General features: G+C 44.5%; 4 protein-coding genes and 1 long non-coding RNA gene across 7 annotated transcripts in view; 4 read left to right on the forward strand and 1 right to left on the reverse strand.

The window, feature by feature from the left end:
- The first annotated feature begins 6259 nt into the window (after positions 1-6259).
- LOC106908628 (cysteinyl leukotriene receptor 2-like) lies at positions 6260-17329 on the forward strand. Its single transcript, XM_088015596.1, has 5 exons — positions 6260-7771; positions 10946-11123; positions 15490-15657; positions 15744-15911; positions 16002-17329. Exons 1-5 carry the CDS (start codon positions 7696-7698, stop codon positions 16627-16629), a joined length of 1218 nt encoding a protein of 405 aa, XP_087871722.1. The 5' UTR covers positions 6260-7695; the 3' UTR covers positions 16630-17329.
- A 3801-nt stretch (positions 17330-21130) lies between these two features.
- Positions 21131-49839, forward strand: kif1ca (kinesin family member 1C, a). 2 transcript variants are annotated; one of them, XM_088015567.1, is made up of 28 exons: positions 21131-21731; positions 33174-33301; positions 34603-34679; positions 34811-34889; positions 34973-35073; positions 35144-35209; positions 35286-35464; positions 36980-37091; positions 37272-37349; positions 37424-37489; positions 37571-37649; positions 37949-38027; positions 38102-38250; positions 39192-39299; positions 39375-39523; positions 39599-39678; positions 41034-41109; positions 43166-43245; positions 43320-43414; positions 44187-44270; positions 44741-44921; positions 45018-45090; positions 45165-45263; positions 45516-45677; positions 45762-46037; positions 46115-46204; positions 46565-46787; positions 47313-49839. In XM_088015567.1, exons 2-28 carry the CDS (start codon positions 33196-33198, stop codon positions 48086-48088), a joined length of 3723 nt encoding a protein of 1240 aa, XP_087871693.1. In that variant the 5' UTR covers positions 21131-21731; positions 33174-33195; the 3' UTR covers positions 48089-49839. The 2 variants fall into 2 exon arrangements, with proteins under 2 accessions (XP_087871693.1, XP_014830253.2); XM_014974767.2 differs by having other exon boundaries at positions 39381-39523.
- Positions 49840-59418: 9579 nt separating this feature from the next.
- LOC148154447 (butyrophilin subfamily 2 member A1-like) lies at positions 59419-63440 on the reverse strand. Of its 2 annotated transcripts, XM_088015664.1 has the most exons (4): positions 63306-63440; positions 61617-61967; positions 61413-61541; positions 59419-61376 (listed from the first exon to the last, which is right to left on the reverse strand). In XM_088015664.1, the coding sequence occupies exons 1-4, from the start codon at positions 63355-63357 to the stop codon at positions 61303-61305; spliced, it is 606 nt and encodes a 201-aa protein (XP_087871790.1). In that variant the 5' UTR covers positions 63358-63440; the 3' UTR covers positions 59419-61302. The 2 variants fall into 2 exon arrangements, with proteins under 2 accessions (XP_087871790.1, XP_087871789.1); XM_088015663.1 differs by having other exon boundaries at positions 59419-61541.
- Positions 63441-67015: 3575 nt separating this feature from the next.
- LOC106908623 (Fc receptor-like protein 4) lies at positions 67016-68169 on the forward strand. The gene is made up of 3 exons (XM_088015716.1): positions 67016-67181; positions 67340-67591; positions 67665-68169. Exons 1-3 carry the CDS (start codon positions 67124-67126, stop codon positions 67922-67924), a joined length of 570 nt encoding a protein of 189 aa, XP_087871842.1. The 5' UTR covers positions 67016-67123; the 3' UTR covers positions 67925-68169.
- A 314-nt stretch (positions 68170-68483) lies between these two features.
- LOC148154448 (uncharacterized) overlaps positions 68484-69599 on the forward strand; it is a 1411-nt gene continuing 295 nt past the window's right edge. The window contains exons 1-3 of the long non-coding RNA XR_015766115.1: positions 68484-68830; positions 68928-68999; positions 69079-69599. The exon at positions 69079-69599 is cut by the window's right edge and continues 295 nt beyond it. This is a non-coding gene — a long non-coding RNA (uncharacterized LOC148154448). The remainder of the gene's footprint in view (positions 68831-68927; positions 69000-69078) is intronic.

Genomic DNA, 69599 nt, shown 5'->3' on the forward strand with positions numbered 1-69599 from the left:
CAAACTATGAAGGTGAGAATAAAAAAAATCCTTCAACCTTGATGAACTTGCAGGATTCTGCAGCAGGTCCAAACGGTCGGGTTCTGGTTCTGCTGCAGGTTCTGGTTCTGTGTGTGACGCCATCAGAGCCTGAGATCCCAGAATGCCTCTGGACAGACCTGCTGCTCAGCCTCTGGTTTTAATGTTTGAATCCCATCAGATTTTCTTTCTCCATCATTAAAAGAAGGAAACCAGCAGCTAAGGTCAAAGGTCAAACTCAGATTTGAGTATTCTTTAATCTGTGAGTTTTTACTGCAATCAGGAAGAAGCACCAAGTAATTAATGCCTGTCCACATGGGGGCGCCGCAGAGCTCAGTATTAGGCCCCTTCCTGTTTATTATCTACTTTAATGGATTCAGACAAAATGCATCAGAAGCTGATATGCAGTTTTATGCTGATGACTCAATTATTTACTGATTTGACCTGATCAACAGGACGAAGACCTGGTGGTCTGAACTTTGACTAGACTCACAATATAACATTAAAACCCTGGTCAGAGTCACAGCTCTGCTTTTTATGGCCCTAATATGTTAATATGAATTATAAACAGGCTTTTCATCTCTTTTGAAAAATCCATTCATGTATGACAAACCAAACCACAGAAACATGAGAGCTGATGCCTTAAAACTGACAGAAAAACTGATCAGTGTGAGGAAAGTAGAGAGTACAGATTATAATTAAAATAAATGTTTATTAAAGACTGGATGATCCCGGCGCTGCAGGGCCTGCACAGAATTATGGTTTAGTGTTTTATTGTCAATAACTGTTATTAAATGCTCAGACATTCACTTTAAAAGAGTCTTAAACTCAGCTGCACATTACTCTACACCACATGTGTCAAACTCAAGGCCCGCGGGCCACATGTGGCCCGCCATGTCATTGTATATGGCCCGCCCCAGCATTGTATAGGCCGATGATTGACTTAAAATAGGTTTTGAGCACGAATTGACTACAAACTACATCTCCCATAATGCATTCCGATTGTTACCAGCCAACATTACGGCTTCTCGCCACTAGAGAGCAGCAGAGTCACCTTAAGCTGCTTATTGATTTTACCAGCGAATAAAACTGAGACATCGACAAGCTAACATCAAAACGTCCAAGAAAAGAAAAATCGATCTACAAGTAAGACTGTGAATGAAGATGTGTGAGTTGGTGTCAGGGCGGCAGGTGGCGCTAGACTTTTTTTGTTATCTGTTATCTTGACCGACAACATAAAACAAAAATCGGTCATGTACTATTTTTATCCGTGAAATATTAATGGCTATTTAGTCGCATTTTATGCGGTTTAGTTAATATTCACCATGAATCCAGATCCCATCACAAATTAAGCAGATAAATGCATCTAAATTTTTCTCTGTAGTGACAAAAAAACCACTGACTGAGGCCCTAGTAACTTTTAATAAATTAAATTAAGCAACTTCACTTAAATTAGCATCACTTCAGCCGCTGGGGTCTGAACAACTTCCTCCTGGTTCCCATCTGCAGAAAAATCTGCGCTAATTCATCAGTCAGTTGGATCTGTCTGATCCAAACAGATCAACTGAACTCTGTGAGTGTTTTACCCTGCGCGGTCCGGTGTGCGCTTCTACCAGGATTTTTTTTTTTTTTTTTTGCGTGGTTTCGCTTCTCCGAAACGGACAGATGTCACGTCTGCAGCTCCTCCAGAGCGCCGCTCTCCTGGGTAACATGAACCCAGAAGGCTCCATTTGCTAAATCCGCTGGATGAGTTACTCCCAGCGGTTTCTAAGTCTTCTCAGTCCGCAGTGGTTGAGCAGCAGACTGCGCATGTTACAGTTTAACTTTTGCATCGTCATTTATTTCCTCAAGATAAACTACCGGCTCCTCAAATGGATTAACACAACGCTGAATTCTCTTTAGTTTTCTCTGGTCTGTAATGGAGACTTGAATTTAACGCGCCATTTCAACAAAAGGTTTGTAATGCGCTTTCTAACCATTTTTTATTTGCAAGTATTGATTTTATGGACTGAACAGACAGAAACAGTTACCATTATACATTTTGAACCGTTGATTTTATTTTTGAACCATTTTTTTATTTTAAAGTGTTGATTTTATTTTGAACCATTTTTATGTTGAAGTGTTGATTTTATTTTTGAACCATTTTTTTATTTTAAAGTGTTGATTTTATTTTTGAACCATTTTTTTATTTTAAAGTGTTGATTTTATTTTTGAACCATTTTTATGTTGAAGTGGTGATTTTATTTTTGAACCATTTTTTTATTTTAAAGTGTTGATTTTATTTTTGAACCATTTTTTTATTTTAAAGTGTTGATTTTATTTTTGAACCATTTTTTTATTTTAAAGTGTTGATTTTATTTTTGAACCATTTTTATGTTGAAGTGGTGATTTTATTTTTGAACCATTTTTTATGTTGAAGTGTTGATTTTATTTTTGAACCCTTATTTATTTTGAAGTGTTGATTTTATTTTTGAACCCTTATTTATTTTGAAGTGTTGATTGTCTGAAAGACCTTAGACATGAATTGCCCCATATGGGGTTTGAACCGACAACCTCAGCATTACCAGCACGGTGCTCTAACCTGCTGAGCTAACTCACCTACCTTACAAACTGCTGAGTTTCCATGGATTTAAGAAGAACTTACATGATCTTACCATGATGAAGATTTGATAAAAGTGCTTATATTCTAATGTTTTTCACAACAACATACATAATATTTTATTTTCCAGAGATTTTGTATTTTTAAGTGTTGATATTATTTTTGAACCATTTTTAATTTTCAAGTGTTGATTGTATTTCACAGATATTTTTTTATTTTAATGTGTTAATTTTATTTTTGAGCAATTTTTTATTTGTAAGTATTGATTTTATTTTATAGTCATTTAGCCAAGTCTCTGTAGAACCATTTGTCTCTGCTAATGACATCTTTAATACATTTCTTTGATCCCAGGCTTAGTTTATGGACTGTAATGTGAAATTAGGCACAAGTATAAGTCTGACAGTTTGTTCACAAAGTTACTGTGCTCTCTGAGAGGATCTGTAAGTATTTGACATTGCTCCATGCCCATCGTTGACATTAGTCTCTAACAAAATGTGAATAATCTACCAGGAACACTGCAAAGAGCCTGAGGTTCTGTAGTGTAGTGGTTGTCACGTTTGCTTTACATGCCATGGGTCTCTGGTTTGAAACCAGACAGAAACAGATTTTTGCATGTTCTCTTCATCACAGGTGTTTACTAAAGGTCAACAAGGGTCTGTGGTGTCATGGTCTGTACTCTGAATCCAGGCATCTGAGTGCAAACCTCAGTTGAAATTTTCATGTTGCATCTCACATCATCAACTTTGGAACCTCAAACTGAATCAAAGAAGAGAAGTTCAGTTCCTGTAGTGTAGTGGTTATCACGTTTGCTTTACATGCAAAAGGTCTCTGGTTCAAAACCAGACAGAAATGGTTTTTGTAGGTTATGCATCTCTTGGGGTGCAGTGAGACAACAAGAGCCTTCCTCTTTGGTGATGGTTCATTTGCCAATCGACTTCAATGTAGGCTTCTTTGAAATCGAAGCTACTTTACAGTTCAATGGAGTAATGCACATGAGTCAAACTCAAGGCCTGCAGGCCACATGTGGCCTCACAGCATTTTATAGGCCATGGAAACTCAAATGTAATATTTAAAACTTTTCAGTACATAAAATCAGTTATTTAACAATATGAGGTGTTTAATTTATTTTTAACATTGTATTTTCATACATTTATGCTAGAGGTGCCCAAGTCTAGTTTTCCACCATCTGCAACTTTAGATGGTTCCTTCTCTAACACACCTGGACCATTGACTCATTATAAGCCTCTGCAGAACTGAATGAGGGAAGTCAACCTTTTGTCTGGGGTGTTTTAGCAGGGATGCATCTAAAAGTTGCAGTCTGGAGGACTGAACCTGGGCCCTCCTGATCTGTACTGTCAATGTGGCCCGTTGAGGGGGGCCAATATGCTGAAGTGGCCCTCTGTGAAATTGAGTTTGACACCCCTGCTACACTGAAGTACTTTTTTCATGGTAGTTTTGCCTAAATTTTGCTATTAATTTTTAGACTTTTGTTCTATTTTTTTATTTGTGAGAATTTGCTGTAATTTTTCAGCTGCTGCACAGAAATGTCCCAGTTGTTTCTCCATAGTTGGACGATGTTTCTTTGTCATATTTTTTATTATTTTGTGAGTCTGTTTGCTGTTATTTCTGAGATTATAAAACAATAAATGATTTGTATTCATAAACTTCTGGTCATTTTCCCTAAACATCCAAATAAGAGCAGTTTTTATAATTACCCTTTTAAATAATGTAAAGCAATAATAAAAGTGACAGTTTGGTTATTGTTTTTTGGATTCTTGCATTAAAAACTGAAGACAAACAGATTCCTGACTGGAATAATAACACCGAAGCCTAGAGAGGTTATTTCATAAAAAAAGATAAATCTTCAACATGTAAACATAAAAAGGAAATTAAAAATGAATTCCTGCTCATTTACAGTTTTTACTGAATTTCTAAAATTCGCTTGTTTCACTTTTTTTCTATTTAAGCCAAAAACCAGCCGCTGATTTCTGCACAGATGTCTCCCTGGAGAAATATTTAATGTCCTAAATTCATCTGCGGTGATATATAATATATTCAATAGGTAAATTATTCCCTTTGTAAAAACTAAATCAACCGGAAGTTGCAGTTCTTACTTTCAGTCGCCACCAGGTGGCGCCATGCCCTCACCATGTTGTACTGATGACGTCATTTTGTCTTCCTGCTGTCTGCGCTCTGATTGGATCAGTTTCTGTTTATTATTGATCCAGTAACGTCGACCTGAGTGAACTTGGCCCCCCACCTTCTTCAAATCAGACAAAATGGGTCAATCAACTCGGCTACGTTTGTGCTGCTTTGGCTTTGAAGATATTAAAAGAAAAGTTTCTAGAGGTCATCCAAGGTCAATGAACACCTGTTCATGGTGAAACTGTGAATTTCATTTAAATTATAAGTTGCTAACCTATGAACATGAATAATTAAATTTGAACCTGGAAGAAATTCATTTCATACTAGGTCTTATTTAGAATGAACAGGTACAACCATAGACATAATATAAGAATAGACCCTCATGGACCGCTCTCGCCTATTGCCGCTGACAAGATTTAGGGCAGCCATCTTGGAGCGGTACTCCACTCCACTCAGCGTTATGTGTCTGGCAGGCACATAACATAATGTATTTAATCGATCATCACACACTTTTTTGTTGCTGGAAACCTTATTCAAACATCTATCAAAGCTACATTTATAAACAATTGTATTTTTTAAATATTTTTTATTTCCATTGATACATAGTTCAGCCTATTTAAATATGCTTATTGGGGAAAACAATAGAATAGGAATAGAATATTCTGATGTTGATGCATTATGAGCATTTTACAAACCACACAGCCGTTCATAATTTATTTAATAAATTATTTAGTAACAGCAATACATATTCATATAACTATACAAACACAAATAAAAATGATTAATAATGACGCAAATAAATAATGATTAATAGGGTCTAACCCTACCCTACTCTTATATTATGTGTATGGGTACAACACCTCTGAAAACGATCTCGGTGACCTGTATCGTAGCTTCTGATCACTAGAGGGTGCTATTAGACAAACTGTACATTTGAAATACAAAAAATAAGAATAAAACCAAACATGTGCTTGGCATCTACTCAGCCATTTTGAGCTTAATGTTATGATCAAGAGCAATCATCAACACTTCTTTTTCTCTGAACATAATACTAAGATGACAGGGCGTTATGTTAGTTGATAAAGGTCTTTCAACATGGATAACACCAAAAATACCATTTATTGTATCAGAAGGGCAACTTTCAGTGCTTGGTGACATAAAACATAAAGGTTTAATGTAGTGTTCTTTAAACAAATTAATCTTTTATTGTAGAATGTTGTTGAATATTCTGTGCTATGAATTGTAAAGCCAGATAACCAAGATAAATAAAAGTCACTTGTAAACAATTGTGATCATGAGTTTGTTATAATGAAATAAGTGAAGCTTCCCTGATTTAAGGTTTCAATAATGTTTTCAAAGCAAACCATTGACATCAAAAAGTTTAAATTTACATTTTTATCTTCAAAGCCATAGCAAAACAGCACAAAAATAATCAGGTTGTTTGACACCCATTTTGTCTGATTTGAAGAAAGTGGGGGGGCTGGTTGACCTTTTGACCTTTACACTTTCATTAATATCTTCAAAGCCAAAGCAGCGCAAACGAAAATTTTTGCTGCACAAACCAGCAAAACGTAGCCGAGTTGATTGACACCCATTTTGCCTGATTTGAAGAAGGTGGGGGGCGACTTCACTCAGGTGTAACGTCGTGGTTTTTATTTTCCCACTGCGCTGCTGCTGGTCACGTGGTTCGCTGTGTGAGCTCTGATTGGTCGACGCGCTCAGCCTCCAGGTGTCTGACTCACCTGAAGCTTCACAGATGTTTTATTTATGACACATTTATGAAACTTTTCCAAACTAAACTCTGAACTGTCTGCTCGGTTTGGACTGAAATGTTTTATTGATTTTATGTTAGTATTTTATTTTATTATTATTATTATTTAGTTGTTTTGTAATTCCTAATAATTTTCTAAATTATTTTGGGTTTTATTGTATAGATTATACAGATTTGATTTTTACTTTGGTTATTTTATATGCTTACTTCCATTTTTTGTTTATTATTTATATTTTATTTTAGTTTTTTATTCACAGGTAATTGTTTTACCTCCGTTTGTTTCATTTCATTTTGTATTATTTAGTTAATAATGTATTTATGTATCTTTGTTTTATTTGTATTTATTCCTATTTTTCATGATATTTATTAAAATATCTGGATCATTTATTCATTTGTTTTTATTTTTGTTTTTGAATTTGGTTTGATATTGTATTTATTTTTTACCATTTAATTTGACGTTTGATCATTTTTATATATTTTAGTTACATTTATTTATTAAAACTGCAGTAAAAACATAATAATATTTGACAGATTCTCTGTTTTGTTGTTTTTGTCTCATTAATGTTTCATTTCAACCAAAACCAACCAGAGTGAATATAAACAGCAGCTTTCTGAATATTTTTCCACTTATTGAGATTAAAATAACAGTTCACTTTGGTGAACTGGTTGAACTGGTTGAACTGGAAATCTCCCAGTTCCTGCTGAGTCTTGCTGGTTTCCAGCCAGTTTAAGTGTTTATTCTTCATGGTTTCTGGGTAAATAAGTAAATATGAGCCGTTATGTAACTTTGTTTGTTTCCATGTTGAACAACTGAAGGAATGAATCACTTGATGAAAGTCGTTCTGCTCAGTCCGGTTCTTGTGAACCGGTTCTTTCCCCTCAGGCTGCTGGAAACCAGACCGCTGCTGCTGTTATTAATATTATTATTAATGTTTTTATTTTGGCCTCCAGCGCCAACCTGAGGTTAACTATGACGTCATGAGTGAACACCCCCCGAACCTGGATCAGGAAGAACAGAAACCCGGAGTTCCCAGGAGTCGGAGCTCCGCAGATCCACGCCCGACCAGAACACGCCCCTTCCACGGAACCACTTCACCCCGGGATCCGAACCGACACCCAGAGGGCTGCGAGCGCTGCTGCTGATCGGACCGGACCGGGACTGATGACCGGACCGGACCGGAACCGGACAGGTGCCTGGATGAAGGAGCTGCAGGCGGAACCCGCTGCGAGGATGGAGGGTGAGAAAGAAAAATAAAAACCTTTTAACACGGAGAGAGAAAGAAAGTTCATTTACTGCGGAGATTCAAACAGTCTGCACTTCTAGTACCATTATCTATGTTTAGATCCTACAGCAAATATTTATCTGCAGATTCACTGTGGAGGATTATTATTATTATTATTATTATTATTATTATTATTATTATTATTATTATTATTGTTATTATTGTTATTATTATTATAGCTTTATGAATATTTTGTGCATCTATTCAAACTTTCAGAAAGAGACATAATGAACTTTACAGCAGAATTAAAACGTCCTGATATTTAAATGTTTCCATTTAATAATAAACACTAGAAAGAAATTATGTTGAGTTCAAAGTAACTTTATTTTAAAACATGTTTTGGTCAAAGGTCAAACATATTAATAACAGCAGAAATTTAAATCAAACACATCAAAACATTTTGATTAAACATATTTAACAAATAAAATTTTAATAGAAAATGGTTTAAAAAATTTTTTAAAAAATACTAGAATAAAATAATATTTTGCTCTAAAATAGGAAAGTAGCAAAAATAAAAAAGTAAAAATTTGAATAAAAGATTAAAATGTTCTAATTTGATATTCACATTAATTAATAATTTAAAGGAATATAAAAACCAACCAGCTGGTTTTATTTCTGTCCTCTGAGCTGCTGGACAGTTAAAGGTCAGTTACCTAAACGCCACACACAGCTCAGAGTCGGGGTCAGAGGTCACAGCCGCCGCCTCAGCAGAGGACTGGAGTCTGACACCTGTGACTTAGAGTTTATTAAATAAAGGCCCAGAGCTGAACCTGAACGCATCACGGTCCGTCAGGGCTGAACCTGAACGCATCACGGTCCGTCAGGGCTGAACCTGAACGCATCACGGTCTGTTATAGCTGAACCTGAACGCATCACGGTCTGTTATAGCTGAACCTGAACGCATCACGGTTCATTTCCATTTTATAATCCAGCTGATAAACCGTCATTCAAATCCAGAGTCCAGAATAAACCGTCTGTTTTCCTCGATGCTGCGCTAATAAAAGCTGCCTTGTTCAAGCAGGACGACCTGTTTGGTCTGCTGGAACAACACACACACAGAGAGACACACAGAGACACACACACACACATTCTGACACGCCAGCAGCCGTTTCCTAACACTTCCTGGTTCACACGTCTAATCCAGATCTTTCATCAGTTTCTCTATCTTTGCTCCGTCAGAACTAAATGTGGACCGGTTCCTGGTTCTGTTCCTTCATGTCAGAACCTGAACAGAACTAAAACCTGCAGCAAAGTTTACAGAACCATCAGAGGAGAAGCTGCTGCTTCCCTCCCTGCTGGAAGTTTGTTTACCAAGGAGACGGATGTGCAGCTTGAACAGAGCTGAAACAGTTCAGCTGTTCCTCTCTGAATGTCAGAGTTAATCTGGATAAAACACCAGATTAACACAGGATAAAACACCAGATTAACACTGGATAAAACACCAGATTAACACTGAATAAAACACCAGATTAACACTGGATAAAACACCAGATTAACACTGGATAAAACACCAGATTAACACAGGATAAAACACCAGATTAACACTGGATAAAACACCAGATTAACACTGGATAAAACACCAGATTAACACTGGATAAAACACCAGATTAACACAGGATAAAACACCAGATTAACACTGGATAAAACACCAGATTAACACTGGATAAAACACCAGATTAACACTGAATAAAACACCAGATTAACACTGAATAAAACACCAGATTAACATTGAATAAAACACCAGATTGTGTTAATCTGCAGTTTGTAGTTGATAATCCACAGCTGCACCAGATTATTCAGCCTTAAAGTCGGTAACATTCTGTTATTTCCACTGAACTGATGTAAATATTTGAGTTTATCTGAATCGTCCAGCTGCTGCTCTTAAACCTGCAGTGTGAATAAAACGGTTATTTAGTCAGAAACAAGCAGAAACCGACATTAAAACTAGATAAAACATTAATCCTGGCGGTGAGTTTCCTACTTCATGTTGTCAGACGGGTTCTGCAGTTTCCTGAATGTAAACGTCTCTGAAACCAGGGAGTCAAAACTTTTTCACATCTTGTCAGGATTGTTTGTGTCTTTTTCCTCATTAAATGAAATATTTATTTAAACTAGTGGTTAAAACTTTGAGTTAATTTGAGGGTCTGTCATTAAACTACCAATGAAATGATCAACTTCTTCATTCCAAAATCTGTTTTTGCTGCTGAATTATTGAATAAACAGACATTTGAACTTAATAATGAAAATATTTAGTTTTTAATCTCCAGGTTCTTCAGCCATCAGATTGGACCAAAGTTCATCTTTCCAGAGTTTCTCTAGAAATCTGGACGTTAGCATCAGCTGCTACATGTTAGCATTAAGATGCTATTCTTGAATAGCTTCACTGACAGGCTAACTGCTTTTAGCACAACTCAAACACAACAAAACTGTTGTTAGTGGATGTTGATGAATCTTTTAATGTAAAAAAAATCACATTAAAATTTATGTAATTAATTAATCTAAATTAAAATGTTAAAGTCCCGGCCCTGTCTGAAAACAAACTGAAAATTTAACCTGGTAGCTGATAAAAACAGGATGACCTGCAGGAAAACCTGAAACTAAAAGCACTGATGAAGGTGAGGATGACCAATAATGACTAGAGGGAGGAATGAGGAAGAAACAGAAAGTTAACATGATGACAAAAGAAACCAAGGGTGACTAGAAATGCAAACACAAGACAGAGAAACGAGAATAGAAGCAGAATTTTAAATAAACAGAAGACAGATGATGATGATCAGAGGAAGATCACCAAAATAAAACAGGAACTAAGAGTCAAACTGAGACGGCGTTCCGAGGAACGGAGCTTCATTCCTGGTCAGCAGGAATGAAGAGATGAACCCAAACCGGGACAAGAAGGACAAAAATCCAGGACAATGCAAATATTTCATTTCAGTTACAGCTGTTAGCTGCTGTTGCCCTCATGCTAACAGCTGTTAGCTTCATGCTAACAGCTTGACGCTAACATGCTAGACATGCTAGTGTCCGTTAGACAGGAAATACTCAGACGGATGCTGACAGGATGAACTCTGATCCTGACCTTTCCCTCCATCATCTCTGGTTTCAGTCTTTCTGTTTGTGGATGTTTTCCAGAACGGTTGGCCGGAACCACGACCGCCTCAAACATCATCAACAGCACGCGGTCCTGTCCCCATGACGACGACGGATTCAAGTACAACGCCTACATCTTCACCTACTTCCTGGTGTTCCCCGTGGCGTTCCTCTGCAACATCATGGCGCTGGTGGTCTTCTTCAAGCAGAAGAAACGCAGGTCAGGCCCTGAAACACTTTCCTCATGATGGCCGTCCTCCAAGGGTTTCTGCTCAGTGGTGGCGCTGCTAACTAAAACGTTAGCTGCACTAGCCGTAAAGCACTAAGCATTAGTTCCACTAAAGCTAAAACGTTAAATTTAGTAATGATGCTACTCTGTGTGTCAACGACAACATGAGCAACAACATAATAAATTGTCAACAAGGTTGTCTGTTACAAAACAGACAAATTAAAATTATCTGTAGAAATTAATTTAAGGAAAGCTAAGTGCACTAAATGTTTTCAGAGTTAGCAAAACAAACATTAGCTCTGCTGTTAGCACAGTTTTAGCCACATAAGTTTCTGTTCGTTGCTGTTTGGAATCTGACCTGAGAAAATGATGGTAGATTTAAATATTCACACAGGATGAAAAGGAAACCGTGAAACTGCTGCTGTAAAAATTTACATCTTCATAAACAAATTATTTTTTACAGCGCTAATAACTCTGTATAAACTGTCATTAGCGCTGTGAATGGCTCTGCTGGTTTATGGCTCACCATAAACCAGCAGAGCTGGAGCGGAGACATGAAGCAACCAGATGCTGAAAGTGTTTCTAGGAGAGTCGAGGTCGGCTCAACAAACCAAACGACCCTGAACAGAAACAGACCGTGACCCCGTGACCTCTCCACTGATGGAAAACACTCTAGATGCCTGCGTTGACCTCCTGACCTCCGTTGCTCTGGTTGGTGATGGATCAGCTGAGCTGAAACAAACAGAGGGAATCTTCTGTTTGGATGTTTCTACCAACTGCTGGATCATTTATGAACGTAGAGAAAACCTTTGGGATTTTGTCACATTCCCAGATAAAGGAAGCTGAGCCCCAGTACAGTTTCCTGTTTGCATCTCTGTAAAGAACCTTATTGGTTCTGTTAAAAAGAACTATCCTCCTTCAGCCATTCATTTCACCACATCATGTCATTTCTTCCAGGTTTATGTTTCCCAGATTTCTCTAGCGGGTCGTTCAGCCAATCAGGTCAGACTTTAATCCTAAACGGTTCAGAATGGACTGAAATTTGTAGATAAAGAAACTTGATTAACTGGATCTGGCTGTTAATTAGAGATTCCTAAGAAATGTCCCTTTCAGCTGCCACACCTGGTTCTGATGAACTGCTGTCTAATTACAGAGGAGCTGCAGGAACGCAGCATCAGGGCGTTGACGGGTCGGTTCTGGTTAAACCGTCTAACATGTCAGGAATAGAGGCCTGTTTGAAACCAGCTGGGATCGGACCGGGTGGTTCTGTTGGATTAAAGTGGACTAAGCAGTGTCCACTTTAATCCACTTTAATACAGCATTTATTTGCTGTAAATGGATTTTTCTGCTGTTGTCTCAAACGGACCACTGGGAGAACCTGTCCCTGAATCAGACCAGTAAATAAGTAGATTGGTCTGAAAAGGCGTAAAAACTTTTACTTTCTCCTCATTCAACAGTGAAATCACCTTCACTGTGTTTATGGGACGCAGTGATGAGGAGGAGGATGGGAATCTGTGGCATGAGGGAGGAATCCTCGTTGTGTCAGACAATCATCATAAAGAGAAACATGTTTGTTTCGTTTCATGCTGAGTGTTTCTGATTCATCAGTGAATCTCCACCCTAAAACCTGCAGCAGATCCTGTGAAACGTCCAGCCAACGTTTCCCTGAAGCAGCAGGAGTTTCTGCTCCTGCTTCAGTCTGAGGACGGATGCTGGAGGAATTATTTGCTTCTCGGTCATTTGTTTACCACGCTGCATGAAAACCAGGAAATGAAGCCGTTAGTTTATCCCAGCAGCCGATCAGAGCGGAGATAAGCTCAGGAACATGGAGGGTGGAACAATGGAGGCTTTGAGGAGCCAGAAGGGCAGTTTGGACTGAACCAGCAGAGATCCACAGGAGGGTCCAGATCTGGAGGATCCAGATCAGGAGATCCAGATCAGCAGATCCAGATCAAAAGATCCAGATCAGCAGATCCAGATGAGTAGATCCAGATCAACAGATCCAGATCAGTAGATCCAGATCAGGAGGATCCAGAACTGGTGGTCACAGTTGAAACACCTGGGACTGAAACTCAAATATCTGATTTTAATAGAATCAGTAGAAACATGCTGTACTTTGCTCTACAACCATCCACAGTCGTCCTTAATCACAGTCAGATTTCTTATGATTCCTGAAACGGATCCTGATCCGGATCTCCAGGATTTCTGGAGTCATTTCAAGGTTTTTCCAGGTGTTTTCAGTTTCCAGGTCCTGTAAAACTTTTCCACAGTTTGTTACAACCTGAATGTTTTAGTTGGATTCAACACAAAGTGACTCCATCCAACCTCAGTCAGGTTGAACATCAGTTTTCAAGTCTTCCCTCAGATTCTCAGTTGGAGCCTCCATATGGCCACAGTCTGAGGCTTCATCCCTCCTTCCTGTTCAGTCTGCTTTAATCCAACTCCAGTCCATCTGCCTAGTCAAAGTCCGGTCCAGTTTTTGGAGATGTGAACACTAAGCTAACTCTGGTCCTCCAAACCTCAGTCTGGGTTCGGTTGAAGGGAACTCTGGTTCAGTTTGAATGTGAACGCCCAGCGGACCAGAGACCGTTCCAAAAGCAGGAAGTGGACTACAGCGCAGGGCATTCTGGGTAAATACAACCAAAGCTAACGTGTTAGCCTAGCGTTAGCAGCAGAAATGGCTCCTGGTCTTTAGCCTAAAGAGAAATCCTCCAACCGCTAAAATCTGACGCCTCCATCTTGTTTCCATCTGGTGAAGAAGGAAGTTGCTCTCAGTGTCTTCAGAGGTTTTTGTGTCGTTTCCTTCAGTGGTTCTTGGTGCAGCGCCCCCACAGGCCGGGAGGGGAACTGGTTGGTTTGACTCAGAACCACAGCAGCTGGGGGTGGAGCAGATGTTCTGGTTCCAGTAGAACCGGGTCGACCGGATCATCAGGAGGGAAACAGTCTCAGTCACATGACCCTAACAGCCCCATCAGTGACCCTTCTGGATGAGAAGAGAAACATCTACTGGTTTCTTTTTGCTAAAGTTCAGATTTGTGTGGTGGAAGTGAGACGGTTCTCCTTTCATAGATTCTCACACCTGAGCTGTGGATCTCTGCAGCTCCCCCAGAGTTCAATGCTCTCCTAGCCCAGGCTGTCTGTTCAGACTCTGTTTACTGAGTCTGTCCCATAAACTGGCTCTTTGAGGTCAGACAGTATGTAGATACTATCTTTACCCGGAAAATGATTTGGCAGTGGGATTTTTGGAGCATTTACATGTCGACCAACGTTGGACTGGGTGTGTCGTCTGTCAGCAGGTGAGAGGCAGGTGACACTGTGGACAGGTGTTCAGGTCACCGCAGGGTCAACACTCACCAGAACAGAACCGTTACTCAGTCCGCCCTCAGTTTGGTCTGATGGCGCCTCTGTTTTCATGGCCTGGATCTGTCTGGACTCTGGAGAACCTGGAGAACCTGGAGAACTTCACTGCTCCTCTGTGTCGTCCTCTGTCCCCTGTGTTCTCCTCTGTCCCCTGTGTCGTCCTCTGTCCTCTGTGTTCTCCTCTGTCCCCTGTGTCGTCCTCTGTCCCCTGTGTCGTCCTCTGTCCTCTGTGTCGTCCTCTGTCCTCTGTGTCGTCCTCTGTCCTCTGTGTTCTCCTCTGTCCCCTGTGTCGTCCTCTGTCCCCTGTGTTCTCCTCTGTCCCCTGTGTCGTCCTCTGTCCCCTGTGTCGTCCTCTGTCCCCTGTGTCGTCCTCTGTCCTCTGTGTCGTCCTCTATCCTCTGTGTCGTCCTCTGTCCCCTGTGTTGTCCCGTGTCGTCCTCTGTCCCCTGTGTCGTCCTCTGTCCCCTGTGTCGTCCTCTGTCCTCTGTGTCGTCCTCTGTCCCCTGTGTTGTCCCGTGTCGTCCTCTGTCCCCTGTGTCGTCCTCTGTCCTCTGTGTCGTCCTCTGTCCCCTGTGTCATCCTCTATCCCCTGTGTCGTCCTCTGTCCCCTGTGTCGTCCTCTGTCCTCTGTGTCGTCCTCTGTCCCCTGTGTCATCCTCTATCCCCTGTGTCGTCCTCTGTCCCCTGTGTCGTCCTCTGTCCCCTGTGTTGTCCCGTGTCGTCCTCTGTCCCCTGTGTCGTCCTCTGCCCTCTGTGTCGTCCCCTGTGTCGTCCTCTGTCCCCTGTGTCGTCCTCTGTCCTCTGTGTCGTCCTCTGTCCCCTGTGTCGTCCTCTGTCCCCTGTGTTGTCCCGTGTCGTCCTCTGTCCCCTGTGTCGTCCTCTGCCCTCTGTGTCGTCCTCTGTGTCATCCTCTGTCACAGTGTCCAACAGGAAGACGTCAGGCTGTGAATGTCCCCAGCCTGGTCCACCTGCCCTGATCTTCCTCCTCCGTCCACAGGAACAAGCCCGCCTATGTGATCATGGTGAACCTCGCCCTGTCTGACGGCAGCTTCTCCCTCACCCTGCCTCTGCGCCTGGCGTACTACATGAACAAGGGCCACTGGTCCTTTCCTGACTGGCTCTGCAGACTCTGTGTCTACGGCTTCTACGTCAACCTCTACTCCAGGTAGGACAGGAGTCGTCCTCATGCGATAGGTTTCCCTCTGGTTTGGGGAATATTTCAGCTCCATCCCTGCTCTCTCTGCCTGTCAGCATCCTGCTCCTCACGCTGCTCAGCCTCCTCCGCTGGTTTTCCATCGTCTATCCACTGCGTCATAAGTACACGAAAAGCTTCAGGTCAACCTTACTGATGTGTCTGGGAATCTGGCTGTTTGTGGGCGTGTCCTCTGTGCCCTTCCTAGGCAGCGGCGTTAAAGACAGGTAAGAGTCAGCAAACCAGTGACACGTCTTTGTGCCTGGGATCAAGCAGATGGTCCCTGGATGCTGAAGTTTCTCTTCTGACTCTTCCAGAGATGGAATACCTCGCTGCTTTGAGCCGGGTACTCCAAAGTCTTGGTCCCGTATTCTCAGCATGAACTACGTGGCGTTGATTTTTGGATTTGTGCTGCCGTTCTTCACCATCATCCTGTGTTGCAGCAAGATCATCCACTGTCTGACACACCCACAATGTTCTCAGGACCCGGTAACGCGCATGAAGTTAAGGAAGAAAAACAAGCGCTCAGTGCACCTGCTCGTCATGGTGATAGCGACCTTCCTGCTCTGCTTCCTGCCCTACCACGTGATCCGGACCCTGCACCTTCACGCCATCAACGGCCACTGGAACTGCGGCGTCACCAACCTGCTGCAGAGAGCCGTGGCCATAACGCTGTGCCTGGCGGCGTCCAACAGCGTGGTCAACCCGCTGCTGTACTACTACTCCACCAAGAAATTCAAGGAAGACGTTGAGCACACTCGGCTACGCTTGAGTAAACGGCTGTCTTTTAGAAGTGGCTCTGTAAGATCCACTGGAAAGGGCGGGTCGATCAAAGGTAAACCCTTAAACCCAGGGGAGGCAGAGCAGAGTCAGCTAAGAACACAATGTCCTGCTACAGACCAGAGGAATCAAATGACTGAGAAACTTTTTGGATGCGTCTTTTGACTGAAATGTGCTCAGTATCCGTCCAGAAAACTGTCAGGAGAAACTGCTGCAGATGATGGTCTTTGAGTCACACCACCACAGATTTATCTCTGTCACTTTTCCTTTTTCTTTGTCCAGTTTTTAACTTTGTCATTAGAACTGGTTTTAATCTTGGGTTTAATCTGAGTTCTAGTTGAGATCAGATTATATTCCAGAGGAAGTAGGAAGGAGTTCTGTTCTCTTCTGAAGGAGTCACATGTTCTCCTTCATGGTTTCCTCCATATTATTGCTGTTCAGGTAAAAACATGTTGTACAGGATCCTCTCCAGGTCTACAGCGCCCTCTTCAGGCCTGACTGGACTGAACAGGAACAGGAAACCTTTTCCTGGGTTTTCATAGTTTCCATTGACCTTGAAGCACCACCCAGTAACCTGTTTACAGGGAAATAACCCTGCAGCAGTTTCCTCCTGGTGATTTCTAAACCTTGTTTATCGTCCAACCATGAAGCCGTCAGAGTGAAGCACTGAAACACTTTTGGGTGGGATCTGAACGTGAGGTTCATGTCCTGCTCATTATTTAACTGTCTTTATTATTTTTAGAATATGTTGGGATATCGTACGGCCATGTAAACAGGAAGCTGAAAATGAAGGTCCAGCTGGACGTGTCGTCCCTTCTGCTCAGTGTTTATGTGGATTTTTATATAAATCATTCACTTCCACAAACTCTGTCACTGTCTGTTTGTATCCTGCTGTTTAATGTTAATTTAATGTCTAATTATAATTATTGTTATTGAAAACATCAACTGAGGAACTGATTTAAAATGCTAATGGTTTACATTCAGCTCACTTCAGACACATTTAGCTCCATTTACATCTTGAACCAGTTGTATATAAATCTATATACAGTCATTCCTCAACGCCAGACATTAAATCACACTTTTCCTGTTTTATCTCTGTTATATTAATTTTATTTACTAAATGTTACATTTTTGGGAGATTAAAAACAACTATTCAGTTGAGTTCTACATTCAGCGTTTATATCCATTTCCTCAGTATTTGTAGGGCTGCCTCGTAAACTGCCTGACTGTATTGGGTTTCTGGAGTTCTGGCCCATTCCTCCCAACAGAACCAGCTGAACTGGGTCAGGTTTGTAGACACCATTGTATGGGTGCCACACTGTAAAGTTAAATCCAAACTAAGAAGAGTTATTTGGGTTATTCAGCCTGTCAGAGGAGGAAAAACATAAAGATTCACTTTCCAAAGTCGTATTTTCACCATGTTATTCATTACTTTGCAAATGTTTCAAACTAAATATTTAATTATCAAGCTTAGAAGCTATTAGCTCCTAAGAAAACAAGCTAACTATTTACCTCTGAGCTACATACTTCGTTGGTAAACATTTAGTTCTGATTAGCTCTGGGCTAACTAAATGTTCATTTTAAAGCGAAGTATGTAGCTAGCTCACCGCTAAATATTGAGCTAATCCGTAAATTCACTAGCCGATTTGCGGAAGTGGGCTACCAAAGTAAAAGCTGGTTCCAATATGTGATGAGAAAAGGCCTGTTCTGCTATTTTCAGCTATTTGAATGCAGAGGCTTCAGACCAGCTGTTGTTTCAGGACACAGCGCAGGATCAACACATTTAAACTTCTGCTGGTGAGAATCCTTCGGTTCTGATCCATCGCTGCTGCTGTAGCCGCTGGAAAACGTCTGGATCGCCTTTAACGGCTCGTCCTGTGTTTAAAGCTGAGATGTTGAACAAGAAGAGGGAAAGAAATGATGATAAATATTTGACTGAAGCAGCAGTTTATCAAGAGATTTACAAAACACAGCTTTGAAATATTTAGCTTTAAGCTAAATGTTTACTAAATACTTGGCCTGCTAAGCTAATTAGCCCATATCGTTTTGGCTCCACATTCTCAGTAGAAGTGAGATCTTTGTGATGCTCACTGTCACTTTGTTGTCCTTAAATCACTTCCTAACTAATCTGCTGGGGGACATTGTCCACCTGGACAACCGTCTGTCCAAGATTCAACTTCCTCACTGATGTGTTGCAATGTTGCTTTAATATTTCTGCATAACCTTGTTTTCTCATGGTGCCATCTATTTTGTGAAGTGCACCAGTTCCTCCTGAACTAAAGCAAACCCAAAACATGCAGTTGGGACGGGATTCCTCCAGAATCTCAGGTTTTTGTACCGGAGTTCGTTTGCAGGCTCTAATCTGGGGTCTTAGATGATTTTGCACCAATGGCTTCTTCTTCTCTGAGTGGCCCTTCTTCCCTGTGGGTACATGACTGGTTTCCCATGAATGATGACTCTCCTGCCAGCTTCATCAGCATCTCCACAAGCTCTTTAGCTTTGGTTTCACACCAGAACCTGATCCTGTCTGGGACCCAGAACCTCCTTCCTGGACGTCCCCATCCTGTTCATGGCTGCAAATCAACCAGGAACCTTCAGACATCTTGAAATTAGACCCTGGGATGAATCAGACTGGTGGAGGAAACCTTCCTGGTTTAATTTCCATGAAAATTAAAATGTGTTTGAGATCTCCGTCTTTGCTTTTAAAACTGCTTCAGGGAATATAAATTTCATGAATGTAAAGTCCTGAATCTGAAGAAAGTCTCATTATTCTGAACAAAGAGAAATAACTGTGGTAACCCAGCAAACCTAAATGAGGAAAGATTTGCATATTTATGGATAGAAAGTCCAGAGTGGTTCTTCTCATGAACAATCCTCCAGAACCAGAACCTTCAAACCAAACTCTGTTAAAATGTCATTATTCTGTTTTCACCTGTGAAAAACGCTTCAGCAGACATGAGACTGTTTCCTTCAGCTCTAAGGTCAGTCAGCATCTGGTTGGAGAATATCTTTAGTTTTATTTATGGCTCAGAGGCGCCACCTGCTGGTGAAAGAGTTAAATCCTGGTGGCAGTGAAGGGTTGATGGTAGGAGCCCAGAACCAGATGAAGTAGTTTCCTCTTTGGTGTTGGTATAGATATATAACAGGTAGAAACATCCGATCCAGGAAGCATCAAAAACTTAGCAGCAGCTTTTAATTTTCTTCAAACAAAATGGAAAATAAATCACTTCATAAAATCCTCCTCTAAAGTTTGTCACAGAAAAGCAGCAACATATTTTCTCCTAAAATAATTTTTGAATGGATAAAATCCAGTTGGACCACAGGTCAAAGGTCAATCTGATGAAAGATCATTGAAATTCCCCTCACATCATCACATCCAGAGGTTTACAGAAATAAAATCCAGATTAATAATGTCAGCGCAGTAATGTGTTGGTGACCAGCAGGGGGAGCTGCAGCCCCGTGAACTGAGGGAGTTTCAAACAAACTTCATCAGGAACCCAGACCCCGCCCCAAGGAGCTGCGAGGACCAATCAGCATGCAGCCCAGAGGGAGCTCACACAGAGGTCAAAGGTCAGGAGCAACAGCCTTTAAAATGAACGGGTAAAACTGAAATACGTTTTATTTGTTTTACAGCTGTGTGTGTGTGTGTGTGTGTGTTTCCTGACTTCCAGGTGTTTCCTGACCCCTCCCTCCCTTGTTTTCCACACACAGAACCGTCTCTGTGCTGCTGTCCTGACAGAAACAAAGAGAGGCAGATCATGTGACTGACTCTCTGGAGCTTTGATCCGGGTTTAGACCAGGTTCTGTTTACCAGGTTCTGCTCAGCTGGTTCTGTTCAGCTGGTTCTGGTTCACCTGGAGCTTCATGTCTCCTAGAGGAGAGCAGCCTGGAACAGGTCCTGGTCCTGGTTCTGGTTCTGGTCCAGTTCCTCTGTACCACCTGAGAACCGCCCAACCCCACCCTGATGTCACACACCGGGTGGCGGCCATCTTGATGTTCTCTGCCTGACAGATGCCCCACTCCATCAGTTTTCGTCATCCTATTAATGAATGAATGAATATACTTTTTTAATCCCCGGGGGAAAGTGACTTGTCAGCACAGCCACCCAAGAACAAAAACATGGTGCCTCAGCCTCAGACGGTACCTGAGTCCATAGGGGGCGCTGTTGTTTCTTTAGATGAGAAAAAAGAACAGGAGGTAAGAAGAGGGGAAAATACATAAAGCACCTCTCCAAAGGAGAGTAGATGGATTAGGGAGCAAGATAAGAAAAAGGCATCCGCTAAATAATTATTTTCATATAAAGGTAGCTTAAAAATGCTAGCTTCAGCACTTCATCCAAGATATTTTCATGTAAAAAATGCAAAATATTTCCACAAAGAATGAGATGGTGTCAAAAATATTCTAAGTGCTTTTTGCATGCCTTAAAACAAAATCCCTAGCTTCAGCCTTGTTACTGTGGTTCTGTAGAGCTCTACCAGATCACATGGTGGTGCGAGTCTGATGGGGAGGAATCTTCATCAGAGTGAGACCTCTGTCAGTGCAGCAGGTCTGGGAGTTAGCCCTCCGGAGGAGGAACCGGGAGGAGCGGGTCTGAAGCCGGGAGGAGAGGGGAGGAGCGGAGCCTGTAGCGGGGCGGAGCGGGTCTGTCGCGGGGCGGAGCGGGTCTGAAGCCGGGAGGAGCGGAGCCTGTAGCGGGGCGGAGCGGAGCCTGTCGCGGGGCGGAGCGGCCCGGCTCTCCGCTCCACGGGGACGCGCCTGCTCTCTCCTCACGCACTCACCGCCGCGCGGCCAGGCCACCGGCCAGCCTCTCAGCCTCTCTCCCCTCTGCTTCTCCTTCTCCTCAGTTCGGGCCCGGTTCTCCTTGACTCGCCCCCCTCCCGGTCAGACCGGACCGGACCCTCGGACCCCGGCCGGACCCGCTGACGGATCACCGACTTCCAGCCGCTTCTGTCCCGGGACCCGCCGTGATTCGCCGCCCGGCCTGCCTGGCTCCAGGTCCGGGCCTAACTTTCCCTCAGCCCGGCCCTCCGTCTTCCGGTCCCTCTGACGGCCTCCAGAACCGGACGGTGACGTCACCTGGGAAAAGTCGGCCCGGATCCTCCGTTAGATCCGGTTGGAGTGGGAATAAAGTTTTATTCTGAGCCGGACCCCCCGCCTGGCCGTCCCGGTACGACAGGCCCGAACCCAACCGGAACCAGAACCAGGATTGTTTACTTGTTTTGCTGCTGGAGGACAACATGAGGACCGAGTGAACCGACCCACGACAGGTGAGTTATCCTCCGGTCCGGGTCCAATCGAACCGGAACAAGTTAGAAATGATACCTTCAGGATCAATAATCAGAGATTTAGTGAACTCAGGTTCCATAATTAGATATTAATAATTATTTCTGTTCAGAATAAAGCAGAGAAAACATTTCAGAAAATATCATCATGCATCATTATTTATGTTTATTAGACACAAAATCAACATCCTGCAAACATTTTCATTAATTTCTCATAAATAAAAGTTTGATAGACAGAGGATGGCCCGGTTCTGATCCGATGTGTTGGATCCAGTCAGTCATGTTCTCTTGTTCTGACCCGGTTCTGACCCGGTTCTGACCCGGTTCTCCATCTTCCTCCTGAAAGCAGCTCCTGTTTGGCTGGTTGACAGTAATCTGCCTCTGATGGACGTTTTATGTTTTCTTATATGAAAAGCAGAAACTGATTCTGGTAAAATGTTTGTTTTTCTAGATTTTTTTAACCTTTTTATTATTTAAAAGACCTAAAAATCATAATAATGTTGTAAATAACAGACTTTAAATTCACCAGATCACCTGATTTAATGTTTCTATTCCTTTAGGATTGTTTTTTTTTTATTCCATTTCTGGAAACATTTTTCTCCAGAAATCAGATTTCCAAACTTTCTGGACTTTATTAATCATATTTCATGTGATTATTGGAAAATGAAGCAGCAGAATTTATTGATGAGACGTCGTCTCCACATTTTAAACCTCAGATGTTTGTGAATCAATATCGCCATGACGACATCAATCACTGTTATCAGAATATTGACATATTTCTGATATGATGCAGCCTGATCAGATTCAGCTTCTAGTTTTCACTTTTTAAATAAAGAAGGAAAACACGTTTGAAAAAGTTAAATTAAATATTTAAGAATCCTGAAGAAAATATTTATCAACTTTATATCAGTTCTGTGATGTAAATCAATATTTGTTGCTTCCTGTCAAACAGCAGGAAGCTTAGAAACAGGATGAGGTTTAATCTGCTGCTGCTGAGGACTGCCAGTCAGCTGGCTGAAACCAGGCTGATACAGATGGGAAATATTTCCACTCTAGTTGTTTGTTGGTTTCCTCCAGGGTCAGATCCTCTGGTCATGTATTAATATGTTTCTCAGCTGCAGCAGGAAAATGATTATTTTTCTGTTTTTAGTCGTTTATCATTTTAGATGTTTTACTGTAAAACTTTAGTGAAAATAATGTGAGATTAAAGTAAAACTGTAATCCAGTTCATCCAGCGATCAGAACCCGGTCAGAACCCAGAGCGCTGACCCGGTTCCTGTTCTGAAATCATGAAACATAACAGAATAATCTGTGATGAACTCAGAGCTCCAGCAGCTGGAATGTTGATGGAATCACATCCAGACTGATAAAGAACAGCTTGTTTCCTTCTGACAGCAACGCTGCGCTGTGATGTCATCAGTGATGTCATCTTCCTGCAGAATAATTCACTCACATCCAATCTGCAGATTTCTGTTCAGATGAGTTTTTTGGTGTGAGCTCTGCAGTCAGCTGCTTCCACTTAGCAACAACCGCAGAATGAGCTTCTGATCCATCTGCTGCGTCCCGCCTCACATTCCTGAGGTTTACTGAGGTTTACTGAGGTCTCACCGCTTCACCGTTTCTCTCTGGTTCTCTGAGGTTCTCTGAGGTTTCACCATTTCTCTGAGGTTCTCTTGCTGCAGAGAGCCAGGTGAATCTGGAAACCCTCGGCCAAACCGCAGTGTCTCCTCTTTCTCTGTTCCATCATCATGAGAAAGAAAGAAACTCAGAATGTGAGAACTGCCCTGCTTTCTGCCCCACCCTGCTTTCTGCCCCACCCTGGTTTCCCACTGGGACGTTTCCACTCAGGTGGGGTTTCATCACCTGCAGGATCAGGTGGATCACTCCAGATCACTCTGGATCAGAGCAGAGACAACAGATTTAATCCTGAATCCTGATCCGATTCTGGTTCTGGTTGCTGGTCCGATCACAGCCGGTACCGTCTGCTGTTCACCTGAGCAGCAGGTGAGGCTCCGATTCCCTCCAGGTCCGGACTCTGAGACTCGGAGCGTCTCTAAAGTTAGCCGGCAAATCTCAGCTGGCATCTCAGCTGTCCGAGTGTGTGTGTGTGTGTGTGTGTGTGTGTGTGTGTGTGTGTGTGTGTGTGTGTGTGTGTATTTATAGCTGCATGTTGTTTGGATTCTGTTCCAGTGTTATCAGGCAACAGCTCAATGCCTCTGACCAGACCTGACTGAGTGGGAGGACCAGTAGGAACTGGGAACCAGTCAGAACTGGGAACCAATCAGAACTGGGAACCAGTACGGTGAACTGGTCTCATCTTCAGACTCCCAGCCAGTAGAACAGACCAGAATCATATCTTCTCTAACTCGCTGTGGTTATTTTCTGATGTTTATTAGAAAAAGTTTCAAGTTTTCGCCTGGATTCTGCTGCAGTTTCCATGCCACTAGACGGCGCTGTTATTGTAGCATGACGTGGAAACATGGCTGCAGTTTTGACCCTTAGCTTCCAGCTCATTTATAAATCGGTACCCGATTAACAAAGTGCTGCTGTAACAAAGGATATTCCACATCAGACGTGTCAAACCGAACAGGCTAAGCGGCTCCTGTCGTTATCCGCCATGTTTTTACGTTTGTCTGTAAAGTGAAGAATAAATCCTGGAGCGTTTTGCACATGTTCATGGAGTCCTTCACACTCTGAGGGGGATGTTCCCACAACGGCCGTCGGATCTGGTTTCAAAACGGGCCGCTGATCAGTGGAGGCATGTAGCGTCTGGATCGCTACAGGTTAGCATTCGGCTTCCATTAGTGGGAAAAGGTTCGCTCTGTCAGGGAACGACTGGGAACGTCAGGGAACGACTGGGAACGTCAGGGAACGACTGGGAACGTCAGGGAACGACTGGGAATGTCAGGGAACATCAGGGAATGTTGGGTAATGTCAGAGAACGACTGGGAATGTCAGGGAACGACTGGGAACGTCAGGGAACGACTGGGAATGTCAGGGAACATCAGGGAATGTTGGGTAATGTCAGAGAACGACTGGGAACGTCAGGGAACGACTGGGAACGTCAGGGAACGACTGGGAATGTCAGGGAACATCAGGGAATGTTGGGTAATGTCAGAGAACGACTGGGAATGTCAGGGAACGACTGGGAACATCAGGGAACGTTGGGTAATGTCAGGGAACGACTGGGAATGTTGGCTCACTTCAGACCTGCTGACGGTCCTGCAGCCAGAGATTCACCAATCAGATTCAAACCCAGTTCACACCTTAAACTGGCGTCTGACTCTAGACAAACCAGACTCACTGAAACGTTTGTTCTAATTTATTGAAATAATAAATTACTAACACAAACTGTAAAAACAAAACATAAATAGTTTTATTTTTAGGACTCTTTGGGTTTGTTTTCTTATTTGGGCTGTCAAATTTGCTTTTGAGTAAAAGTCTGTACATTTTGTTTTTGTAGATAAATGAAGAAATTAAAAAAAATTTGTACCACACAACATCCTTCAGAGGGCCACAAATGGGCCCCGAGCCGCATGTTGGACACCGCTGACCTGGAGCTTTAGCTTAGCGCTGGACTTCCAGCTGCTGTCATTAGAACATCAAGCAGAGGCTTGTCCAGCCTTCCTGTTCTCTGCTGGAACGTCCTGCTCTCTCTCGCTCTCCTGCAGCCTGAATGAACAGGTGCTGGTTGAAACCAGTTTGTTGAAACCAGTTTGTTGAAACCAGTTTCAGTTTGATTGTCTTCACTGCTAAACGTCCAGACGTTCTCTGGGATCTCCAGCAGATCAGCTGAACTCAACGCTGTGGTTTCCTGCTGCACACGAAGGCAACACGGTGTCCCGTAAGCAGAGACACAGAGCTGGGACTGGGACCAGCAGACTGGGACCAGCAGACTGGGAACAGCAGACTGGCACTGGGTAGAGACTCGCTGCAGCAGTCTGGGTGTTGCAGCGCGGCATCTATCTTTAGCTGTGTGTGTGTGTGTGTGTGTGTGTGTGTGTGTGTGTGTGTGTGTGTGTGTGTGTGTGTGTGTGTGAGGCATGAAGACCGTTCATTATCACATTCCTGCAGAAGCCTGAGCATGAGAACCGGCCGGTTCTGTTAGAACAAGAACCGAGCCGAGACCAGAACCGGTACTGGTTCTGGTCTGAATCTGATGTCAGATTAATGCTCATTAATGGATCAGATTATAATTTAATCCAGCTATTCATCATCACCTCAAAACTTTGTGTTTGGTTCTGACCCATTTGTTTTGGTTCTGATCCAGTTTGGACCAGCTGCCGGAGCAGAAATGTTACTAATTATGACATCAGATAACTGCTGCTGGATTATACCTGCTGGATTATACCTGCTTTTCTACTTTTAGCTCATTCACTAATTAAAGACTGGCAAACAGATGATCATCTATAAAATAAGTCAATTAGATCAAATATAATAATAATAAACATATTAAACATCATTTAGGACAAACAGAACAAAACCAAATGGGGTCAATAAACTAATGAAACTGTTTAACATGTATGGATTAGGATTTTCTTCTATAATCTCAGCAGTTACTCCCAGATCTGCATTATTTTACTTTTTTTAATATTCCTTGTTTTGATTAAGCTTCAATGTTTTGTGTAGAAAGAACAGGAGAAATAAAACAGTAGAAAATAACCTATAATCTCTGAGATGCAGAAAACATGTTTATTTACAGTAAAGTAACTGGAGTTATGATAAATGAGGATGGCTCTCCAGGCCCTCAGTTCATGTGCTGCAGGATAAAACGCTCCGTTTGGTTCCTGCCAACCAAACGACCAAAACAGCCAAAAATGATGATTCAGCAAAACGACAGAAGAAACGTCAAACAAACAAAAAACATTTTACATTTCTATAAGATGAAGAATGTAAACAATCAGCTGGATTCACGCTAAAGAGGACCAAACCTTAAGCTTCCCTCAGTCTGGCGCTGGTTCTGCTCAGACCGGGTCTCTGGGTCTCGGGTCCAAACCAGTTCCTCCTTGGTCCTGATCTGAATCTGGGTCCACAGGTCAGAATGCAGACGGACCGGAAACGAGAACAGTTTCCACCAAGTCAGAGCAGAGAGACGCTGACCTCACCTCCACCCTGAGGTCACCTCCACCCTGAGGTCACCTCCACCCTGAGGTCACCTCCACCATCACTCAGACACCTGGAGCCTAAAGCCTGCTGATAAATACCATGGTGCTATAGCCATTGGTATTTAGCATAAGCTAATGCTATGGTGCTATAGCCATTAGCATTAGCTTATGCTAAATACCATGGTGCTGTAGCCATTAGCATTAGCTTATGCTAAATACCATGGTGGTATAGCCATTAGCATTAGCTTATTCTAAATGCCTTATTGACATTGAGCTCTACCAGAACTGGGATGTTTGATTAGTGCTTCAGGGTTAGCACAGCTAGCTGTTTAGCTAGCGCTGCCCAGCATTGACTTCTAGTCTAAAATCAGGGGTTTCCTCTCCAGTCTGTAAAGTTTGCAGCAACAAACTGCAGGCGGCCTGGTTGCTACATCCTGTAGCTCAGTGTTTCCCAGCTCTGGTCCTCCAGGCACCAGGTGTTTTCTGCTCCAGGTATTTCAGTTGACTAGTGGTCAGTGAACTGCAGTCAGCTGAATGAGGCGTATTAAAGCAGGAGCCTGGAGGACCAGCTTAGGAAACACTGAAACATCTGATCCCTGAGAAGCTGCTGGTTCTCCACCTGGATCCGCCCAGAACCTGGACGAGGTCGGCTCAGGTTCAGATCTAATCAGCTCATCATAGAGCCATAAACCTTCATATCAGCTGCAGGTCATGTGGTGGCAGCGTAAAGCAGAGCGCCGGCGAATCAAAGCAGCTCTGATGTCTCTGATCTGCTGCTCAGGAGGATTCAGACGAGATAAGCAGCCTTACAGAGGAGAAACAGATTTCACTCAGGGAAACGGGGCATCAACGGGTTTCCTGCTGGTCAGAGAGAACCTGCAGCTCCTCTCTGGTTCCAGTAAAAACGGCTGAGAGGGCAGAAAAAAGCTATAGAGCAGTTCATTTAGCTCAGACACTGAGGAAGGAAACAGCAGGCTGCAGTTCAGCTGATGGGCTCAGGCTGGAGAAACAGTTCCTGCTGTGGTTGGGTCTGGTGTAGTTCCTGGTGTGGTTGGGTCTGTAGTTCCTGCTGTGGTTGGGTCTGGTGTAGTTCCTGCTGTGTTTGGGTCTGGTGTAGTTCCTGCTGTGGTTGGGTCTGTAGTTCCTGCTGTGTTTGGTTGGGTCTGGTGTAGTTCCTGCTGTGCTTAGGTCTGGTGTAGTTCCTGCTGTGTTTGGTTGGGTCTGGTGTAGTTCCTGCTGTGGTTGGGTCTGTAGTTCCTGCTGTGTTTGGTTGGGTCTGGTGTAGTTCCTGCTGTGCTTAGGTCTGGTGTAGTTCCTGCTGTGTTTGGTTGGGTCTGGTGTAGTTCCTGCTGTGTTTAGGTCTGGTGTAGTTCCTGCTGTGTTTGGGTCTGGTGTAGTTCCTGCTGTGGTTGGTTGGGTCTGGTGTAGTTCCTGCTGTGTATAGGTCTGGTGTAGTTCCTGCTGTGTTTGGGTCTGGTGTAGTTCCTGCTGTGGTTGGTTGGGTCTGGTGTAGTTCCTGCTGTGTTTAGGTCTGGTGTAGTTCCTGCTGTGTTTGGGTCTGGTGTAGTTCCTGCTGTGGTTGGTTGGGTCTGGTGTAGTTCCTGCTGTGGTTGGTTGGGTCTGGTGTAGTTCCTGCTGTGTTTGGTTGGGTCTGGTGTAGTTCCTGCTGTGGTTGGTGGGTCTGGTGTAGTTCCTGCTGTGGTTGGTGGGTCTGGTGTAGTTCCTGCTGTGGTTGGGTCTGGTGTAGTTCCTGCTGTGGTTGGGTCTGGTGTAGTTCCTGCTGTGTTTGGGTCTGGTGTAGTTCCTGGCAGCATGCAGGAATCTGATTGGCCACCGTCTTAAATCTCTGAGCCGCCACAACAACGAGGAGCACGACTGGAACGTTTCCCTAGAAGCTGCTGCCTCCAGTCTGAACAGCTGATGACTGCAGTGGTTGAACTGGGCCGACCAGTTCAGCTGCTGGGAGCTGCAGCGGTGTGTGTGTGTGTGTGTGTGTGTGGATGCCTGGGGGATGAAGTCAGCGCTGGGTCTGCTTGCTCACCTAAACACACTCACAATGAGGCCGGTATCTGCGTCCACCATCTTGTCTGTGTTCCTGCTGTGGGCCGTGTTGACAGAGCAAACACGCTCTGTGGACGGACCGTTAGCGCTGCTAGCACCATTAGCGCAGTTAGCGCTGCTAATGCAGTTAGCGCCGTGTCAGCAGAAACATCCCCAGAGGGAATTTTGCTCCGGTGTTCCGGGAATCTGATCCCAGATCCGCTCTCTGCTCTGGTTTCTGAAGCGCCAACATCGGGTGCAACATAGATTAATGTCCTGCTGAAACACACAGAGAAAGTATTCACACCCTCCCAGACTTGTTGCCTCAGTGCTTCAGATCAAACTGACCTCAACTCAAAGTGAAGATAAAAACAGACAGCAGATATTTTGGGCATTAATTAACCAACCTGGTCAGTGTTTATGATTACTGATAATGAATCTGTGGAGGATTATTGATCTGACAGTTTATCAACGTGATTTAACCATTGATCAGAGGATTAAACTGTTCTGCTGTAAAGCTTCTTCTGGTCCGAATGCAACAGATTCATCTGTAATAATTAAACATATACAACAGACAGCAACAGTTTATTTATTAATATGTTTAATTTAGTTATCTATATATTTATTCTATATGAAGTTATAACCAAAGTGTGAATAAAAGTACAAGAGCAAGTAATCAGGCACAGAAAAATAAATATCTGTAATGTTTCCCCCGACCTGTGCGTGTCGCTCCGTAATGTTTCCCCCGACCTGTGCGTGTCGCTCCGTAATGTTTCCCCCGACCTGTGCGTGTCGCTCTGTAATGTTTCCCCCGACCTGTGCGTGTCGCTCCGTAATGTTTCCCCCGACCTGTGTGTCGCTCTGTAATGTTTCCCCTGACCTGTGTGTGTCGCTCCGTAATGTTTCCCCTGACCTGTGTGTGTCGCTCCGTAATGTTTCCCCCGACCTGTGTGTGTCGCTCTGTAATGTTTCCCCCGACCTGTGTGTGTCGCTCTGTAATGTTTCCCCTGACCTGTGTGTGTCGCTCCGTAATGTTTCCCCTGACCTGTGCGTGTCGCTCTGTAATGAGTCCTACCTGGTTGGACATTAACACATTTAGTTCCTCTAACTGATGTCTGTTCTCACTGCTGGATCTCATGTTTGAATCAGTTCCGTGTTTTCTGACGGACCAAACCTCCAGCTGCTGTCAGGTCATGATAATAAATGTTACTGGACGATAAGTCGCCCCAGAAGTTATTATGATAAACAATAATATTATTGCTTTGAGGCCATTTTTAAGTAATATAATAATGGCATAAATAATACAATAACACCTTATCAAATGTCAATAAACTTTAAAGAAAAATTAACATTGCAACTGGAAGACATTTTAAACATATAAAATAAAAAAAGAAACAACAAATTTAAGTATCTGTAAATAAAATTATCCTTCAGACAAAAATGTCTGGTTGAGACCAAAACACCAAACTGAAACGTTTATATCCAGTTTTTGGTAGAAAAAGAAAAATTATAAATCATGCAAATGGGAATTATTGAGTTTGCTTTAATTTATTGTTTAAATTATTATTTATTGTGACAGGCCTAGTGCTGATTGAAACATCCGAGCCTGTGTGTGTGTGTGTGTGTGTGTGTGTGTGTGTGTGTGTGTGTGTGTGTGTGTGTGTGTGTGTGTGTGTGTGTGTGTGTGTGTGTGTGTGTTTTCTCAGGTCTCTTCCAGAGAAACCCGCTCCCTATCCAAACTGACTGTTACCATAGCAACACATCACTCAGTCTGCTACCGTGGAAATGAAATCAAAAGTAGAAGAAATTAAATTTGCCCCAAGAATGTAGATCTACCAGATTACAGAGATCTGACTGCAGCAGCAGCAACCAGCAGCAACCAGCAACTCTGCTTCTGCTCACCATCAGATGGCTCAACTGTTGGTCAGAGGAACTGATGATTAGAGACGATCGACCTGCTGCTGCTGGTTGCTGGTTGCTGCTGCTGGTTGCTCCATCTGGGCCGACCACCTGCTTCATTTGGACATGTTTGCATGCTGGGTATGTTGCTCTCCTCCGTCACTGCAGCTGTAATCAGAGACAATCATTTTATATGGACTCTATGTTACCATGGTGATGAACTCAGACACACTGGCTGCTCCACTCAGTGTTTCCTGCTCCACTCTGTGTTTTCTGGTACGAGCCACTTTGTTTCTGCTGAATAAGCACCATTTTGTTTCTTTAATTAATAATTTTTAGTAATTATCAATATTTACTTGTTGTTTTTAACGTGTTCAGCAGTTTGGAGATCAGAATTGTTGTCTGATTGAAACCAACAGATTTACTTTCATAAGTGAAGCGTTACAGCTTCACCATGATGCTTCACTTGATCAATATATGAAACTTTATTAGAAAAGCTTTCAGATGAAATGGCAACAGACAGAAAGAGAGAAAAGTAGGAAAAGGTTTAAAGGAACAGAAACTGACCCCTTTAATCTGCTGCTACAGAAAAAACTGACATCTCGTTATGATTAGCTGAGTTTCCATCATTTTTATGCTCATTTGAAGTAATGAATTAGAAATGGTTGTATAAGTTTTTCCTCTGGCCTGAGGTGGATTTAGAGTCAACGCTCTAAAGAAGTAGACAGGAAAACGTTTGGTGAATAATTTCTGACGTAGCGAACGTTCCCATCCACTGCTGGCTCTGTGCCTTACCAGAGGAACCAAACTGAAACAATTTAGAGTCCAGACCTGGAGGGGAGGACTCTCTGCTCCACATCAGTCTACAACCTTCACTTCCTGTTTATTCCAGCCTTACATAATGAGAACATCTGACAAAATGACACTGACCCACATTTTAAAAGTTTGCAAAATTAGCATGACATCTGGATGGAATCGTAGCTTATTTATTTCCTGTTAAACAGTTCTTAGCGTGCTACATTAGCGATTAGCATGACTAGCATCACTAAAGCAACAGCCTATGAATGCCTAACTCTCAGATTCCTAAAAGGTGTTAACGTTTCTAAATCCTGAGTTTTCAGGTTGAACGCTCAGAGTGAGTGACTTCCTGTTATCAGCTCAAATGTTCGCTCTCTCTCATAGCCTGAATGAACAGCATCAAACTCCAGTTTGAAAACCATCAGGGAGTGTTTCAAGGTCAGAGGTCATCAGGTTGGTCAGACTGGAAACCAGCTGATCCCACCAGTGAATGCTGGTTCTTCTCTAGCAGAAACTCAGAACTGATCCAAAACAGGATTAACAAAGATCAAACCAAAATTAAAAAGCTATAAAAAAAATCCAAGTTCACCTTCTGAAAACAGATACAGCAGTTTAAAGGGACAGGACTCCAATTTTTACACCAGTAATCTAATTTTATTTTCTTTAACCAAGTTCAAAGTATTCCAAACACAAAGAACAACAATCCTCAAGTTAGTTCTTTAGTTCTTTAATCATTTCCTTTTGTGTGACTGTTTTTCATTTCTGCACATGCTCAGTTGGTGCTAATGAAGGCAGGAGTGTTTGTCATGTTAGCATTAGCATTCCAACGCTAATGCTTAGTAGTCTGAAAGCTACTCTAAAGTGTAGAGTAGCTTTAGAGTTGGTTTTGTGTTTGGTTCAAAGAGAAGTGAAGGAGTGAGACATCTCCTGTTTAGAGGATCTCAGCACAGGCCAATGTAACGCTCAGATTTATATTAATCAGATTTATATTCATCAGAAAGGCCGTTTAAAGGGGAGGTCAAATGTTCCTCCAGAGCCGATCAATAATCAATATCAGAGCCGCCCCCGACAGGAGAACAGCTGGCTGCGTGTCCAACGTCCTGAAGTGGACAGAGACACAGAGACAGAGAACCGAGGTGAAAGGCGGTTTCCACGGCGACGTAACAGAGAGCAGGAATGTAAAGAAAGAAAAAATGGAAACATGGAGGAGGAGTTCAGGAGGAGGAATGAAGAAAACAGAGAGAGAAAGACAAAAAGAGAGAGAGAGAAAGAGGATCTGACAGGAAAAGGAGAGAAAAAACTGAGAAGAGGAACAAGGATGAAAGAATCAGTCTGAACAGAAAAGAGAGAGATGGAAATATAACAGCTTAGTTTAGGAAGAAGGAAAACAAGATGAGGAGAAAATGAATGAAAGAGGTAAAGAGAAGGAAAGAATGTGGGAGGAGGAAAAGTTCAGCCTGGAAAAATAGGAGGAGAGAAGAAGGAGGGCTGGAAACAGCCAGGATTACAGAGAAGAGAAGAAGAAGAAAGCAGGTCAAAGGTCAAAGGTCAGAACAAGCTGCTGACTCTGATTGGCTGTCTGCAGGAGGAGTGGGCGGAGCTAAACCATGGCGGGCGCCTCGGTGAAGGTGGCGGTGCGAGTCCGGCCGTTCAACTCCAGAGAGCTGGGACGCAACGCCAAGAGTGTGATCCAGATGCAGGGGAACAGCACCTGTAAGACACACACACACACACACACACACACTGTAACACACACACACACACACTCTGTTCCTGGCCTTATTAGGTCTGTCCCACAGCTCCCAGTTGCTCCATCTGGACTGGAGATGAAATGAGTTTCGGTTAAAACCTGATCCGTTTGGATTCAATCTGAGCTTCCAGCCTTTAAAACACAACATTAATAATTAATGTAATTATTGACCAATAGCAGCACACTTCATCAGAGCATCGTTTAAAACGTGTTTGTACCTTTTACAGTGTTGGTTATAACTTTCTTTATGCTGGTCTTTAAATATTTCTTTATATTTCTAGTATGAAGCTGTTGGTTTGAGGCAGAAGGAAACATGAAATACGTTACTAATATAAATCTGAAAAGTGTGGTGTGAATATAAACTACCAATTACTATTCATACAGATTATATTCAGCTTCTTTGTTTCATGTTATTTTAAACAGGAGTTTGTGGGATTTATGGTTAAATAAAATATTTGTATTAGTATTTTTTTTACAATTCACAGTTTTGTCTTTAAATATATATTAACATGAATACAATGTAACAAATGAATAAAATGAGACATAAAATAATGTTTTTTCAGAGAGTAAAAATTTGTTCATTATGATGAAATTAGCATTTTATGAGAATAATTTGTTCATAGCTTTATTAGAATATGGTATTAAAACGCCTCTGCTGTACCTCTTGACCCCTGAAAGGGTTTAATATGCCTCTTATATCTCTAATAAATGTAAAAACTATTGATTATTAGCTTATGATGAAGAGTGAAGACTGACTCAGTTAGCTGCAGGCTAACGTTTCCCATTGATTCCAATGAGGAATGCTAGCCGGTTGACACAAACCTTAGCAGACTCAGGTCGTCATGTGACCTCCTGACCTGCTGCTGATAAACCGACGCTCTCAGTGGATATTAATATACGACACTGCAGCAGGTTGTTTTTAGGTCCCAACACACACACACACACACACACACACACACACACACACACACACACACACACACACACACACACACAGAGCTGCTCATCTGTTCTGGGAATGCTGGCTGCTCCACCTGCAGGTCAGCAGCTGTAGGGTGTGACGCTCCGGCTAACTCTGGCTAGCTCTAAGTACTGCTACTATCTGGTTAACTACGGCCGACCCTGACTAACCCTAACTAGTTCTGACTAACCCTGACTAGTTCTGACTAACCCTGACTAGTTCTGACCGTGTGTCAGACCAGTCGGACGTCCTCATCCTGAAACCGTCTCTGACCTCCTGTCTTCATGTTCTCTCTGCTTCCAGGCATCTCTAACCCCAAACAGCCCAAAGATGGAGCCAAGACCTTCACATTCGACTATTCCTACTGGTCACACACCACGGTAACAACACACACACACACACACACACACACACACACACACACACACACACACACACACACACACACACACACACACACACACACACTGAGCCCTGGCAGCAACAGCAGCTTGTGTTTGTGTTCCTGCAGCCTGAAGATGAGAACTTTGCGTCTCAGAAGCAGGTGTACAAGGACATCGGGGAGGAGATGCTGCTGCACGCCTTCGAAGGTGAGACGCAGCAGATGCTCCTCCAGCGGGTTCTGTCGGGTCGGGTTGAGCGGTTCTGATCCGGTGTGGTTGGTGTCTTCCAGGATACAATGTGTGCATATTTGCTTACGGTCAGACCGGAGCGGGAAAAAGCTACACCATGATGGGAAAGCAGGAGCCGGGGCAGGAGGGGATCATCCCCCAGGTTGGTGTCCTCTGCATGTGTCCCAGAACCGGGTCCACTCTGTCTGAGCCCGATGTGTCTCTGCCCTCAGCTGTGTGAGGACCTGTTCCAGAGGACGGGTCAGAACTCGGACCCAGACCTGACCTACTCAGCGGAGGTAAACGCCGTCTCCGTCCCCTTCCCGCTCTCCCTGAACGGACTCTGACCGGTCCCACGCCTCGTCCCGCCTGCAGGTGTCCTACATGGAGATCTACTGTGAGCGGGTCCGGGATCTGCTCAACCCGACGTCACAGGGATCCCTGCGGGTCCGGGAGCATCCCATCCTGGGCCCGTACGTGGAGGACCTGTCCAAACTGGCCGTGACCGGATTCACCGACATCCGGGAGCTGATGGACGAAGGCAACAAAGCCCGGTCAGTCGGAGCGGGACCTCTGTGGGCCAGGACCTTCTGGACCCGGCTGGAACAGAGCCGGAGTTCAGTCAGACCGCGTCCGGGACGTCCAACAGGACGACAGAAACCAAATTAAAACCTGGTAGCTAGCTGAAGCATTAGCTGCCCTGAACGTAAACATTAGCTCTGCTAATGCTCTGCTACACCAACAGGTTATTTAGCTAAGGCTACAACAACATGGTGTTTAGTGAACGCTAATGCTAATGCTAATACAATGTGGACTTTGACTGGACCATTGATGCAACTGGATTTTCCTCCCTCCAGTAGATTAGAAGGACAGTATCGATGTGTTTGGGTCACATCGACTCTGCCTGACAGCTGGTATGAAGTGTTTGTGCCGCTGTGCATTCTGGGTATTTTTACTCATTATAATTATCCTGCTATGACCTTTAACCTGCTAGCTAAAACCTGTAGAGTCTAAAACCAGAGACTGTTTGGTTTCTGGTCATTTCTCTGAGCTTCAGGCTCTGATCTGGGATGCCGTCTACTGGGAGCACTGGGAATACTGGGAATACTGGGAACACTGGGAATACTGGGAACACTGGGAATACTGGGAGCACTGGGAATACTGGGAACACTAGGAACACTGGGAATACTGGGAACACTAGGAGCGCTGGGAATACTGGGAACACAGGGAACACTGGGAGCACTGGGAACACTGGGAATACTGGGAACACTGGGAATACTGGGAACACAGGGAACACTGGGAGCACTGGGAACACTGGGAACACTGGGAACACTAGGAGCACTGGGAGCACTGGGAACACTAGGAGCGCTGGGAACACTGGGAATACTGGGAATACTAGGAACACTGGGAATACTAGGAGCACTGGGAACACTAGGAGCACTGGGAACACTAGGAGCACTGGGAACACTGGGAACACTGGGAACACTAGGAGCACTGGGAACACTGGGAGCACTGGGAGCACTGGGTACACTGGGAACACTGGGAGCACTGGGTACACTGGGAACACTGGGAGCACTGGGTACACTGGGAACACTGGGAGCACTGGGTACACTGGGAACACTGGGAGCACTGGGTACACTGGGAACACTGGGAGCACTGGGTACACTGGGAACACTGGGAGCACTGGGTACACTGGGAACACTGGGAGCACTGGGTACACTGGGAACACTGGGAGCACTGGGTACACTGGGAACACTGGGAGCACTGGGTACACTGGGAACACTGGGAGCACTGGGTACACTGGGAACACTGGGAGCACTGGGTACACTGGGAACACTGGGAGCACTGGGTACACTGGGAACACTGGGAGCACTGGGTACACTGGGAACACTGGTCACCAGCTGGGATCTTTTCTTCTGAGTTTATCCTTTAGATATGAAATTAGTTTTTCCATGACTGGCGATGAGCCTGAAATGCAGAAACGGATCAGCAGAAGATGATTTTCTCTCTCTGATCGGCTCTGAAACCACCTGATTGATTATCAGTAATGTATTGATTACTGATTGCAGGACGGTCGCTGCCACCAACATGAACGAGACGTCGTCCAGGTCGCACGCCGTCTTCACCATCGTCTTCACCCAGAGGCGCAGAGACCAGATGACCAGCCTGGACACAGAGAAGGTGGGTTGGTCCGGTTGGTCCAGTCCATCAGTCCTGTCTGGTCCGGTCCGGTCCGGTTGGTCCAGTCCATCGGTCCTGTCTGGTCCGGTCCTGTCCGGTCCGGTCCAGTCCGGTCCTGTCTGGTCCAGTCCTGTCGGGTCCGGTCCGCTCGCTCCGCTTCACCGCCTTCTGTCTCTGCAGGTCAGCAAGATCAGCCTGGTGGACCTGGCTGGCAGCGAGCGCGCAGACTCCTCGGGGGCAAAGGGCACCCGGCTCAAGGTCAGAGGTCACACGTGGGCCACAGCCGGTCTGTTTTTATCCCGGTTCGCTCATGTCTGCTGTGGTTTTCACAGGAAGGAGCAAACATCAACAAATCTCTGACCACGTTGGGAAAAGTGATATCAGCGCTGGCAGAAATGGTAAATTAATGTTAATTAAAACAATTAAAATCATTTTAATGTTTTAATGTGGAAAACTGACAGCTTCCTGTTTGTCTGCAGCAAAGCAACAAGAAGAGGAAAAGTGACTTTATCCCCTACAGAGACTCTGTTCTCACCTGGCTGCTGAAGGAGAATCTGGGTGAGGGTCAAAGGTCGTCATCTATAGTCAATTAATTGAATTGATTACATCAGAATCGCTGGCAGAGACATTCAGACAGTTTAATCACATCATCAGGAGATCCTGTTTATTAATCCTGTTATGAATCTAATGAATAACTAATAATACGGATCAATAACAGATTTATTAGTAACATCCCTAAACGGGAGGCTTTTACTGTGAAACAGCTTGTTGATTTCCTGTCGGATCCAGTCGATCCGGTCGGCGTGAGGACGACCAGCGATGGTTTCATCATTTATAAAGTTTCACTTGTTTCTCAGGAGGAAACTCCCGGACGGCCATGATCGCTGCTTTAAGTCCTGCTGACATCAACTACGAGGAAACACTGAGCACCCTGAGGTCAGAACCCCTCAGATTACCCCGACCCGGTCCGGTCCGGTCCGTCCCGCTCAGACCGGTCCGTATGCTTCCAGGTACGCCGACCGGGCCAAGCAGATCCGCTGCAACGCCATCATCAACGAGGATCCCAACGCCAAGCTGATCCGGGAGCTGAAGGCCGAAGTGGACCGGCTGAGGAACCTGCTGTTCTCCCAGGGCCTGCAGGAGCTGCTGCAGAACACCGGTACCGGACCCGACCGGACCAGACCGGACTGGACCTGACTGGACCGGACCTGACTGGACTGGAGCCGATCGGACCAGACCGGACTGGACCTGACTGGACCCGACTGGACTGGACTGGACTGGACTGGAAAACCGGACCGGATCCGACCGGCGCCACATGACAACATGGAAACATTCTCATTAATTCACCCTGAATACATATAAAACATCATGAACTCAGCGGTTTCAGCCTGCTTACAGAAGCTCAGGGTTTCGGCTGTTTCTCAGTTCTCTGGAAGTTGGTTCCAGATTTGAGGTGCATAGAAGCTGAAAGCTGCTTCTCTGGAAAACTGGGATTTAAGATGTTAGGAGTTTGGAAAAGAACATGTATGTAGTGGCCTCACCACTTAAATTTAAACCTTTGTTTTTAAAAAAAGCCATAAATCACCAGCCGATGTGGAAACTTGGGTTTGGAAAAGTAATTTAGGATTTCATGAAAGTGGGTGGGAGGAAGTTGGTTTCCATGGTAACAGCCTTGCTCAGACAGGAAGTGACCTGGGTTGGTCTCATGTTTTCATCAGCGTCTCTAGGAACCAGTTTATAGTTTGATCTGCTAATTTAATGGCATCCAGCCATAACTGATCATCTACAGTATCAATAACGAATCAATCAATCAATCAGTCAGTAGGTTTCAGACTGTCCCTTTAAGTCCAGGTCAGTCAGTAACGTCTGGATTTATGGAATATTCTAGATGTTGTGCAGCTGATTGTGTTTGTAAGTGAGAGCAGAGAGAGTTATTTTCAGACAGCAGCTGTGTGTGTGTGTGTGTGTGTGTGTGTGTGTGTGTGTGTGTGTGTGTGTGTGTGTGTGTGTGCGTGCGTGCGTGCGTGCATGCGTGCGTGCGTGTGTTGCTGACATTCCCGCCTGTTAGCGGTGAAACCTGACCCCTGTTCTCTCCTACAGTCAACAACAACATCAGCCTGGGGGGGGCAGCAGTTGTGGCCGCCGCCCCCCCGCCGCTGACGCCGACAGCCAATGGGATCGCAGCTGCAGCAGACTCCGCCCCTGCAGGTGCCTCACCTCACTGCTTCATTTTCCTGCTAAAGCTCGTAGGAAGTGACTGAATGAATCTTGACTTCATGTTAGATCCAGATTCTGTTTCTGCTGAAGCTGAAGCTCCACCTGCAGGAGACACACCTGCTGACTCCGCCCACCCCACCCAGAACGGGCAGGACGCAGAGGAGGCGGTCGCTACGGAAACCATCAGCAAGGAGGAAGCGGCTGAGAGGCTGATGGTGGGACGTAACCAGATTATTTAATCTGGAGCTCAGAGATTAACGGATCGCTGACGGATTCTGGTTTCTGTTCAGGAAACGGAGAAAATCATCGCAGAGCTGAACGAGACGTGGGAGGAGAAGCTGAGGAAGACCGAGTCCATCCGCCTGGAGAGGTACCGCCGCCACGGTTCACCCTGTCATTACGGTTCACCCTGTCACCACGGTTCACCCTGTCATCATGGTTCACCCTGTCATCATGGTTCACCCTGTCACTATGGTTCACCCTGTCACCACGGTTCACCCTGTCATCATGGTTCACCCTGTCACCACGGTTCAACACGGTTCACCCTGTCATTACGGTTCACCCTGTCATTACGGTTCACCCTGTCATTACGGTTCACCCTGTCACTATGGTTCACCCTCTCATCCCGTTTCACCCTCCCCTCCTGGTTCACCCTCTCATCCCGGTTCACCCTGTCACCACGGTTCACCCTGTCACCACGGTTCACCCTCTCATCCCGTTTCACCCTCCCCTCCTGGTTCACCCTCTCATCCCGGTTCACCCTGTCACCACGGTTCACCCTGTCATTATGGTTCACCCTGTCATCATGGTTCACCCTGTCACTATGGTTCACCCTGTCACCACGGTTCACCCTGTCATCATGGTTCACCCTGTCACCACGGTTCAACACGGTTCACCCTGTCATTACGGTTCACCCTGTCATTATGGTTCACCCTGTCACTATGGTTCACCCTGTCACTATGGTTCACCCTGTCACTATGGTTCAACACGGTTCACCCTGTCATTACGGTTCACCCTGTCATTACGGTTCACCCTGTCACTATGGTTCACCCTGTCACTATGGTTCACCCTCTCATCCCGGTTCACCCTGTCACCACGGTTCACCCTGTCACCACGGTTCACCCTCTCATCCCGTTTCACCCTCCCCTCCTGGTTCACCCTCTCATCCCGGTTCACCCTGTCACCACGGTTCACCCTGTCATTATGGTTCACCCTGTCATCATGGTTCACCCTGTCACTATGGTTCACCCTGTCACCACGGTTCACCCTGTCATCATGGTTCACCCTGTCACCACGGTTCAACACGGTTCACCCTGTCATTACGGTTCACCCTGTCATTATGGTTCACCCTGTCACTATGGTTCACCCTGTCACTATGGTTCACCCTGTCACTATGGTTCAACACGGTTCACCCTGTCATTACGGTTCACCCTGTCATTACGGTTCACCCTGTCATTACGGTTCACCCTGTCACTATGGTTCACCCTCTCATCCCGTTTCACCCTGTCACCACGGTTCACCCTGTCACCACGGTTCACCCTCTCATCCCGTTTCACCCTCCCCTCCTGGTTCACCCTCTCATCCCGGTTCACCCTGTCACCACGGTTCACCCTGTCACCACGGTTCACCCTCTCATCCCGTTTCACCCTCCCCTCCTGGTTCACCCTCTCATCCCGGTTCACCCTGTCACCACGGTTCACCCTGTCATCGGTCTGTGTGTTTCAGGGAGTCTCTGCTGGCGGAGATGGGCGTGTCCATAAAGGAGGACGGAGGAACTCTGGGAGTTTTCTCCCCTAAAGGAGTGAGTTCACCCTCTAACGTTCATTCATTCATAATTCATGCTGTTGTTCCAGATTGTTGCTGGGTTTCATCATCCTGTTAGTTTTACTGGTGTTACTGGTAACATTCAGGTCATACTGGGATCCCTGTGGAGAGCATCAGTACCTCCAGTTTGGACCAGAACTTTCTGCTGAGTGTTTCCTTCAGTGATGTTTCTGCCAAAGCGCTAACAGAGGAGCTAACTCTCCGTTAGCGCTAAGCTAACTTTGAAACCTTTAGCGCTCTTAGCCCAACTTAAATATGTTTTGTCCGGATAAATCCTAAATCTTTAATTTGTTTGGATGATTTTAAATGTTCTGAAGTTTTAGTTTGACTGTTAAAAGTTCTTCAAGACGTGAGACGTTTTTATTCATGCTCTTATTTTGAAGTCTGTTCATGCAGCAGTTCCATTTCCTGTCCTGATGGTTTTCAACGAATCCTTACTGGGTTGAAGGTTCTGGAAAACCGTTCAGCTCCTCAGGAACAGGAAATAAGGTTCCAATATATATTGGACCCAGTTAAACCGACTGGACCGGACTGTCAGGCCTTACAGAACCACGGGAGAAAGGTTCTGTTTTGGTTCCGTTTAGGTTCTGTTTTGGTTCCGTTTAGGTTCTGTTTTGGTTCCGTTTAGGTTCTGTTTAGGTTCTGTTTTGGTTCTATGTAGGTTCAGTTTAGGTTCTATGTAGGTTCTGTTTAGGTTCAGTTTTGGTTCCGTTTAGGTTCTATTTTGGTTCCGTTTAGGTTCTGTTTAGGTTCTGTTTAGGTTCTATGTAGGTTCTGTTTAAATTCTGTTTTGGTTCTATGTAGGTTCAGTTTAGGTTCTGTTTTGGTTCAGTTTAGGTTCTATTTTGGTTCCGTTTAGGTTCTATTTTGGTTCCGTTTAGGTTCTATTTTGGTTCCGTTTAGGTTCTGTTTAGGTTCTGTTTTGGTTCTATGTAGGTTCTGTTTAGGTTCTGTTTTGGTTCTATGTAGGTTCTGTTTAGGTTCTGTTTTGGTTCCGTTTAGGTTCTATTTTGGTTCCGTTTAGGTTCTATTTTGGTTCTGTTTAGGTTCTGTTTAGGTTCTGTTTTGGTTCTATGTAGGTTCAGTTTAGGTTCTGTTTTGGTTCTGTTTAGGTTCTGTTTTGGTTCTGTTTAGGTTCTGTTTTGGTTCCGTTTAGGTTCTATTTTGGTTCTGTTTAGGTTCTGTTTAGGTTCTGTTTTGGTTCTGTTTTGGTTCTATGTAGGTTCTGTTTTGGTTCTGTTTTGATTCTGTTTAGGTTCTGTTTAGGTTCTGTTTAGGTTCTGTTTTGGTTCTGTTTAGGTTCTGTTTTGGTTCTGTTTTGGTTCTATGTAGGTTCTGTTTTGGTTCTGTTTTGATTCTATTTAGGTTCTGTTTAGGTTCTATTTAGGTTCTGTTTTGGTTCTGTTTAGGTTCTGTTTTGGTTCTATTTAGGTTCTGTTTAGGTTCTGTTTAGGTTCTATTTAGGTTCTGTTTTGGTTCTGTTTAGGTTCTGTTTTGGTTCTGTTTTGGTTTTATGTAGGTTCTGTTTTGGTTCTGATTTGATTCTATTTAGGTTCTGTTTAGGTTCTATTTAGGTTCTGTTTTGGTTCTGTTTAGGTTCTGTTTTGGTTCTGTTTTGATTCTATTTAGGTTCTGTTTAGGTTCTATTTAGGTTCTGTTTTGGTTCTGTTTAGGTTCTGTTTTGGTTCTATTTAGGTTCTGTTTTGGTTCTGTTTTGGTTCTGTTTTGATTCTATTTAGGTTCTGTTTAGGTTCTATTTAGGTTCTGTTTAGGTTCTATTTAGGTTCTGTGTAGGTTCTGTTTAGGTTCTGTTTTGGTTCTGTTTTGGTTCTGTTTTGGTTCTGTAACATGGAGTCCAGCTCCAGAACGCATGGACGACCCAAACAGTCGGTTCTGTTGTGTCTAAACGGAGTCAGCTGAGATCAGTTTCTGCTTCCTGTCTGGGCCAACGCGGCCATGTGACGTTAAAAATGGCCGCCAGGCTGACTCCAGGTCAGAGGTCACCGGTCAGCCGTTGGGTTGTTCTGTTCCAGACGCCTCACCTGGTGAACCTGAACGAAGACCCGCTGATGTCCGAGTGTCTGCTCTACTACATCAAGGAAGGATTCACCAGGTCAGATGGAGGTCAAGCAGGGTCAGGACGTCTCAGAGGACATCTTGGTCCTCACTGTTGTCTCTGTGTCTCAGGGTTGGACAGCAGGACGTGGACATCAAGCTGTCTGGACAATTCATTAAAGAAATCCACTGTGTGTTTGTCAGCGAGACCAACGACCAGGGAGAAGGTCAGACACCGTCTGTCTGCATGTCCCCCTGTCTGTCCCACTGTCTCACTGTCTGTCTCTGTGTTTGTCTCAAACCGGATCCTGATTGGCCGGTTTCTGTCTGGATCAGTACTAACAGCTCTTTCTGTGTCAGAGCGCCCTCTGCTGGTCAAACGCTCTCAGTGTTTATCTGAATCCTTCATGAACTCCAGAGTTTCTTCCCTTCCTCGTGTTATTCTAGGTTTATGTTCTAAAAGGCAGTAGGTGATTCAGAGGACGGTGCAGCTGAGCCTCCATCATGGCCGCTAAGCTCCGCCTCCCAGTAATCAGCTGATTAAACTGGATTTGGTTCTGTTGGGTCTGAATCAGGCTGACTGCCGGTTCTCTGTTCACTGACTCTCTCTTCTTCTCTCTCTGAAAAAGCTGCCAGGAAGTCTGTCAGGTATCGTCTCTTTACGATCATGTGACCTCTGACCCCTTCATCCCTCCCTCCTCTTCCTCTCTGCTGCTGCAGTTTAGCCTCACCTGGCTGAACTGCAGATGAGGAGAAAGTCAGAAGGTTTTCCTCATCTGAGGTTTCAGCCAGAATCTCTCCAGACTCTAATCTCTTAGATTATTATTGTTATTATTATTATTATTTATTGTTTGCTCAGAGTTTTGCTGAAATGCTGCAGAGTGTTAGAAACCCTCCTCACTGTTGGCGTCAGGTCTGGTGGGATGAACCGTTTCGTCCCACCAGATGTGACGCGTTGTGATGAACACATGAACCCAGCTCTCCTCCTCCTGTCTGCAGTGGTGGTCACTCTGGAGCCGTTGGTGGGAGCGGAGACGTATGTGAACGGGAAGCAGATCACCGAGGCGGTCGTCCTGAGACAAGGTCAGAGCTTCAACCCGGAGCCTCCATTCACCAGCCAGGCTGTGGTTTCACTGCCTTTAACCATCGCTCACAAAGACTATATCCATCCTGAGTGCAGCTATTGATCTGATTAATGATTAATGATTAAGGACAGGCCGGCACCGAGAACTGACAGGAAGGCTACTGACTGGTGCTAGCTAGCTGCTAACTTATAACAATAAATGACCTGTATACTTTATCTAGTCCAGAGGACCCCAAACTGCTTCACACTACAGTCATTCACCCATTCACATGCACCAGTCACTCGCTCATCCAAGGCTAGGCTAACGCTAGGCTAACCTTAGCCCATCTGTGCTAGTGGCAGCAGAGGGAGAAGGTGATGCACTGACCGCTGCCGGCCAATCATTCATCAGTCTTAATACTGCATCATATCAGCATCAGTTTCATCAGACGCCTGTTTCTGTACGCTTCCTGTGTGTCTGCGTTGCTAGGTAACCGCATCGTGATGGGGAAGAACCACGTGTTCAGGTTCAACCACCCGGAGCAGGCGAGGCTGGAGAGGGAGCGCAGCGTCACGGCTGAGCAGCAGGGGGAGCCAGAGGACTGGAACTACGCCCAGAAGGAGCTGCTGGAGAAGCAGGGCATCGACATCAAGCTGGAGATGGAGAAGAGGTAGGAGGAGGAGGAGGAGGAGGAGGAGGAGGAGGAGGAACGATTTGGGCTAAGTAGAGAGGGAGCTGGGAGAACTGAGTGCCTGGTGTGCTGCAGACTGCAGGACGTGGAGACCCAGTACCGCAAGGAGAAGGAGGAGGCCGACCTGCTGCTGGAGCAGCACAGACTGGTGGGTTCCTGTCAGCCTGCCCGCTGGCCACCAGCCGGTCCGGTCCAGAGGTTAACCCTGTGGTTCTGGTTCAGTACGCAGACAGCGACAGCGGAGACGACTCCGACAAACGGTCCTGTGAGGAGAGCTGGAGGCTGATCTCCTCCCTGAGGGAGAAACTTCCTGCCAACAAGGTGGGAGCCTCATTCAGTCATTCAGACGCTGCTCTGCTTCATCCAGAACCACGTCTGAATGGAGCAGCGTGAGCGACCCGGTTCTGGCTGCATCCGGTTGGCAGAAGGGTTGGAAAGAAACTCTGTACTGATCCGATCGGGTGGAACGACTGATGAGCCCTAAAGGCCCCGACAGCCTTCGTCTGAACTGAAGTTTCACCTGAATCTTCAGTTCAGGTGAAGCTTCATCGCCGTCGGTGTGGCTGTGTCCAGGTGCAGACCATCGTGAAGCGCTGTGGCCTCCCCAGCAGCGGGAAGCGGCGGGAGCCCCTCCGGGTCTACCAGATCCCCCAGAGGAGGCGGATCAGCAAAGACCCCAAGCGGGTCACCATGGAGGACCTGAGGATGCAGGCCGTCAAGGAGATCTGCTACGAGGTCTGCGCCGCGCCACGCCGCGTCGTCTCCTCCTGCTCCTCGACAAACACGTTTCACCTGTTCTGTGTGCGGCGCCCCCCGCAGGTGGCTCTGGGAGACTTCCGCCACTCGCGTCAGGAGATCGAGGCGCTGTCCATCGTCAAGATGAAGGAACTCTGCCGCATGTACGCCAAGAAGGACTCCAACGAGAAGGAGAGCTGGAAGGCCGTGGCCCAGGACGTCTGCGACACGGTGGGCATCGGAGAGGAGCGCAGCCCCCCCACCGAGGAGGGCGGCGGCGGAGAGACGAGCGAAGGAGGGCAGAAGGGAAAGGTGTACGACCTGAAGGCTCACATCGACAAGCTGACGGACATCCTGGAGGTAGGTGATCCCCGCCGCCTCCTCGGCCTCCTGCTGGGTGGGAGGAGCTGACGGAGGAGTGTCTGGGTCTCCTGCAGGAGGTGAAGCTGCAGAACAACATGAAGGACGAGGAGATCAAAGCCCTGAGAGACAGGATGATCAAGATGGAGAGCATCATACCTGTCCAGGTGAGTTCCCACGCTCTAAGGTAACGGGCCCACACTGCGTTCCCCAAGGGCCACTCCAACCTTCACATGGGTCCCTTCTCCTCCACTCTGGAGCTAACCGGCTAACTGGCTAACCAGCTAACGGATTACTGGCTAATGGCTAACCAGCTAACTGGCTAACCAGCCTCACTGCAGCAGTGCAGCTCTACAGAGCTCTGCTCCTGGAGCGGGTAGCAGAGCTACCATATCTATGCTAACAGGTGAAGCACAGAGAAAGTCTCAGGAGACCTTTGTGCCCTTGAGGACCGGAGTAGGAGACCCCTGATCTCAGGTGTTTGTCAGCATCCTGGCCCAACTCTCACCGGTCCGACTCGTTTCCAGGACGACGACATGAACGGAGAAGGAGGCGAGTCGGCGCAGAGGGAGGGAGGCGGCCTTGACGACACCAACGACCCGCCAGAGGTCAGAGTTCAGCGCCTCATGGACGAGGACCCGGCCTTCAGGAGAGGGCGCCTCCGCTGGCTGAAGCAGGAACAGCAGCGCATCCAGAACCTGCAGAAGCAGAACATCACCAAGAAACTGCGAGGACAGAACCAGAACCCAGGTTGGTGAGGGAGGGGGTTTGGATTGGATGGGCTAGCTGCTCGCTAGCGTTAGCTTTCTAGGCTAGTCACCCACTGGCCATTAGCAGAGATGTGCTAGCATTGAATGAGCTAGCTTGGATTTGGAAAGGGGAGCAGCGCCAAACTATTCACACCCTGAAGGTTTCACAGATTTACTGAAGACAAAAACCTTCATGTGTGAAACAGCAGAAGGAGAGCCATCGACATTTATACAAGTTCACATCTGAAAACAAACGAGCATATTCATGGGATAGATGGGCCTAGTCAAAGTCCAGACCTAAGACCAGATTAGAATGTTTAATAGCAGCTGCTCTAAACTGAATCTGAGCTCCAACTATTTCAGAACGAAGGAGCGGGCAAAAGTTTCCAACTGGAGACAAATATACGCCACACTTTTCAGATTTCTGTCTGAGGTCCCAGTGAGGTCATGCTGAGGTCACAGTGAGGTCATATTAAGGTCACAGTGAGCTCACAGAGGTCACGCTGTGTGTCTCCGCCCCCTGCAGGTCAGCTGACCCCCACCGTCCCTGTCCATCTTCCCGGTACCGGCCGCTTCATCCCCCCCCAGGAGTGCAAGCTGAAGTTCCCCTTTAAGAGCAACCCGGCCCACCGGTTGTCATGGGGACCGGCCAGCGAGGCGCTGCAGGCTCTGGGTCTGGGCGGCGAGGGCGGGGGGGCAGAGGAAGACGGTGGGGGGGGCCAGGAGAACGACGGGGGCTCCCCCACGCCGCCCCCGCTCCTCCCCCTCCCCTTCCCTACACCCCCCCCACGCATGCGCACACCCAGCCCTCACCGCGCCTGGCAACAGCGTAACCAAGGCAACCAGGGCGGTTTCCACCACAACCAGCCGGGCAACAACCAGAACTACCAGCGGCGGCAACGCCGCGGCTCCCTGGACGGCTCCGCCCACAGCGGCGAGCAGGGCGGGGGCGGCGGCGGTCACCAGGGGCGACCGCGGCAGCGCAGGGCGGCGTCGCCCGGCGGGGAGCAAGGGGGCCGGCCGGGGCCCCGGGGCGGCAGCAGGGACAGAGAGGGGGGCTTCTACTACAACCAGCGGCAGCACCATCAGTTCCACCCACACCCGTACTACAACTCCCAGAATGCACCATTCCAGCCTCAGCCCAACTACCACAGCCTGCCGCGCTCCGGCCCCCTGCCCCTCCACCCCGACATGCTGCTGGGGGCGGGGCCTCCGCCCGCCGGATGGGGCTTCAGCACGCCGCCCAGGATGAGGCGGCAGTTCAGCGCCCCCGACCTGAAGAACAAGGAGAACGTCATGTGACCCTGCGCAGGCCTCTGATTGGCTGCGGATCCTCATGCTGTAGAGAACAGACCGAGCGCGTGTGTGTGTGTGTGTGTGTGTGTGTGTGTGTGTGTGTGTGTGTTTCAGCACCTTTATGAAACAAAGTGTCTGAGGTCACGTCTGTCCTGCTGTTTGGGTTTTAGCCGTCGCTCATGTCGGGTTTTATCTTAACCTCAGCCGTTGCCTAGGCAACAGGATCCCTGTCTCATAACCGCTGGTTTAGTCCGATCAAGTTCTGGTTCTGGTCCGGTACACGGTTTCAGTTCACAGGCAGAAGAACTGAAATGTTAGAGCTGAACTAACTGGAGCTTTTTCCCATCATGCAGTTCAAAATGTTCAGTTTTCCCAAAGCGTTCGTCCTGACGGCGTTTCTGCTCTGATGCGCTACATGAAGAGCTGGCGCCCCATTTGATTTTTCCCATTTCACCTGAACGCTGCGTAGCCAACAGCTGCAAACCAAAGAAAGCCGCTCTGTGGCGACCCCTGCAGGTCCCCAGAGGGCATGACGTGTGCAGGAAGTGTTTGTTTTAGGAGAGGAGCACGTTGGGCGTTACTGAGCTGTGTGTATATCTGAAGTTTATCTTTCTGTTTTTATTTGTTTTTAATGGAGATGAATTTTAAAAGGAATGAAATGTGCTGACGGTGCGTTCAATGTCACAGGCAATCATGGGAAACGAGAGAATAAAGTCTGAGGATGGGAGAGAGGAGGAAGGACTGCGGTTCATGTAGGGTTAGCAGGAGGGGATTCTGGGAGATGTAGTGAGATACAGAAGGCAGTGGAGGTTTGATGAATGTCTGTTAAATATGTGGAGGTTAAATCCACTCGCAGCAAAGCATTCTGGGAGAGGAGCACCAAAGTGTTTGAACGAACCAATAGGAGCGCTCCTTACTGCATCGAGACGACAAAACAAAACGTTCTGGTTGGTCCAAACAGTTCCCGCCACGGAACCAACCAATCACAGGACAATCCTGAAACCCGCTTCTGCCTCCGGGCCTGATGGGAAACGTAGTTTCCTCTTTCTGCTTTTTAAACGTTTATTTCCAGTTTGAGCCTCTGATTGGCTGTTTTATTTTGTGTAGTCATTTGCTTTTTGTGCTGCGTATCTTAGCCCCGCCCACATCCTCGGCCATGAGTGATGATGTCATCATCTGTCATGGTTATGATTATTATGTCATGATTAATGTTTGGTTGTTGGGATGCTGCTACAGGAGCTCCGCCCTGTATCTTCTGCTCTGTGTGTGTGTGTGTCTGTCTCTGTGTGTGTGTGTGTGTCTGTCTGTGTGTGTGTGTGTCTCTGTGTGTGTGTGTCTCTCTGTGTGTGTCTCTCTGTGTGTGTCTCTCTGTGTGTGTGTGTCTGTCTCTGTGTGTGTGTGTGTGTCTCTGTGTCTCTCTGTGTGTGTGTGTCTCTCTGTGTGTGTCTCTCTGTGTGTGTGTGTGAGTTTCAGGATTAATTTAGACTCATCTTTTTATTTGACGTTTTGTTTTTATTTCTTTTTTCTCTGGATTTGTTTGGGACCCCGATTCCAGAACATTCACTGCCGGCCCCGCCCACCCACACCTCTGCACCAATCACAGCCTCTGAAGCTGTGACATCACAGAGGGGGGGTTAGAGACGTTCTATTGGCCCAGAGCTGCTCGGGTGTTTCCTGTCTGTCGGGTTTTGTTGTATCAGGAACCAATCTCAGGCTCGACCTGCAGACATGATGGCAATAAACTGTCAGGAATCAAAGCTGCTGCTGTGTCGTTCTTCCAGCTACGGTGGCCGACAGGGGTCAAAACATTAAAGTATCCATTAGCTGCGATCTTTACGTTCTGTCGCTAAGCTCTCAGGTTTAATATAAAGTTTTCTTCTCTGCAGTTTTTTCACAGAATCAGGATAAGAAATGAAGCCAACATTCAAATATAAATGTCTTTTTGTTGCTACAGCGCCCCCTGCTGTTTGTTTTCTACCTGCTAGGATCAACATTAGAATCTACATTATTACTTATGAATACCTGCTGCATAAATGATGGATGTTTATCATCATTTATTATTGGAAAGTTAGATTGGAGGATCCGTGGTTAGAATGACTGCTGACATGTTTCTGCTAACATTAACATGGAAAATGAGTTCAGTTATATTTCATTATCAGATACATGAAGGAAGAAAACTGATTCAAACTGAATTAAAGTGAAGCTTCATAACAGTAAAACTGTTCAGGAAATATTTCAGACCCATCATGTTACAGAAGTACAATGGTTTTATTTGTTTTTATATATTTCACGGCATCCATATGTTTGTGTTTAATGAGTTAACTGTTCTCTAATTAAAGAGCTTTTCTGATCTCAATGGGACAAGCCGATTAAATAAGTTATTACTACTAATTATTGTCTTACACAAACATGTAGATGAAAGGATCCAGTTTCTGATCCTCCACACCAGTATGGGGGAATTTTACTGCCATAATTCCAGAGCAAACATTTTCAGTCTGAAAGCAGAACTTCCCGTCTTTCTCCTCCAAACTTCTGCTCTCTCAAATGTTCACTCTGCTCTCTCAAACCTTTCTCCTCGCGCTCAAAACTTGTTTCTCTGTTCGGATCAAATCTCCACTTGTGAACCTCTCTGCTCGCTTGAGAATCATTTTCTGCTCAGAACAGAAAAGTGCTGTCGCCTGGCAACCTGTCAGCCAATAGAATGAGTGTTGTACTGGGTGCGTTTGTTTCCTTCTAGTGGGTGAGCCTGTGTGGCTACTATTCATTATATGCATCTATTCACAGCAGCAACATGCAACTAAATTATTTTTTTTAAATTGCACATTATGATTTCCAGATTCTTTTTTATGTCTCTCCCAGTGGACAACATGAACATTTCAGACCCTCCATGATTTCTAGGAGAACCTGCAGAGTTGCAGGGTGATCAAATTTTCCTCACTGTGGATCCGTTTGTTGAACGTCGACACATCCAGAGGAGTTCATGCTAACAGCCAAGTCTTCGTTTGGAGACGTCAGACAAACGAGACGCTGCTGGACTCAGAGCAGCTTCACGTGGATTTATTGGGTTCTCCTGCAGAAAGTTACATTAAATTCACTAAAGTCGTTTTAATTGGTCAGAATTGTTCTGGTTAATACCAGAAAAGATGAAATAATTTAAAATGCCATTTGTCAGGTCAGGATGACAGTGAGAAGTTTGAAACATTTTCTGTAAATCCACAGGATGAAGGCAGTAAAACAGAAACAACACAGCAGATCAGTTTGTAACTTTATATTAAACGTTACAGTGAAGGCAGGAGGGTGATGCTAATCTAAACAGATTTCCAGACCATCACTTCCTTCCCACATAATTGTGTCTGAATGTTCAGAGCTTCGGACTTTTAAACACGTTTGAGGGATTTTAGAACAAACTTCCATCATGAAACTACTGGACACATTAGCTGGTCATTAACTTCCTGAAAGTTAATTATTGAAGCCCTGAGGAGAAAAACAAAAGTCTACCATAAACCTCATGAAAACATTTAGAACCATTTGATATTTGTGTTTAAAGAGGTTTTAAGAGCTACAGGTCTTTATGTAAACGCCTATTAGCAGCTATAACCTGGTAATTAATCATTAACACCTCTGAGTGGACGTCTGTCTGTCCTCATGAGTAAAACCAAATAGTTCAATGAGATTTCAAACAAAATAAGGTCAAAAAACAGATTTTATTCCAAATTTGTCAAGATTAACAGCTCTCACTAAATTTAAAAAATAAAATGTATTTTTACAGCAGCTGAACCTGTTTTGGGTCTTTTTGTCCCAAAAGAATCTTCTAGAATGCACAACTGGACTTGTGGTCAGAACATTATGGTTTTCCCTCAGTGCGTACACACCGATGTCGCTTCAAGTTTTTTGGATACTTAAACGTTTTCCCACAGTGCTCACACCAGTAGGGTCTCTCTCCAGTATGACTGCGGTAATGGGATTTTAAATAATCTAAACACGTAAAGGTTTTGCTGCATTTGTCACATCTGTATTTTCTTTCATCAGAATGAATGTTTCTGTGTTTTGCTAAACCATTTGCAAAGCGAAAACTTTTCCCACATTGATCGCATGCATACAATTTTTCTCCAGTGTGAACCCTCTGGTGGGTTCTTAAATTGTCACGTCGTGCAATTTTTTTCCCACATTGATCACAGCTGTACAGTTTTTTATCTTCATTTTTATCAGCATGGATTTTCTTGTGTTGTTTGAGACAGGATGGTTTTCTGAAGCATTTCCCACACTGGTCACAGCTGTACGGTTTCTTCTCTTCGTCTGCTCTTTGGGAAGTTTCAGATTTTGTTGTAGCAGAGATCTTCTTACAGGAATCACTCTCGGGTTTCTTGATTCCAATTGTTTTCAAGGTCTAATAAATGTAAAATGAAAGACATGTTAGACATAGAGGAACATGCTTAAGCTGCTCCTGCTGCTAGCATCTCTTTAAAAATCAAAACACTTAGCTAGTGCTGTGTTAAATGAAATGTCCTTAAAATGAATGAAACTGGTCACAAGTCATCCTTAAATGAGTCAAATGGTTTGAAAACCCAGAAGTTCATCTTGTGGCCTTTTTTCATGATTATAGACGAACTTTGAATAAAAAGCTTAAACTGAAACATGGTTTGGACTCTGCAGCTGTTTTGGGGATTAACCTATATGCCACGGACTTCCGTTTTAGCACTTCCGCATTTTTTAGCCACATAGAATGCTTCCGGTGCGCAGGCAGCAGTATGTTAACAGTGGCTCCTCAGTCGCTGCAGGACTATTAATGATGCCTATAAAATTATTCAGACGTCCTGAAACGCTCCAACAACAACAAAGGATTTAAGCTGGATGTGTCAAAACTTCACAATAACTTCAAAGGTAAGTTAATAAATCGTTTGTATTCACCATAATGCCTCATGTCTGACGTAGCTAACAGGGACAAGCTTACAAAGGTGCTATGTAAACGTTCAGTGGTTTGATTATCTGTGCAGTGTGGAATCTACATATCTATGCTTTATAGATAGATATAGATATATATCTATATAAACATATATAGATCTGTCTATATTGTGTCCAAGCTATCAGTCGAAGCTGAAGTTAGCTTCTGAATGTAGCACCTAATTCGGAAAATAGCTAAAGGGCGATTACACTTAATTCTTCACTATCTTGAGCTTTTTTAATGTGTTGTACTTTAAAAACTACAACACCTAGACATTTCAAACCTAACTAGATTATTCTGTACTAACAGCAGAATAAATAAAACATTTGGGAAACCTTCTAATTGATTTGTGAAATTTGTAAAATGTCATTAATAGATTCCAGAACGCATTAGATCGGAATTATTAAAGTGGCATTATTTGTTATTTTAACTTTCCATTTTCTTTCCTTTTCTATCTTTAGAATAGTTGGAGTTGTACAGGAGTTCAGTTTGAAGGCTTCCTGGAGGGAGAGATCGGCTGAACTAACGTTGATTTTCTCCTACTATTAACGTTTTTGCTTTTCTTTATATAGAAAGTATTTCTATCAGTTGCTTTTTCCATTTTGTTTACAGTATTTGCTCTATTTTTTATTTTTACCTTAATCCTTACCTGGTCAGTTGAGGTGGAAATGTACATCCTCTTGACAAATGTCAGAGCCACATGGACTGAGCTGGTTACATCAGATCAATCTGAATCTTTATTTCTCATTAAAACGACTCTTGTAATTTTAAGACATTGTTATAAAATTACATCTTTATTCTGCTGTAACGATGACTGCATTCTTGCAATTAAAATTTCTTGTATCCTGACCATAATGCTCTTTATACAACTCACAGAACAGATGATTGAACTAGCAGTGTGTTATAGATGTGCAGCAATAGATGTGTGTTAGCTGTAGTGGCTGCATTCCGCTGTCGCCTTGATATCAGCAGGAAAATGAAAAAACTGAGCACTGGATGGTACCGGCTAATTACTGGACACCATGATACACCACAAAACTCGATTGTTGTACCAGCAGCTCACAGATATTTTAAGTTTTTCGTCTTTTTCATGGTACAGATCTTGCAGCTTTGGCTAAAAACAATAGGAGCCAGAGGGACCTGGAAACGATCTATGTAGCGAAAATTTAAACGGAAGTACGTCACCACTACGATTAGAGTGACATTAGTTTGAGCCACATGATTAAAATTCAAGTCATCTGACATAAAGATGTCTAAAACACCAACCTTCACTGTGTTTGCAGGTTTCTCAGCTGGGTGGTCCGTGTTTCTCTGCTGCTCCTTTATTTTCTCATGTTTCTCCATAATTCTGGTCACAAACCTCTCAAAGTGCAAACACCTAGCAGCTCTTCGCGCCGTTGGCTTCTTCTTCTTCTTCTTCTTTTATGGCGGTTGGCAACTTACTGATGTGCATTACCGCCATCTACTGGAACGGAGTGGATCGGGATGCCACTCATGTACTGCTATTTGAGTTTTTGAAGCATCTGTGTAAACTTGAACGTACCCATAGTACTTATTGTCTGAATATGATTGTACTGAATACGGACCTGAAAGGTTTTCTTCTTTCCTTTTCTCCAATAAAGTAAAATCAACACTATTAGGAAATAGAGACGGATGGACTGGTGAACAGTGTTGTAGTACTCGAGATCGGTCTCGGTCTCCAGACCAAATTTTTTGATGGTCTCGGTCTTGTCTCGGTCTCGGGCTCTGAGGACTCGACATTTTATTTCAAGACCAGTCGAGACCGCAACTGTTAAAATATCACTAAACGTGCAGCATACTGTCCACTTTATTTGTTAACATCTTTGTTTACAGTGGATGCAAAACGCACCGATTAAAATCCAACCAATAACGTGTTTCTGTTTCTCCTCCCCACCTTTCACTCGCACGCGGCGCTCCAGGACATGCGCAGTGGTTTCCTCTCAGCGGCAGAAAATGTTTGTCTAATCGTCAGTAATATAATAGCGCTGCATAAATAGTAAGAAATCCGATGACCACAGCTAACTCAGCAGCGCTTTGCTTTCACAGATGGTGGGGACAATGTCTAACTTTTTTCGTCACTTAGAAAAGTAGCTCAAAGAAGGTAAGATCTGTTAACGTGATGTTAGCAAAGCTAGCTGTACAGAGACACATAAGCATTGTGATGAAAAATGTTATCACTCACTGTGCTGAATTATTGTGCGGAGATGTTGACTGACTTGTCGCATATATGGGACAACGCTGTGTCCAAAAGTCTTAAATATATTGATGCGACATTCAGGAACAGTACGATTCATCTGCTCATCTCTTTACTTATTAGATAGGACTGGAGTGTCACTGAGAGCCGTTGTTCTATCAGATAGCTATACGCTGTCAGAGTAGCATACATGCAGTGAGTACCATGCCTGCACATTAAGAAGTCCGACCGTCAGAGGAGTTGTCAGTTCATCATACACAACAAGTTATGACTAAAATAAGTCAGTAAATTGTTTTCCATGATAACTATATAGATATACATGTATTGTCCTGGTTTCAAAGTGTATTTAAAGCAGGTCTGGCTGCAGCTGCAGTCAACTACAACACACGCCCCTGTAAAACTCATTAACTTATTTAACCGCTAAGTCAGGATGCTATACAACTATTAATAAGGTGTATGGTGATCTACATCATGATTCTATGTTGCTAATTAAATAAAATTATATGGTAATGACGTGTCTGACAGATATAGCCGTGAGTTCGTGCTAAGCGTATGACAATCTGACAGCATATGCTGACCTGACAGAACACTCTTCTTTGTTCTTGTAATCCTCTGCGTACACTGTAGTAGCTATCATTATTTTATTTAATTATGTACATTGATATTTTTTTAATTAACAAATAAATAAAACACAAGAACGAAAGAGCATACAGAGCATGCACATTGCTCTTTGTTTTTGTTCAAAGTGGCAGCTGTAATGTCTGCCATGGTGTCAGACTACCTGGCTTCATGTACTGGGATAGAGAGTGAAAACAGTCACGATGAGCGCCTTCTGTTTGGTTACTTCTTGCTTGTTGCTCCTTGGTCAGTGTTCATAGTTGAGCGTTATTTACCGTCAGGGCATTGCCTCAATTGCTATGTTTAATGGTGCAACAGTGGTGGTTTCTTAAATGAGCAATATGGGCAAATGCCCAGGGTGTTATGTTTTTAGGGATGGCACGAGACCATCACACATTTTAGCACAGAAATTGAATATTTAATATTGGTAAAATGTATTAAGTATTTAATATCTAGGTGTTTTTATGGGAATATGGATCTTTCAGATTATTTTGAGAAGCAATTTTGATATTTCACATTTTATCGTATCATATAGCGTGGGTCTTGGTCTTGACTCAGTCTCGACTTCCCTCTGTCTTGGTCTTGTCTTGGTCTCAGGTTAGGTGGTCTTGACCACAACACTGCTGGTGAAAGAGGAACTGTTTGATATTTATATGAAATAAATCAAAGCCTTTTATAATGTTTTCTGTCTCCCAACCAAAATAATTTAAATTATTGTATTCCTCTTCCCAACTAGGTTTTAAAATTTCTTGACCAGGATGGTTTTCATACTGACCCTTTAAATCACACCAATAAGTTGACTTTCACTGTAATCTTCTGAGATAAAGTGGTATTTCCCCCATTTCCACCAGTAAAGCTGATGTTGTTCTGATGGCTCCTGTACACAACCTCAAGGCTTGATACTGAATAATATCAAATTTTTTAAGAAGTGTTTCTGATGCTGATCCAAAGGCCAGGCTGCCTTAATCTAATACAGACCTTATTAAACCCGTATATATTGTTTTCAATGCTTTCCTCTCAGCGCCCCACCAAGCACCTCATAACATTTAAAACTCTCTTACACTTATCCACTACTTTTTGAATATGTCTACTCCAGGTGAGTTTTTCATCCATCCACAAACCCAAAAACTTAAACTCATTTACTCTAAATCATGTTTATACAAATACAATTTTAAATCATTAGATACTTTCTTCCTAGTGAAAAATAAAGTCTTTGTTTTATCTATTGAAATGTTAAAACCCCAATTATATGACCACTCTTCTATACTATATATTGCTTCTTGTAATTTCTTAACTATAATTTCAAGTTCTTACCTCTCTTCCAAATGGCTCCATCAGTAAATAATGAACCCATTCCACTCTCCAACTTATCAAACATATCATTAATTGTAAAGATCTATTATGTAACAAATCTTTTATCCAATTAAACATTGAACCTCTAACCCCATTTTCCTTTAATTAAAAACCTTCTTTCCACATCAGATCATTTCTCTGTCAGCCACTCTCTCCTCATTAACTTCCCTTTTCTGATTTCATGTTCTAAACACAAACAGGACCGATGGTACTGCTACGTTTCCTAAATCCACTTTGAAATCTTGGTAAACATCCCTCTTCTCAGCAAATAACCCAATCTTTCCTTTATCATTCTCTCCATTATTTTACATATGTGAAGGTAAATATCTCTATAATTTGCTGGATTTGATTTCTTCACCAGGTTTTAATATTGGAACTGCTTCTTTCCATGCCAAAGGTAAAAAAAACAACACTTCCCAGATCTTATTATAGAATTCAGATAAAACATTTTTAGATGAATTGAGTTTATTAACCATAATATAAGAAATATTATCTTTTCCTGGAGATTATTTTTTTATTTCCGTAGAGCATTAACTAAAATAAAGAAAAATGACCTTTAATGAGTCATTATATTTCACATTTTCTTCTAATAAATTAACATTTTCATTACTTGTTCAAACTCTTTTCCATTTTTCTTCTGCACTTCAATTATTACAGTTTTGAACTTTAACACACTTTTAACCAACATGTTTGTCTTCAGTCACAGCAATAACATCTCCATCTTTCAGAACTGGATATTCACTCCATTCATCCATTCATTCGTTTAATCAAACTTTTGACATTTTTATTTCCATTCCAACCGAATTTCAAGTTTCCCCAATAAACCTTTTTTGCATTTTTCACAGTTCTTTTAACAGCTTGTAACCTTTTATATTCAATACAATTCTGATTTCTCTAACAATCTAAAAGCTTTATTTCTAGATTTAATCACATTCATTTGTCCAATTTCTTATATTTTCCTCTTTTCTTTTGGATAGTTTCACCTAAAATGGCTTCATGGATAGAAGAATTTACATGATCAACATCTAAAGCTATTTTGCATGTCTTCATCACTTATTTTATATTTTCCAATCAACATTTCCAAATATCTTTTTATACTTTCATTATCAATTCTTTCCATTTCTAAACTAATTTCAATAAGTTCCATTCTTGCGTTCCATTGTAAAATAATCTTTCCCATCTTCCTGGTTTCCGTCTATTTCGAGGATTTTATTTAACTCCCATGATAAATCCTTCACAGCTGAACATTTTCTGCACCGTTGGTGCTGGTTTGGTTGAGGATCAGCTGGGACCGAGAGCCCCTCCCACTACAAAGAGCCCCGCCCACTACAAAGAGCCCCGCCCACCACGAAGAGCCACGCCCCCTATGAAGAGCCCCGCCCACCACACGAAGCCCTGCCCACATTTCTTCTTTTAACCAATCTTCAGTCAGTTTTCTCTGAGACGTCCCTCCAGGTGTTTGTTAATCTTTTTAAATGAAAGTCGTGTTTTTATGGAGAGTTAAAGGCCAGGATGAAGAGATGACAAGCAGATCATGTTTCTGCTCTTTGGATGAAAACAAACCTTTAACCCACAGGTGTCAGACTGCAGTCCTCCACTGTCCTGAAGCCTTTAGATGAGCCTCTGCTGCACCTGAACAGAACAATGAGGTCATTGAGGCTCTGGAGCCCCGATCCACACCAGGAGGAGGAAATGAAGCCGTTTCATTCCAGTGTTTTGTTCCTGTGGCTCATCTAAAGCCTGCAGGACAGCAGAGGACTGGATGCTGATGGTTCAGGTGGATTAAAATGTACCTCAGTAAATGTTCTCCATTTCTGCCCTCTCAGATTATCTGACTGATTTTTCATCGGCTACATAAACGTCCTGCTCTGGAGCTGTTTGATCTGATCTTGTTGAATCTAAAAGCTTCAATAAATTAATGTGCTAAAAGTTAAAATGATGAATCTGAAGAACTTTGACCTCTTTGTTTATTTCATTCAGACTAACTGGAGGATTTTCTGGCCCAAATGGCCTATTAAAAGCCCGGAAACCAGAGAAAGTTTGATTAAAATGGTAAAACCTGAATCATTTACATTTTCATTCTGTCTTCTAGTGGTAGTTTTTAAATAAACCTCTAAAAGCATTAAATAGTTTTAAATACAGAGAAAAGAAACTTTAAAACTGGAGATTCAGAAATAAACAATAAGACAAAACAGATAAAAGTCAGAATGAAACTGAAACAAGTTTGTTTTACTTTGTGTTTTAAAAATAACAAGAACAAAATAAATATTCAGTATGAATATTCAGAACAACGTTAAAACCAAAGTTATTCCAAGTACCGACTGACCTGCAGCGGCGAGTTAAATGTTTGGGTTTTGGTGTTTTTATGAAACATTTCATATTTTATTACAAAGCAATAAAAAGAAGATAACAGCTAAAATATGAATATTTCTCAAACAATGAGAAGCTTTTACTTTTGTTCTGATCCAAGAAGCATAAACTGAGTTTCAGTTTGACTGATGTGTGAATATGAATGAGTCAGAGTGAAACTGAACAGTTGAGTCATAAATCTGCTTCCTGTGGAAACCTGAGCTTCACTTTTGCTTCAGCTAAAACCACTTCAGGTAAATCCTGAGTCAGTTTCTGTCAGAGGCTGAATTATCGATCAATAACTGATAATTATCTGATAGAGATGTGCCGACCAGGTTTTTTCCTGCCGATACCGATACCAATCGCCCATGAGGGCCAATCACCGATACCGATCACCGATACTGATCACATAATTATTATTTATTTTTTATCATAAACACTACCAGTTACATTATGTGGAAAAAGGAACCATGAATTCACCTTAATTTAGACAAAAACTTGTTTTTAATAACTTTTTCCAAGAAGAAAACTAAACAAAACAGGCATTGTGCAAATTGTACTGCTATTGATAAAACTATCTTTAACAGACTGATAACATATGAAGGCTCTGAAGAGGCTAAATAATGCAAAGAGCCAAAATAAAACCTCTCAACATTGCCAAGAAGTTCAAGTATAAAACTTAACATTCAAAGGCAAAAACAGGTTCCATTACAATAAACAATCCAGAGTTACTGAATGAAAACTTCCTGTTAGCATGGCGGCTAGCTGGTTACTGCTAGCTCTGATTGGCTGTTTCTGACTGAGCGGAGTAATTATGCAGATCAGGGAGGAGATCGATTATTTTTTAGAGATTATCTGTCTCATGTTAGGACAACTAAAGTTTTAATACGTATGTAAAATGTATTTTTTAAGTTAGATGCTGCAGCTTTAAGCAGGTTCGGTGTGAGAGTCACTACCAGGTGGAGCAGAAGCGAAGCTCCGTCTGTCAGATATTACTACCTGTAGCGTAGCAGCGGTTCAACAGGAGAGCAGAACCAGCGTCTGACATCGCAGCTCGAAGACTTAAATAATTTTCCAGGTTATTTGTTTAGCTTTCTGACCGTCATGCTAATCCGGTGAGTGTTTGTAGCTGTGCGCTGCTTTACCTGCTATCTGATCCTCCATATGTCTTTTTACTGCAGTGAGCCTCGATGTAGCCAAACTCCGTCAAGTATCTCATTGTTTTTATGTCGTATTAGCTTCGTTGTGTTGATGCATTTTGACCTGCTTTAATTTTCCACCACAACACGCAGCAAACTTCTCCATTCACTCAGTGCGTTATAGTTCCACATCGCTTAGGATTTGTTGCTGCGCGTTTGCGCAGTGAAGGAAAGAGGAGACCAGCTGCACAGACAGGCTGGAAATGAGATGATCGGTATCGGCAACAAGAGCCAATGATCGCCGATCACCGATCATGCACTTTTTCACGGAAATCGGCCCGATTATGATTGGTGACCGATCGATCGGCACACCTCTAGTATCTGATCATTCAACATAAAACTTTTTATATTTATGTCATCATCTCACGAAAAATCCAAAATTATTAAAGTTTCAGGGTGAAAATGTTTCTCCTGTCAGGCATTCAAACATTTTAAAGTTCTTAACAGAAATAAAAGTTTTACATTTTATCACAGTTTGAAGATTTATTTTATATTTAATAGTGAAAATGACATTTTAAATAAATAAATAGATGAAAGGAGTCATTCAGGTTATCGACATAAAATATTTTCTCTGTAATGTGACTTTAAGGGAAACAACAATTACAGCAGCAACAACACCTGCAGCAACACCTGCAGCAACACCTGCAGCAACACCTGCAGCAACACCTGCAGCAACACCTGCTGCAGCAGCGATGGAGTTGCTTGTTCCTGTTTCCTTCCCACCGTCTCCATCAGCATCTTCAGGCCGGACGCCGCCGTCCATCGTGGCCGCCGGCGTCTCCACTGCAGGAACAGAAACCAGCAGCTGGATCAGAACCGCTCAGACGGAACCTGAACCAGAACCGGACCCGGACTCACCCATGTCTGTGACGGTCAGGTTGACGGAGCAGCGGACCTCGGGGCCCGGCCCCTGCAGGTGACACTCGTAGGTCCCGGCGTCCAGGAAGCTGGCGTTCCTCAGGATGAGCGAGGCGTCTCCGCCCGTCATGGCGGCGTCCCGCAGCATGACTCTGCCGTGGAAGTGGCGGTGCTGGTAGCGCTCGAAGCTGCGCTTGTTCCTGTAGAAGTAAACGTAGCCGCCGCCGCTCAGGTCCGACCGGCTCCACTTCAGGACGGAGATGTTCGCCACGCCGCCATGGCACGCCAACGTCACGTCCTGCAGCAGGCGCACGCTCACTTCCTGTTGGGACACGCTCACTTCCTGTTGGCCTGGACACACAAACATCAGAACAGTTCAGAGGACAGGAAGCTGACCGGAAACCGCCAGAAGATTTCAGGAGAAATCCTGATTTGTTGGAGCCGCCATGTTGGAACGTTCTGCACCGTTTCGTCTCTGGAACCGGATGTTCTGGTTCTGAATCGGTTCTGACCAAACACAGAATCCACTGATGAAGAAATGATGCGTTCATGTAAATCAGAGCCGATCAAAGGAAACGGAAAGTCACTTTCATTTAACTAAACTTTATTATGTTGAAGGTTTTCTGCTTCATTCAGTGGAAAAGCTGGTGGAGGAGTCGGATGAGGTCAGAGGTCAGATGGCTCCTCAGGGCTCCAGATGTTTGTGGCTCTGCAGACATTTTTTCTCTCTCAGAAATCCAGAATCTTCAGCCAGAAAAATCGAGAACATTTCTACCAAAAAACAAAACTCAGAAAATTTGAGATTAATGTTAGAAATTTTCTGACAAAAAAAATGTCAGAAAATTTTTTTCTGACATTTTTCTGAGTCTTTTCTGAGTCGACTCAGAAAAGACTCAGAAAGTCTGAGTCGACTTTTCGACGTTTCTGAGTCGACTTTGAAACTGAAAATTTCCAAAATGCAAAAATTCTCAACTCTGGAAAGTTCCAAGTTTTTCTAGAAAATTTCTGAGATGAATCTAAAAGTTTCTGAGTTTTATGTGTAAATTTCCTTCTTTTTAATCCTGAACGTCCCTGAAACGCCTCATGAGGATCATCTGGTTCTGGTTTCGCTCCAACCAGGATCACAATCAACCTGAAACTCTTTATTTTCTTTTTTTCTGTCAAGCAACAATAATTTATCACTCATTAATCTGGTTTATGAACTTTTGCTCATTTTTCTGTTTGAATCTTTTCAGATTTATTTGAAAAGATAAATCTAGGCTAGCCTCTAAGCTAGTTAGATGCTAGCCTAGATTAGGCTAAACTAACTAGAGGCTAAACTAACTAGAAGCTAGTTTAGTTTAGCCTCCGTTTCCAGTTTTCTCCTCCAAACGGATCCCTGGGATCCAGTCCTGGTTTTCCAGGGATCTGAGCCTTTAGCTGTGACTTCCTGTTGGTGATTATTTGGAGATTCTTCCTGAAGAAGCCGGACCAATCAAAGTCCAGGCTGACCTGGTGGGAGTTAATGCAGCGCTGGAGCGAGACAGAACAAACCTTACAACACACACACGCACACACACACACACACACACACACACACACACACACACACACACACACACATTCCCTTCTTACTTTAAATATTAGCTGGTTTTGTAATTTAATTATATTAATAAAAATGAAGTCGTCACTGAGTTCATATGGACTCACCTGTTGCCAGGTAAATGAGGGAGACGGCCAGAAACCAGCAGCTGGTTTCCATGGTAACAGGATCAGTTGGTCTCAGTACAGACTGAGAGCAGAGCGGAGAGAAGATGAGCTTTAAATACCTGAGTTACTTTCACTTTGAGTTTGACTGTGAGTTTACAGGAAGGAGGAGGGACAAACTCTAGATTCCTCTAAAACATCTCCATTTACTTCAGAAAACTCTGATTTTGAAACTGGACCTTTAGCTCTGCCTGGTTCTGCCGCAATAAACCAATAAATCAATAAATCAAACATAGTGAATCATAGACATGATTCTCATTTTTCTCTTTCTACTAAAAATCTGGATGATAAAAGATAAAAGTTTCCAGTTTGGTGTTTTGGTTCCAACCAGCACTCTGCTGACCTCTGGAACTCCAGTGGAGGTCAGAGGTCATCCAGGTCAGAGGTCGTCCAGGTCAAAGGTCGTTAAGGTCAGAGGTCATCCAGGTCAGGGTTAGGGTTTCTACGTTTCCCCTCTGAACGTTTCTGAGGAACCAGTCGATCTCCAGGTGATTCCTCAGATTCCTCAGGCTCAGAATGTTTCCCCTCTGATTCAGAGCAGCTTCTCCGATATGGAGGTTCTGATGGTTCTGGACGGACCGGTCCAAAATGAAACAGAACCTTTGTGTTGGTCAAACATTTTCCACTAGAAACTAAAACTCCAACATACAGAAAATAAAAACCTGCTGGAGTCAAAAGAGAAACCAGAACCGGGCCAACGGGTTCTGATCCAGATCAGAACTCCAACATGGAGGCCCAATGAAACTCTGGATCCAGTGATGGAGAATATTTAATTCAAACAGCAGAACCTTCAGGTCCAGCAGGAGGAACCGGTTCTGGTTCCATTTCAAAGCTTCCTGATCAGAACTAGAACAGGAAGAGTTCTGGTTTGGCCCGGTGTGACATCATTTCCTGTTACTATTTATAGAACCTGCAGGCAGGAAGCTCCAGGTCCAGAACTCAGAGTTTCTAACTCTTTGTCTTCTGTTGACCTCTTGACCTTCAGTCAGTCCCAGGACCGGACCCTGAGGTTCTCCAGTGGTTCTGTGTTTGTTGGAGCTGTGGGTTCTGGTTCTGGATGTTGGAGCTGTGGGTTCTGGTTCTGGTTCTGGTTCTGGATGTTGGAGCTGTGGGTTCTGGTTCTGGATGTTAGAGCTGTGGGTTCTGGTTCTGGATGTTGGAGCTGTGGGTTCTGGTTCTGGTTCTGGTTCTGGATGTTGGAGCTGTGGGTTCTGGTTCTGGATGTTAGAGCTGTGGGTTCTGGTTCTGGATGTTGGAGCTGTGGGTTCTGGTTCTGGTTCTGGATGTTGGAGCTGTGGGTTCTGGTTCTGGATGTTGGAGCTGTGGGTTCTGGTTCTGGTTCTGGATGTTGGAGCTGTGGGTTCTGGTTCTGGATGTTGGAGCTGTGGGTTCTGGTTCTGGATGTTGGAGCTGTGGGTTCTGGTTCTGGATGTTGGAGCTGTGGGTTCTGGTTCTGGTTCTGGATGTTGGAGCTGTGGGTTCTGGTTCTGGATGTTAGAGCTGTGGGTTCTGGTTCTGGATGTTGGAGCTGTGGGTTCTGGTTCTGGTTCTGGATGTTGGAGCTGTGGGTTCTGGTTCTGGTTCTGGATGTTGGAGCTGTGGGTTCTGGTTCTGGATGTTGGAGCTGTGGGTTCTGGTTCTGGATGTTAGAGCTGTGGGTTCTGGTTCTGGATGTTAGAGCTGTGGGTTCTGGTTCTGGATGTTAGAGCTGTGGGTTCTGGTTCTGGTTCTGGATGTTGGAGCTGTGGGTTCTGGTTCTGGATGTTGGAGCTGTGGGTTCTGGTTCTGGTTCTGGATGTTGGAGCTGTGGGTTCTGGTTCTGGATGTTAGAGCTGTGGGTTCTGGTTCTGGATGTTAGAGCTGTGGGTTCTGGTTCTGGTTCTGGATGTTGGAGCTGTGGGTTCTGGTTCTGGATGTTAGAGCTGTGGGTTCTGGTTCTGGATGTTAGAGCTGTGGGTTCTGGTTCTGGATGTTAGAGCTGTGGGTTCTGGTTCTGGTTCTGGATGTTGGAGCTGTGGGTTCTGGTTCTGGATGTTGGAGCTGTGGGTTCTGGTTCTGGTTCTGGATGTTGGAGCTGTGGGTTCTGGTTCTGGTTCTGGATGTTGGAGCTGTGGGTTCTGGTTCTGGATGTTAGAGCTGTGGGTTCTGGTTCTGGATGTTGGAGCTGTGGGTTCTGGTTCTGGTTCTGGATGTTGGAGCTGTGGGTTCTGGTTCTGGTTCTGGATGTTGGAGCTGTGGGTTCTGGTTCTGGATGTTGGAGCTGTGGGTTCTGGTTCTGGATGTTAGAGCTGTGGGTTCTGGTTCTGGATGTTAGAGCTGTGGGTTCTGGTTCTGGATGTTGGAGCTGTGGGTTCTGGTTCTGGTTCTGGATGTTGGAGCTGTGGGTTCTGGTTCTGGTTCTGGATGTTGGAGCTGTGGGTTCTGGTTCTGGATGTTGGAGCTGTGGGTTCTGGTTCTGGATGTTAGAGCTGTGGGTTCTGGTTCTGGATGTTAGAGCTGTGGGTTCTGGTTCTGGTTCTGGATGTTGGAGCTGTGGGTTCTGGTTCTGGATGTTGGAGCTGTGGGTTCTGGTTCTGGTTCTGGATGTTGGAGCTGTGGGTTCTGGTTCTGGATGTTGGAGCTGTGGGTTCTGGTTCTGGATGTTAGAGCTGTGGGTTCTGGTTCTGGATGTTAGAGCTGTGGGTTCTGGTTCTGGATGTTAGAGCTGTGGGTTCTGGTTCTGGATGTTAGAGCTGTGGGTTCTGGTTCTGGTTCTGGATGTTGGAGCTGTGGGTTCTGGTTCTGGATGTTGGAGCTGTGGGTTCTGGTTCTGGTTCTGGATGTTAGAGCTGTGGGTTCTGGTTCTGGATGTTGGAGCTGTGGGTTCTGGTTCTGGTTCTGGATGTTGGAGCTGTGGGTTCTGGTTCTGGTTCTGGATGTTGGAGCTGTGGGTTCTGGTTCTGGTTCTGGATGTTGGAGCTGTGGGTTCTGGTTCTGGTTGTTGGAGCTGTGGGTTCTGGTTCTGGTTGGGTTCCTGACGCTGTGCTCTCCCCGTCATCACATCCTGCCGTCACCAGTCAGAGTTTCCAGTCAGAGGGTCTGCAGACAGGAAGTGGTTTCCTCTCTGCAGACAGGAAGCAGGAGAATCGACCAGATCTGTCTGACTTCCTGCTCTGCTGCTCAGCAGGAATTTAAATCTTTTTCTATTTATTGATCATCTGTTGGTTCCTGACGCCTCTGATTGGCTGATTGATGGAGACCTGCTTGTCAGGAGACAGGAAGTGGTTTTTCCTTCCATCATAAGAAAATCTTTCTTCATCAGAAGAAACCATGGCGGTACCGTCTCTGCTGCGGCTGCTCAGTGAGTACGACCCGGATTCTGAAAGGTTCTGGTCTGATTTATGAGGTTCAGCTTCAACTGGCTTCACAGTTTTAGATTTTAACATCAGAGACCCGAGGAAAGTCAGAAACAGATTACTGAGTCTATGTTTTATGTTTCTGAGGCTGGTTCCCTCCTGGTGGTCCGGTCGACCCGGTTCTACTGGAACCAGAACTTCATCATCTGCTCCACCTCCAGCTGCTGTGGTTCTCTGAGTCAAACCAACCTGTTCCCCTCCTGGCCTGTGGGGGCGCTGCACTAAGAACCACTGAAGGAAACAACAGTATTAGAACCACAGCAGCTGGAGACGGAGCTGATGATGAAGTTCTGGTTCCAATAGAACTGAGTCTACTGGACTTTCAGTTTTAAATCATGTTTAAAACTATTGTTCTGATCTCCAGTGATGACCTCATCACTGACCTCATCACTGACCTCATCACTGAGCCACAGAACCAACAAAGGTGGGTAAAGATTTCCTCTTCTTAACTCCTGTTGGCATCAGAAACTCATGAAGTCCTGAAGCTTCATCGACTCATTTCTCTGGACTCGACCTGCTGAGTCGTTTTTCAGTCCAGAAAGTTCTTCACTGTCCAGACTGATGGTTCCTGTTTCCCTCCAGCTGCTCTGACTGTGAGTCCCAGCAGGTCTCAGTTCTTTGAAGGAGAAAAGGTTTCTATGATCTGCTCTGCTGGATGGACTGTGAGGAGAAACACGACCACAGACACCAGGACTGAGTGTGAAGGATGGGGGGAACCAGCTGGTTCTACCTGCAGCGTCAGCTACCTCACACCGTATGACTCTGGCCTGTACTGGTGTGAGTCCATGTCTGGATCCTCCAGCAGCAGCAGCAGCATCCAGCTCTCTGTCTCTGGTAAGATCAGACTGTGGAGTTAGTGTTGCTGTGTGGAAATGGATGAAATGCTGTAGTTTGTCTCTGTGTTGAGGTGGATCAGTGATCCTGCAGAGTCCTGTCCTCCCTGTGATGGAGGGAGATGACGTCACTCTGAGCTGCAGAGCAAAGAGTCCAGCCCACAACCTCCCAGCTGCTTTCTATAAAGATGGCTCCTTCATTGGTGATGGACCATCAGGTCACATGACCCTCCTCCATGTCTCCAGCTCTGATGAAGGCCTCTATAAGTGCAGCATCAGCGGTCAGGGAGAGTCTCCATCCAGCAGGATCTCTGTGGAAGGTCTGGTAATCTGAAGCGTGGCGTCCCACAGGGTCGTGACCTCAACCCAAATTTCTTCTTCTGACCTTTTAAGGTAGTTTTGTGGTTTCTTCCAACAGTCCCAAAACTTTTAGAGGCTGGTTCCAGTCCCTCCCTGCCACACATTGAAGTGTCCTTGAGCCTCATTTAAAGAGACAGTAGCATAAAGAGCTGCTGTCAGACGGAGCTCAGAACGGGTCAAAGAAGATCCTGAGGAATCAGCAGGAAGTCAGACCAGAGCATGACACTTCCACTTCCTGTAGAGCACAGCGGGATGGTTTAGAGCAGAACAGGAAGGGCTTAGCATGATGTGATAGCATGGTTTGTGAGCATGGTTTGTTAGCTTGATATGTTAGCCTGTTATGATAACATGATGTGTTAGCATGCTGTGTTAGCATGGTTTGTTAGCTTGATATGTTAGCATGATGTGTTAGCATGGTTTGTTAGCATGATTTGTTAGCAAGATGTCTTAGCATGGTATGTTAGCATGCTGTGTTAGCATGGTTTGTTAGCATGGTATGTTAGCATGCTGTGTTAGCATGGTTGTTAGCATGATGTGTTAGCATGGTTTGTTAGCATGATGTCTTAGCATGGTTTGTTAGCATGATTTGTTAGCATGATGTCTTAGCATGGTATGTTAGCATGATGTGTTAGCATGGCTGAGCGGGTCGGTTCGGTCCAGATCAGTCTGACTCTAAACCATAACTACTTTCAGATCTGCTTCTGTTTCTCCCAGCTAAGGCTAACGATTATAACCATTAGCTGTTTCCTGTCTGTTTCAGGCTCAGCGCCCCCTGCTGGCCGGTTTCCTCTACTCCTCCTGTCTCTTCTGGTTCCGGTCGGTTCTGTTCTGGTGGTACTGGTTGTAATGGGGAGACGATGCGTTCAGAGGAAGCTCCGAGGTCAGACACCGTCATGCTGTGCTTTCAATGTTTCCTGTAGTTTCCTTGTTGTTACTGTGAGCTTCAGTCAGAGGTAAAGTTGCTGTTTCTCCTGCAGCTGCAGAGAAAGATGACGTCACCTACAGTGAGGTCCGGATCAGTGCTGAGCCAGCAGACCGTCTCAGAACAGGTCCGGCCGGGTCCAAACCAAGAGTCAGACTGGTTCTGGTTCTGTTCTGGTTCTGACCAGTCTGTGTGGTTCTGTTCAGGTTCTGGTCCAGACACCGTCTACACCGACGTGAGGAGGACCGGTTCTGGTCCGGTCGGACCCAGAGGAGCCATCAGTGGCGGATCTTCACCTGGAGGCGGTCCTGAAGCTGTTTGACTCAGCTGTGACATCACTTCCTTTCGCAGTGACAGGAAGTGATGAGTGACAGGAAGTGTCAATGGGCTCATTGACCCAGAATGTAGCAGAGGTTCTGTTGGACCGCCAGCAGAGTTTACAGCTTTAACAGAGCAAGAAAAGTATCAGTTTTATCTTTGAAAAATGTTATTATATTTTTTAAGTTATTCCAGTTTCCTTTGTTTTTATTTAAGGTGGTTTCTGTTTCTGCACGAAGTGATGTTCAGTCCGGTTCTGATGTTCAGTCCGGTTCTGATGTTCAGTCCGGTTCTGATGTTCGTATTAAAGATGGTGGATCAGGCTGTTGGATGTTTTTTATTCAGATATTAAATCAGTTTTTCTTTTTTTTTCTTTTTTTTTTACTGGTTCATTCAGAACAAACAGAAG

The sequence above is a fragment of the Poecilia mexicana genome, unplaced genomic scaffold, assembly GCF_051168715.1.
Source record: "Poecilia mexicana isolate PSO_F unplaced genomic scaffold, ASM5116871v1 scaffold_18, whole genome shotgun sequence".
Lineage (NCBI taxonomy): Eukaryota > Metazoa > Chordata > Actinopteri > Cyprinodontiformes > Poeciliidae > Poecilia > Poecilia mexicana.

Bases quoted from the DNA above. Each gene is read 5' to 3' on its own strand.
- LOC106908628 (XM_088015596.1), top strand. From the start codon at position 7,696: ATGACCGGACCGGACCGGAACCGGACAGGTGCCTGGATGAAGGAGCTG. The intron at 11,124-15,489 runs GTCAGGCCCTGA...CTCCGTCCACAG, and splicing joins TTCAAGCAGAAGAAACGCAG to GAACAAGCCCGCCTATGTGA. The intron at 15,658-15,743 runs GTAGGACAGGAG...TCTGCCTGTCAG, and splicing joins TACGTCAACCTCTACTCCAG to CATCCTGCTCCTCACGCTGC.
- kif1ca (XM_088015567.1), top strand. From the start codon at position 33,196: ATGGCGGGCGCCTCGGTGAAGGTGGCGGTGCGAGTCCGGCCGTTCAAC. The intron at 37,490-37,570 runs GTAAATTAATGT...GTTTGTCTGCAG, and splicing joins TATCAGCGCTGGCAGAAATG to CAAAGCAACAAGAAGAGGAA. The intron at 43,415-44,186 runs GTCAGACACCGT...TCCTGTCTGCAG, and splicing joins GACCAACGACCAGGGAGAAG to TGGTGGTCACTCTGGAGCCG.
- LOC148154447 (XM_088015663.1), bottom strand. From the start codon at position 63,357: ATGGAAACCAGCTGCTGGTTTCTGGCCGTCTCCCTCATTTACCTGGCA. The intron at 61,968-63,305 runs GTGAGTCCATAT...TTGTGTGTCCAG, and splicing joins CCTCATTTACCTGGCAACAG to GCCAACAGGAAGTGAGCGTG. The intron at 61,542-61,616 runs GTGAGTCCGGGT...CTGTTCCTGCAG, and splicing joins CCTGACCGTCACAGACATGG to TGGAGACGCCGGCGGCCACG.
- LOC106908623 (XM_088015716.1), top strand. From the start codon at position 67,124: ATGACCTCATCACTGACCTCATCACTGACCTCATCACTGAGCCACAGA. The intron at 67,182-67,339 runs GTGGGTAAAGAT...GTTTCCCTCCAG, and splicing joins GAGCCACAGAACCAACAAAG to CTGCTCTGACTGTGAGTCCC. The intron at 67,592-67,664 runs GTAAGATCAGAC...CTCTGTGTTGAG, and splicing joins CATCCAGCTCTCTGTCTCTG to GTGGATCAGTGATCCTGCAG.